Genomic DNA, 60948 nt, shown 5'->3' with positions numbered 1-60948 from the left:
CAAATATTGAAGTGTAAGGTCCATCCCAGATAGAATATTAGAGGGGGAAGTAATACTTGGACAATCAGAAGACCATTTAGACACTGTTGCTCTCCAAATTTTTTCCAAATCAGATGGGATCAAATCAAATCCAAATATAATATTCGAGTTTTATAGGGAAGGGGGGACACAAATTGCAGCAGAGACAGTAAAGACCCCAAATCATTATCCGGTACATAACCTTGTGGTAATGTTTGTACATAATGTCGAAGTTGTAAATACATGTAAAACTGTTTGTTATCTACACCATATTTATTAACCAAATCCTGAAAGGAGAGCAGACCACCCCCCGGATCAAAGACATCCTTAATTCTCATAATACCCTTAGTCTCCCAGGCCAGGAAATTCAAGTTTTCCAGTGCTGGTTGAAAGCCAGGCTTTCCACAAAACGTAATGTAAGGAGACGACAATGGATTTCTGCGTAATGATTTATTAATGGCCCATCACGACAGATATGTGTCTCTGAATAAAATATTTTGCATAACCAGTGGGGGAAGAGAACTTCTGGGAGCATGCAGTAATGCTCATGGGGCATATGGGGAAAACAGTGACAATTCAACAGTCAGATTGACAATTTATAATGAAGCCAGTCTGATATATACCGGAAATGTATCGCTCGGGTAAAAGCAAGCACATCCGGAACAGCCAATCCTCCATCCTTTCTTTGTAATTAAATTTTTGCCGCAGATAAACAAGGCTTTTTGCCAAGCCATAAAAAGAGAGAGATCATTTTATTCCATGATGCAATATCTGACTGCGACATTTTTGAAAACTTTTCTCCAAAAATAGTTATACTGCTTTTATACCTAAATTCCGGGTCTGACCCGGAGGTTGGAACAGGGGCCCCGATTCAGAGCTGGACGCTCTGACAGATCGCTCGCTCTGAATCAGGGCCGTCCTTCTTGTTTTTCAGAGCGGCCTCCCGGCCGCTCGCATAGCTGTGGGTGACCTCCCATAGCTATAGCATGCGGCCAGGAAGATGGTCGCGATGGTCAAGACCATCGCGCTTGCGACGAGACCCTTGTGGTAGGGTCTCGTTGCCGCAAGCCCCAGAGTGCTTTCGGCTCTAACAGAGCCGAAAGCACTCCTACTAACATCACTTGTGATGTCAGTGGGGCCGGCCCCAGACGGTAGGCGTTCCCATGGGAACGCCTCCGTCTGGACAGCCACGCCCCCGCCCACCAAAGGGGGCGTGCTGTCACTCAACATCGACAGCACGCCCCCTTTGGTACGAGACCCGGAGCAACGGTTTGCCCGTCGCTATCCGGGTCTCGCACATGCGCACGACAGAGCCGGATGTCATGCGCATGCGCACTGGGCCACCATCGACCAGCTTGCGAGCGCATAGCGCTCACGAGCGGGTCTGAATCAGGCCCAGAGTTTGGGAACCTCTGACTTCTGTGTTTGTTTCAGTCTGTATTTCAATTAGCACCAGATACAGGGCATTCTTTTGTTTTCTCTCACCGATTGTGCAGCTGTGTTAGCGCAATGCTGTGCGACAGATCCAAAAGTCCTTAAGTTAGGAAGGTGGGAAGTGAAGAATTTGGAACAGGGTATGAAGTATGGATGAAGTGTTGTGCAGGAAATGTCAGAGGCAGGTGTAAGCTGGAATATCAATAATTGCCATATGTGTTGCAGTGCTACCCTTAACTTCATCATAGGCATGGGACTTGACCTCAGCGCTTTTGATATACAGTATACACTGTGAACTACTCATCCTTATCACTGATGGGGTTAAAGGGAAATGCAAGGATTCACCTATTGCAGTTGCATTCTGTTTTAGACCATATTTTTCTTTTCATACTAATACCAAGAGAAGTTTGTTTTGTACGTCTACATACATCAATGGGTTAGATGCCAAACACACTTATTTCTGGTTAGTTTGTATATTCTCCCTATATTTACATTGGTTTCCTCTGGGTGATCTGGTTTCTTCTTTCCACAGTGCAAAACATAATGGTAGGTTATTTGGCTGCTAACAAAAACTGACACTTGTGTGCATGTTTAATAAATGTAAAGAATAATGGCCCTCATTCAGAGGCGCTCGCAAGAAGCGAGCACTCGTTCTAAATGAGGGCGGCCGCTTGTGTGTTTTTTAGTGCGGCCTCCTGGTCGCTAGCTAAGCTGTGGGTTACCACCTACAGCTTTAGCGACCAACCATGGTGATGGTCGCGATGGTCACGACTATCGCAACCATCGGGGCTTGCGACGAGACCCTAAGGTTGGGTCTCGGCAACCGCAAGCCCCAGGGAGCTTCCTGCTCTGATCGAGCAGGAAGCTCCCCACTGGCATCACTGCTGATGTCAGTGCGGCCGCCCACAAAACGGCAGGCGTTCAGTCAGGAACGTCTCCGTTTGTGTAGCCACCCCCCCCGCCCCGCCTACAAAACGGGACGAGCTGTCGATCAACATCAACAGCCGCCCCTTTTGTAGTGAGCTCCGGAGCAAGAGAAATTCTCTCTCGCTCCGGGGCTTGCGCACGCGCAGTGCGGCCGCTGCGTGTGCGCAGGGCCTAAACATCGACCCAGTTGCGAGCGCTCAGCTTTTTTAAAAAAAAGTGTGATGTAGCCCCAGAAACTCGATATTAATCGATTTTCATCAACTTTAAATCTATTAAAAAATTGACCTTTAGTAAATATAACCCTTAGGGATATACTTTTTATAGGTCGATTTTGATCGATTTAAAATTGATGAAAATCGATAAACGTCGTTTTTGTGTTTCTTTTGCTAAATCACACAACAGACAATTTTTGATTTGTTTCTTTAGGTATTAGTAAATGCCCCAGAAATACAAAATCAATGTTGCACTTATGACATTCATAGAGGAATAATTACAGTAAAACTCTATACGAATCAGGGCGACCAATCCCGGGCTTGAGTTAATCAATGCCGGCCGCCAACAGCACACAGACTCCAGTGCGGGTGGGCGCAGCTGTACAAGGGTGTGCGGCTTCGGAGCATGACCTCTATGTCGTCAAATGCAGCCGCACAGCCATAGGAGGCCTGGGGGCAGCATCTGAGCCGTCAGAACTAGTGCTCAGTCCTGCCCCCGAGGTGAAAAATAGCTACGCCAAGATGCACACTATAATCCCGGGGCAGAAATCCGCCGTTTTTTTGCCCTAAATCCCGGGATCCCGATTCTGGGATTGGCTTCCTTAATACAAACACAAAAGCTGATCGGTATCATAAGATTACAGAACAAAACAATATGCATACAATTATCAGTACAAACTGATCAAAACTACCCTTAGTCCCAATTAGTAGGGATAAATGGTCATGCTACTGTACTCCGGCTTAGGATGCAGCAGTCAGCCCCCAAATTGGCTTCCAGTGGTTCCAAGGATATCAGTTACACTCGATAAACTTTTGAGTCCAAAGTTAATGTAAATGCTTTATTATAATACAAAAACACTTGTATAATATTATAACAGTGTTGTCAAATTGGTAGCTCAATGTTAGAAGTCACTAAAGAATCATGTGTAATCGGTTATTCTTCCAGGAAAAACCATAAAGCTAGATATTAAAAGAAGTAGGTTCTCCACAAACTTTGAGCAGCATCTGAGATAAATCTAACACTGATCCTTATTGAAGGCAGGTATTAGTAACAGTGACATCAAACAGAAAAAAAGAATAGTGAACTTCGCAAAACCAACTAAAATAATTTGATTACTGCTACAAGATTCAAATTCTTATCTTAGATTTAAAATAAATAAAATAAACAATCTACTTTTAATAATGGTTGAAAATGTGAGCAGGAACCAGTGGAGGCTCCAGAGTTGGGGTTGCAGCACAAAATTCATATTGGTGAGTCACACAAACTGCCAGTGAGTCCCGTCGGCGATGTTGGCAGCGTTTAGAAGGGCAGTTGATGTGGTTCCCTCATTTGAGTTTTGGATTGCGCTGCAGCCCCACTTCTGGAGCCCCCACTGGCAGTAACTGAGAGACTTGCACTGATGCATTGTTATGTATCAAACTCTCCTCATCTTCCATGGATTGGAACAGGCTTCACTTCATCCACCCTGTTCTTATGAACCTGGAATGCTGGCGTGATCCAGCGACCACATGAACATTGTTCTCCATACCAGTTGAATGAACCCAGTTTGGAGTTGCACTTGGGGCACAGAAGCTGTAAACATTAAACATATGTAATATATTAATTAATCACTGTTAAATGACTTTCCAGTACTGTTAAAAAACATGTAACTAATATTACTTGCAAAAATATTAATCACCAAAGTACAGCTTTCATAGCTGTTGGTCACTAGGGGCCTGATTCAAAGATGTACGCTATTCTGATGTTTGTGCAGATGAGTGATAATTGGCAATCTGCGCATGCATCTCAGTCGCACAGCGCATGTGTCAAAGTACATTAGCGTAGTCGCTCACAGCAACTACTTACTCCTAGTGTGATTGACAGTCAGGAATCGTTTGTGGGAGGTAACGAGGAGAGGAAGCAAAGACCGCAGGCTTATCGTGACCATTTCTGGGGCGTGTCACAGACTGTCTGCGATCCCGTAAGCAGCAGAAGTGGTCAGGCGTATCTGTACATGCGGCTATTCTGCACGATCATAGATCCTCAGAACTGTGATAATTGAACGATCTTCGACCGATGCTTGGATTTGCAAAGCCGCAGGTTGGCGTCTCAATAGAAATCCCAGCGGCTGCGACATTTGCATATTTTTACAGAGCAGCTTCATACACAGGCGCAGTAGCGGCAGCATTAGTGTACAACTTGGAATCAGGCCCCAGAAGTAACACCGAAAATGTGTCCTCACAGTTTATATACATTTTCAGTGCATGTCTTGTATGTGTTTTCCACAACCATTTTTAGTGTTAGACAGTTTTCATTACAAGATGATCAGTGAACAGCAATGCAGGTACTGAATGTGGATATTATATAATCTTACAAACACACATTACACATGTAAAGATAAATGAAAATGCAGATAAATAAAATAAGCTACACCTACGTATTTCATACACTAATATTTAAAAAGCAATATCTACTCACCAATAAATAATTTTCTCCACATGATGAACACACTGTATACTAACTAAAATGATTGTGTTCCAACCACAAAAAAACAGGAAATGTCCTAAGTATGCTTTTTTCACTGAACATTCAGCAGGGAATAGATATTTTACTCATATTAACCAGATAACAAATAGAAGGAAAACGGCAAACAGTAAGACTAAAGTACCCAAGGACCTCAGGATATATGAGCTGTAAGACAAATATTTGTGATGGAAAACAATGTGCCAAGCATAATACACACCAGACCTGGCAGCATGATAAAAGGCATCCCATTTCCCAGTGGATTGAAGCAACTGTACGTATCACTCTAATGAATTCAAAGTTATACATTTACTATTATTGATTGAAGTTTATATAATGATTTCCATCGTTCTAATCTGGCCATAATCTCGTTCCTCCAAGACCATGTGTGGGACTGATCAACAATTTCTGTAATTATTTGACTGAAGTAATTGCTGCTCAAACAAAACCGATTCTAGACTAGTTTTGCTCAGCGCAAATTACCTTTGGCGCCATCCCCCCTACACTCAGGTATAAAAGGATACTGGCCCTCATTCAGAGGTGCTCGCAAGAAGCGGGCGCTTGCTCTGAATGAGGGCGGACGCTTGACTTTTCAGGTGCGGCCTCCTGGTCGCTAGCTAAGCTGTGGGTTACCACCCATAGCTTTAGCAACCAACCAGGTTGATGGTTGCGATGGTCAAGACCATCGCGACCATCGGGGCTTGTGATGAGACCCTAAGGTTGGGTCTTGGCAACCGTAAGCCCCAGGGAGCTTCCTGCTCTGATCGAGCAGGAAGCTCCCCACTGACATCACTGCTGATGTCAGTGCGGCCGCTCACAAAACGGCAGGCGTTTCTTAAAGAACGCCTCAGTTTGTGAAACCACCCCCCCGCCACGCCTACAAAACGGGGCGAGCTGTCGATCAACATCGACAGCCGTCCCTTTTGTAGTGAGCTCCGAAGCGAGAGAATTTCTCTCTCGCTCCAGGGCTTGCGCGTGCGCAGGGCCTAAACATCGACACGGTTGCGAGCGCTCGGCGCTTGCGACCGGGTCTGAATGAGTTCCACTGTCTTAACACACATATAACATTTTACAGTATGGGAATGTTCCCAAAACAGCACAAGAGATAGCTAGATATGCTGCTATTGTATTTCAAGTATAGGTTAATAGTCAGACAGCAAAGCTTTTAAATAGAATCTCCACAGAAATATCAGATAGGCACTTTACCTGGCAGTCTGGATACCACTAGTCTCCCTTTCTAGCTCTTATTTGAGCAGGAATGAGAGGAGGAGCTGCATACACGCAAAGAAGGGATCTGAGAACATCCCTCTCCCCCATGTAGCCTGGAGATGAAGTCAGATATTGACGTCACGCTCCAAAAAAAAAAAAACCCCAAAAAAACCCACCTTTTCACAGTTTGATAAATAAAACAACATATCTGTTCCCTTCAAGGTACGCAATGATATATGGTATGGTATATATGGTATTATGCAGATACTGAACCCAAGAGATATTTGCGACATCTACTGCACCAAACCATTTGATAAATGGGCCCATACTAAAACATCTGTAAAACATGCAGAAAAAAAAAAACAGCCTGATAAGTGATGATAATATAAATTGGAAGTCATGGTTGTTATTTTTCTGCTGTCTTAAGTTGCCAATAAAGCACATAATGAAGCAGTTTTAACACAGGTACAGTATTTATTTGCATGAGAATCCGGCTAACCTCTATTCTGAACTAGTCAAGTACCTCCTCCTGCAGCTGCTCCGGCATCACTATGCCCTCCTTGCGGTGTTCTCCCTCCCGCAGCCCACAATGCAGGGATTGAGGAGCTGTGCCGCTGGGCTGCCCGGGAGCGGCAAAGAGGGCGGCTCAGGCCATAGGTATTGGAGGACACTAGGGTGGTAGGTGGCAACAGTGTGCAAATGGAGGCTAGTCCACACAACAGATTGGATTAACCCAAGGGTGGTTTATTACCCAGGTAGAAAATAGGAATAGGTAACACAGTGTTAACAGCAGATACAGGTTGTAAAGATTCCCAGTTTCAGCATTGTGGTGCGCCAGGTAGTGCACACACTGTAAGGCCTCTTATGCACAGTGATTGCAGTGGATTATTTATAATTTGTAAAAGTGGTGGCACAGTGTAATTAGGGTCTCCGAGGGGTCTCCCGTTATACGGGATACTCAGGGCACGTCCAATAGCTTCCATGGACAAAGGAAAAACGTGTCAAGGAGTTGGCATGCGCAGAAGGCGCATGTCGTAGGTTGTGCTTCTGTGAGGAGTCGCTCTGGGTCCTAGTGCCCGGCGGCTACTCTAGCAGTAAACAGAGGCAGATCAGAGTGTGCCTCTAACAAGGTTCAGCTGGTGCCTGGACCAGAGCGCAGGGCTACGACCTTCAGGCAATGACGCTCCGGGCAACACCCTGTCAGCCCTTGCCTTGAGCTGCCCCTGGGAGGTTAACATTTACTGTAACACATAGCACATGTAGAGAAAAAAAAAAAAAAAGTTGAGAAGCACTGCTCCAGGGATTGGCTTTTCAGCACCTCTTGGACAACAGAAACAGCGACACAGCCTAGGTCCAGCAACAGAAATCATAGGGCCCGGTACACAACAATCTTTAGGGCCCCCCACCATCCCTAGCAGCAGGGCCACAACTAGGGGGGGGGGGGTTGGAGGTGCACCCGCCACCAGTGTTCTCCAGCCCGGCGCCACAGGGAGGCTCCAAGCCGGACGCTCGCTGAGATTTTATTACCAGCGAGCGCCCGGCTCCTTCCCTGCAGTGCTGCGGTAGCCGGAGGCTGGAGTTCTCTCCTGAACTCCAGCTTTCAGCTCTCCCCACGGGCACTATGGGTGAGACGTCATGACGTCTCTCCCATAGTCCCGAGGAGCAGCCAGGCGGACGTTGGAGCAGGGTTTAAGGCAAGTAATGATTTATTTTATTTTTTTTTCTGTAAGGGGCTTTACTATATGGGCACTACAGGGGCATTACCACATGGGCATATGGGTACTACTACAGGGGTATTACTATATGGGACACTACTACAGGGGAGAAAGAGAGGAGTGAGAGAGAAGGTGTGAGAGAGAAAAAATAAAAATAAAAAAAATAATGCAAAAACAGAGACATTAAGTCGGGAGGATACTGTACTGACTTTTCTGCAGCAAGAAACTTCCCGTGGCTAACACAGCAGGGCAAAGTAATGGAGGAGACCAGGACCGCATGCTTAACTGTAGCTGGTCTAGGAAGTAGGAACACAGGGGGTCATTCAGACCCGCTCGCGAGCGCAGGACGCTCGCAAGCAGGTCGATGTTGCCCCACTGCGCATGACGGAGGCAGCTCCATCGTGCGCATGCGCGAGACCCGGATAGCGACGTGCTCTCCGTCGCTACGGGTCTCGCACCAAAGGGGGCGTGCTGTCGATGTTGAGTCAGTCTGACTCATTACAGCAATGCTGTCAATGCCGCTGCGGGGACCCGTTCAGTCAGTGATGCATGGTGTCTGCAGTGCACCCTGCATCGCAGCAGAGCAGCCAGCAGTGCAACATATTTGTCTGTGGGTCCCTCCAGGGCCCCTAGAATCTCGGGGCCCGATGCGGCTGTGCCCCTAGTCCCCCCCATGTCGCCGGGCCTGAGGACAGCATACTGCAACTGACAGAGTACATTAGCTGCGAAGACTGAAGCAGTGGGTATGCACTGTCAGGTAAGTATTTCATTAACTAGATAGAAACACAGGGCTACTAACAGCCTAAGGCCAGGATTGTACAAGTCAGGGAAGAGAGAGTCTTTGCTCCCTGACAGCTTTATATCAGCAGCCCTCCGTCATTATTCCTCCACAGCTCCTTTCCAAACACACAGACAACTCAGATTAAAGCTCCCTTCTGACGTTGTATCTACAGATACTCGCATGAGGCCAGCCCTCCTCCCAGCGAGTCACCGCCTGTGCATCCACTTCCTCCCAGTCACAGTCACCTGCCTGTGCTGAGCACGGAGGACGGTGCTGGCGGGATTGCCGGCCTCCACGCTCACAAATCCTCGAATTCTGTTTATCTGATCATTCATCACGTATTAAACTCTCCACCAGCTAAAGCTCAATTAGAGGAGGAGACAAAGGGCATTATCATGTGCACCAAAGGCTGGAGAGCCATGCCGTGTCCTAGGGCCCGTGGCTAGGCTAGCAGTAAACAGGCAGCGGGACACAGGGACACACCCTCCAAGCCTTGAGCCACGCCTGTCCTCGAGTGGGTCACACCAGTTTCTGAATCCTAGATTTTCACATATCATTTCTGACAAAGAAAAGTATATAATTTTAAATTAGCATTTGATTGGGTCTCCTTCAATTTCTAGAATGACGATTTTAATATATTCATAGGTCACCTTTATGCAGAAAGTAAGAAAATGCATAAGGGTCCACAAATTTTCGAGAATCACTATTTAATAACCTCACTTAAAAGTCTCATAAAACTTTAGGGGTATGAGCAGTAGAATTAAACTTGGTCTCATATTAAACTATTTTAACAAAATTACCTAATATCGAGAGCCAAACCTTTTGAAAACTGTGGGTGATTTAGATACACCATCCCATATAAATGTCTTGCACCCATAGAGCTTCCACTTCAGCCATCAGTAAGCGCGTACAGACTTTGTGGGTAGCTACGTGCATGACAGTATATCGGGTAGTCTGGTTGCAATAGTAAACAGTTATACTCCCACGGTTGCCAACTGGAGTTCTATTATTTATTATGGGGAACTACAATAGGGTAATAAACCTGATATTAGACAGACTGAGAGCATCAAGTTTGGACAACTCTTGCAGTCTAGATATGCAATTTTGCGTTTCCTTATCTATGAAAGTGTTATTAGTTATTACCATTGTATTGTGCAATTCTCTGGTCTTTCTGCGTTACTACCACACTCTTAAGAAACTATTTTGAGTTATACAATAGAGGAGAGGGCTCATCCAATAGAAGAGGTACATTTTATTTTTCCTTAAGCTATGTCAGACCCTTACCCACTACTTGTCTTATATGCTTCAAATTCCCAGGATGCCATCCAGAAGGGTATTTTATAATCTACTGATTGGCTCTGTGTCTTTCCAACATCTTTTTGGGAACCTTTAAAGACCTACTTCACAGGAGTAATCAGACAACTGTAAATTCATTAGAGCTGGGTAACCATTAGACAATATATTGTCCGATATTATCATTCCAATATGCCTCAAAATGATATATCTCGCAATCATTTAATGTGTACCCGCGATTGCGCACTCTCGCAGGTCTTCATCGATGTCATGCTATTGGCCGTACTGCATGGTCTATTACACAATATCGTGTGTGCGGCAGTGTACTTTAACGATGGACGAAACGAGTGATCGTTCAGTAAATCTTTTAATTTGTATGGGCAAAACATGCATGGCCCAGGGCGAAGGTAATTCGCCCCAACCATCAGCAAGATTTTTGGGTCGTTTAATGTTTACCCGGCCTAAATTGCATTAATCTATGTTGCTTCTACAAAATACCCAGATGCCCGATTACTGTCTAGCTCGCAAGGCAAATTACAAATCGCGACTGTTATACTAATAGACGAAAAGGGAGTGGAGCCTCATGGCACCACTGTCCACGTCACTGAGGGAGTGTGCCCAGTGCTAGGCTGACCCCAGGCTCCCCCTACACTGAGAATAGATGCTGTACACATGCGCACGACATCTGTTTTCCTGCTGCACCCTCGTGCTCCCCCATCACAGCCAGAGACACTGATGGCACAACTAGGATTGTCTGATTGAATGAGAGATGGATGCATAACACGCCCCCATTTTGAGTGGCCACACCCCTAATGTCATGAAGCACGCTCCTAGTTATGTGTGGTAATTTTTTTTGTTTGCGCCTTCCGTGCGAGCACACAGTATGTCTCCATACCCCCACTTCGACCACTGCTTCTGGCAGCACGGATACATGGCTCGGGGAATGCTTGCACAAATGTAAGCAGGGCCGCATGGGCCTGGAGCTGAAAATGTTCAAGGGCCTATTATAAGAAGCAGAGAAGCTATGACCAGTGCCATGTGGGTGTGTACACCCCCTACTAGGTCAGCCCCAATGTCTCCCTAAATATGTAAAAGTATAAAAATTTGGTAATTTTGTGAGGAAAATAGAAATACAATTTTAATACTTGATTTATGGCTGACTGTGTGGCCAGCTCATATTGTGCTGTCATGATGGGCCTATTTTCATGTGGAAGCCTGGAGCTGTAGCTCCATCCGCCCCATTGTTAATCTATAGATTCAATGCTAATGCTGCAGAACAGCAGGCTGTTATATGAACACTGTTTTTACTTGATATTCATAAAATTGATAAACAGACCTGCAGTATGAATGGGAACAAAATCAGTGTATTATATTGTTACTATGAAAGAATATAAAAAAAAGTCACTCCTGCAGCAGGTTAAACAATTAAAATAAAAAATATATATAGTTATTAGGACTATTATTTTCCAGCTTTACCTGTCCATCTAAAACTCCCAGCAGAGATTTCTCCATCCACTGCACTGGCTCCACAAAGAAAGAGGTGCACTTTGTATAGTCTGAATCTTGAACCAGCGTCAATCTTTTATTAACAAAAGCTGCAGGTCCAGTGCCTAAAGCGTGATTTAAGATACTTCCTTCCCTGAACAGTGAACGCCTCAAAAAAAAAATGACATTGTAAATAGCTAACAATACATAGATTATAAATGTTTATTCATATTAAAAGAGAAACGCATTATTAATACAGCACAATTTCAACTACATTCCGTTTTGTCTTAATAGTTTAATTAGTTTTTCTTTGTTGTGTTTTAATACTTGATTTGTGCACTTTTGTTTTACCAATGTGTAGATAGATACTGTGTATAAATTAGATAGATACTGTAGACAGATAGAAAGACAAACAGATGAGTGCAAGCTCTTTGAGATATCGCAAGTTGTTACATTTCTAAATTTCAGCCAGAACACTTGCTTTCCCCCTGCTGATCCCAGAATGGCCCTTCTCATTAAGATATTAATGGCCTTCTATGTACTGTATATGTGTATATCAATATTATGTCATGTCATTTTGTAATGATATATCATGATAAATAAAGAGGTGAGTGGAAGAACACATTATAGAACGATTTTTTGGAAAATTAAGTTTGTTTAATGAATGAAGGTGTTATGACCTAGGAATCATAGTAACAATGTAATTTTAAATGTTGGTAGTTTATTTACTGATATATGTTGTGGATAAAAGTGCTATGTATAATTCATCTTTATCTTTATCTGTAAATATCTCCGTTTCCACTAAACATAACCCCTTCATCCACTCACCTCTTCAAATGATAGTATTAGTTTTCATTGTTATTGTATATAAAATGTAGGTTATTTCTACTAGTTATATTTATAACTTTTAAAATATGTTGCTGCATAATGTTTCCTAATTACAGGATTACATGATATTTTCCCCACTAACATGAGAACTCATCTACAAAGTCTGAGCAGTTCATGTGGATCCCTGCCGTCTAAAATGTATACATAATACAAAAGAAGAAGGCAGTTCCAACCTGCATTTTCTGCATCGGAAAATAACTTCTTTAGTTTGACCTAAGGAGCCAGGGTCCGAAGCAAAGACTTCGCGTGGCAAATTCCGCAATTCTGAAAGAGAGAATCATTGTTCTTATTTAACCACCTAATATAAAATTAAATTTCATGTTTCAGTTACTCAGCTATAACCTCAACATCGGGTTCTAGATACATTTGATCTAATGCTGGGTATAAATTATACAATTAACTGGCATTCCAGCAGTTAATTGTACAGTGTATTTGCGCGACAGACTACAAATTATCGACATGCCAAATCGTCCTGCATGTACTAAAAATATACAATAATTTGTGAGCTGCTATTCAGCCGCATTGGGTAGTGTATGAGTTGCCCTGGGCCAAGCAACCACAATTGTCCCTGTTCCTAAGCAGAGGAAAAAAAATGGAGTAATATTGTGTGGCCAGGCACTGACATAACTCACAGTGCCTAGCTACTATATCTGATGGGTTTCAGGCTGTCAGATAAAATGTCTGTCGGTTAGGTGCCTTTAGTACATGTTTTATCAACGCTCCCACGGCAACGCTCCCACGGCAACGCTCATCCCTATGCAGCCCGGCCATTACCACGTGGCGGTTACTCCACGCCCACACTCACCCCCCGCTCACAGCTGAGTCACACAAACACACTGGTTGGCCGATACACATGTCAATCACTTACACTGCCCCCTCCTACCCACCTGCATCCTAATCGGACCAGCACCTCCGGCCCCAATAGGCTATGCAATTAATTGAGAACGCCCACACATCCACCCTCCTCCTATATAACACTCTTCAGTCCATTAATTCAGTAACTCCTTGATGAAGGTTGAAACGCGTTGGAGAATACACCCCCCGCACACCACTGTTGCATCACCACAGCATTGGTGATCATCACCAATCCCACGGACACGTGGGACAGGACTATAACGCGGACCGCCGCATCATCCCAACCCTCAGAGCAGTGATGGGCGCCCGTCCGGAGTACACCCTGTGGGCTCGCAGGGTGCCATCAACCACCGGGCCAACACCGGAGAACATACCAACTGTGCACCAACCAGGGACAGCACACCTATCGGTAGGTACCATCACCACCAGTGCGGGACGCCGCCATTTGCCACTGCACAGGACTTCCTTGACAACACATACATCCTAGTCCGCCTAGACTGAGACCATAGGTCCAGCAAAGGGGACGTGCAGAAGAAAGGGCCGCACGGCAAGGAGCCCCCTAAAAGGGTCCACCAATTCCCTGACCAGGATCAAACGGAACCACCCCATCCATCCCTAACCCCACTCATGGAACCACCTGGGGAGCATTGTGCCTCACCAATAAACAGGTTGGATTCAATTTACAGTGTCTGGTTCATCATTTGTACACCTCACACCAACCCACACTGCAGCTATACACTGATACACGTCACCCCCCATACACACACCCCCCTCCCCAGTCGCTCCCCCCCCCCCCCCCACATTTCCCCTCCACACACAAACACACCCAGGAGCGCAAGTGTACATCCTTCCTTGTCTAATCAAGCTATACATGCTCTTTAACATAAGGAATTGATCCTAGCAAAACTAAATATGAGAGGCAACGTAATTGAAAAGATTAAGCAACGTACAAATTCTCCAAATGTCCCAAATGTGGGCCATGGTGTCAATGCCAACTCCACGAGGCTTGAAGGTGTACAGGCACCAGGTATTACCTACAGAATTTTAAAGTATTTTCACAAATTGTTCCCACTCCTTCGGCTAAGGTCTCCCCTGTCCCACTCTGGAGCCACCTCGTGCAACCCTTTCAAGTGTTGGTTCTGAGCAATCAGAAGACCATATAACAGATGGGATAAACCCATAAGAAGTAAATCTTAAACAAAACGATTTCTAACATGGTGTAGTGTGTTGTATTCTGTGCCAGGCACCCTCAAGGGAAGAGTGCAGGTGCTGTAACTGGTGATATTGATAAAAACCAGGGCTGTAGAGTCAGTATGCCAAGCTTCTGACTTAGATTCCTCTATTTGACCACTGTGTCTCAGACTTCAACTTCATAAAAGGCGAATGTATATTTTATTGCATTCTATATAGGCTACAATTTGAACCTGAGGATAATTAAATCTATGCAATACATGATTTCATTATGGTTCAAATAGTAGTTTAGGTCATGAAATAGTAGAAGAATCCATGTAAACTAGGACAGCAGATATGTTAATTATATCGCAGTGTAATGTCTGACATGTAGTAACTGGTATCGAAGTGTAGAGGGGATGGCAGTACGGGGTAAATCTTGTAGTCTTTAATTTTAATGGCATAATAATTTATTTTGCCACACTATTTTTTGGACGTTTAATTCTGCCAACAAGTAAATGATTATGTACTTGTTAGTTACAGTAGAGTATATGACAGTAGAGTAATTAAATAGATGCAATACGTGATTTTACTGAGAAGCAGAACAACAAAGAAGTCTTTCTGGCGCACTCTTAAAGACATGTATGTGTATGCAAAATTATGAAATCATAAAACCTTAACTTTTAATAGAACAACCCTTATATAAAACAAGATTGTAGTAGGGATACACTCTTAATAAGACAAAATTAAGACAAATATACCATCACGGAATAAATATGTATAAAGATTTAGTTACGGTGAAAATTTGAATAATAGTATTCCCTAATTAATCAATTAAATTTATATTAATGAAAGGGAATAATTTACACCCACCTCAATTCAATTTATAGTGCATATATTATCAGATATACATCTGTTGAGGATGTACTTCTGTATCTCACTTGCATTCAAATCATGAAGCAACTTTTTATCATGTTTAGTGCTTCATATATAAATAAGTTTCAGAGGTAAAGTCAGACTAAATAAAGTAGAAGAGTAGTATCCAGAACACAGAATATCAACAGAAACGTTAAGTTTAGGCTTCTGTTAATCCAGTCTAATCATATATCTGTGACTAAATCATATATCTGTGCAAACTGATACAAAATGATTATGCAAGTTAAAAATCAACAATAATCTAGGTAGTTATTAACTGATAATTATATAATCAGAGAGAGTAGCAGTCTGCAATATAGATCAAAGCATAATCAGTGTATTGGTTCTCTGTTTATAACACAGGCAGGGTCTATCACAATTCAATTAGTATGTATTCAACATTTAATCTAATCTATTGCTTGTATTAATCAAAAAAACAGATCATGGAAATGTAACAAGCAATAAGGTAGAGAACCCCTTGTGTGCATATGAGAATACCGCAGACGTCTGTGTGTAAAGGAATGTAGAAAAGCCCAGGGAGGGAGCTGCGTCTCACCACTCCTGCTCTCCCTGGTCTGGAAACACTGAACCAGGGATAAGAGAGTGGTCCCCACTATACCCCAGTGAAACAACAGATCGATTGCTCTGCTGTCAGTGCTCAAGACTTCTTCTCTCCCTTATTACCTGCTGGCATTGTCGATGATCAAGGTGACCAAGCCACTGAGGCGAAACGTGCCTGATCTCTACTGACCGGAGGTATCTTATCTTTACTTTCCCTAGTGCTCTCTCATCCCAGCGTGACCAACGCTCTCCCACTGCAATGATTATGATTAGACTGGTTTAACAGAAGCCTAAAACTTAACGTTCTTGTTGATATTCTGTGTGCTGGATACTACTCTTCTACTTATTTAGTCTGACTTTACCTCTGAAAATTAATTATATATGAAGCACTCAACATGATAAAAAGTTGCTTCATGATTTGAATGCAAGAGAGATATAGAAGTACATCCACATCCTCAACAGATGTATATCGGATATTATAAGCACTGTAAATTGAATTGAGCTGGGTGTCAATTTTTCCCTTTTTTTCATTAATATAAATAGAATTGATTAATTAGGGAATACTATTATTAAAATTTTTGCTGTAACTATATCATTATACGAATTTATTCTGTGATGGTATATTTGTCTTATCAAGAGTGTGTCCCTACTACACTCTTGTTCTATTAAAAGTTAAGGTTTTCATAATTTTGCATACACATACAGTGCATCCGGAAAGTATTCACAGTGCTTCTCTTTTTCCACATTTTGTTATGTTACAGCCTTATTCCAAAATGGAATAAATTCATTTTTGTCCTCAAAATTCTACACACAGTACCCCATAATGACAACGTGTAAAAAGTTATTTGAGATTTTTGCAAATTTAAAAAAACCCAAAAAAAACTAAGAAATCACATGTACATAAGTATTCACAGCCTTTGCTCAATACTTTGTTGATGCACCTTTGGCAGCAATTACAGCGTCAACTCTTTTTGAATATGATGCCACAAGCTTGGCACACCTATCTTTGGCCATTTTCACCCATTCCTCTTTGCAGCACCTCTCAAGCTCCATCAGGTTGGATGGGAAGCGTCGGCGCACAGCCATTTTCAGATCTCTCCAGAGATGTTCAATCGGATTCAAGTCTGGGCTCTGGCTGGGCCACTCAAGGACATTCACAGAGTTCTCCTGAAGCCACTCCTTTGATATCTTGGCTGTGTGCTTAGGGTCAATGTCCTGCTGAAAGATGAACCCTTACCCCAGTCTGAGGTCAAGAGCGCTGTGGAGCAGGTTTTCATCCAGGATGTCTGTACATTGCAGCATTCATCTTTCCCTCTATCCTTACTAGTCTCCCAGTTCCTGCCGCTGAAAAACATCCCCACATCATGATGCTGCCACCACCATGCTTCACTGCAGGAATGGTATTGGCCTGGTGATGAGCGGTGTCTGGTTTCCTCCAAACATAACCCCTGGCATTCACGCCAACGAGTTCAATCTTTGTCTCATCAGACCAGAGAATTTTGTTTCTCATGGTACGACAGTCCTTCAGGTGCATTTTGGCAAACTTTAGGCGGGCTGCCATGTGCTTTTTACTAAGTAGTGGCTTCCGTCTGGCCACTCTACCATACAGGCCTGATTGGTGTATTGCTGCAGAGATGGTTGTCCTTCTGGAAGCTTCTCCTCTCTCCACAGAGGAATGCTGTAGCGCTGACAGAGTGACCATCAGGTTCTTGGTCACCTCCCTGACTAGGGTCTTTCTCCCCCGATCGCTCAGTTTAGACGGCCGGCCAACTCTAGGAAGAGTCCTGGTGGTTCCGAACTTCTTCCATTTACGGATGATGGAGGCCACTGTGCTCATTGGGACCTTCAAAGCAACAGATATTTTTCTGTACCCTTCCCCAGATGTGTGTCTCGAGACAATCCTATCTAGGAGGTCTACAGACAATTCCCTGGACTTCATGCTTGGTTTGTGCTCCGACATGCACTGTCAAATGTGGGACCTTATATAGACAGGTGTATGCCTTTCAAAATCATGTCCAATCAACTGAATTTACCACAGGTGGACTATAATTAAGTCGTAGAAACATCTCAAGGAGGATCAGTGGAAACAGGATGCACCTCAGCTCAATTTTGACCTTCATGGCAAAGGCTGTGAATACTTATGTACATGTCATTTCTTATTTTTTTTTTTTCTATTAAATTAGCAAAAATCTCAAAAAAAAAACCTTTTACACGTCATTATGGAGTATTGTGTGTAGAATTTTGAGGACAAAAATTAATTTATTCCATTTTGGAATAAGGCTGTAACATAACAAAATGTGGAAAAAGTGAAGCACTATGAATAGTTTTCGGATGCACTGTATACCTTGGAGGTCCATTTAAGTTAAAGGGAGGAGTAGGGCTTCGTGGGATAGGGTGTACAGGCGGAACACCTTTACAGTCTGTGACATACAGATGCCATGGATACCATGTCACTGGAGGAGGGGGCCATAGAGTAGGGAGCTTCTCTGGTCTGAATTTCAAAATGAAATTGTGTTTTGGCTACAACCTATTTCCAATGTTGAGCAATAGTAGCCCTAGCAGAAATTAAGATGTACCGCGGCGGCCATTTTCCCTGTACTGCACATGCGCAAATGACGGGAAAATGGCCGCGGCTGCCATTTTCCAGTAATTTTACAGTTCCGGTCCCCCGCACCGGCGTGGGACTTCGGAGAGGTAAGTAATATTATGGGTGCAGGGTGTGCGATGCAGGGCCCCCCTGGACCCAGGGGCCCGTGTTCCCTGCACCCATTATATATACGCCCCTGGGCAGATTTAGGGACAGTAGTGGGGTACCAATGTAGGAGGGCTAAAGAGGGGTCCGGAGTTAAGGTGAGACATAGGACATCTTGTATAAGAGCAAACACCTCCAACCAAAAATGGCGCAAGACGGGGCAATTCCAAAAAATATGAAAAATTGTGCCAGAGTGTTAAAGATGCCAGCAAAGTTTGGAAATAGTGGGCCATATATTATGTAGCCTAGAAGGAGTCAATGTCAATATTTCATATGTACAATATGAACCTTAATAGTCCAGACTGTTTTGTACAACATCTCTGGGTAACTTTTTTAAACTGAAGAGATATAATTGCCCCTATTGGATCCTGAAACAAGACCCTTGCACCGGATACACCCAACAAAACACTCATGTACTTCTCCATAAAGATTATTCCAATAGTTTCTATTGTATAAACTGTATGCTTAATACAATCTTCTTTGACATACAGTTCATGCAGTTTTAGGCCCCAACGATAAATTACCCCCAATTTTTTTTCATAAGTTGTGTACATAATCTGGGTGAATAAAAAAAAAAAAGTTGAAAATGATAGAAAGCTATTTTTTTGTCCAGGAAATTACTGTTCCAAGTAAACTGGGGGTACGCTAAAATGGGTGCAAGTATATTTTCTTGTCGCAAAATCGCAATTTTAAAAACCGTTTGCTGCGACCGTGTGCAATGTTTAAGACACTTGAAGCATCCATATCACCCCCCCAAAAAAATCATACCCAATATGTTCAAATCATTTTCAAATTTTTATATTTTTTCACCCAAAATTTGCGCAGTCGTGTTTCGGCAAAGTACGCAACTTACGAAAAAATGTTGGGGTAATTTATCATTAGGGGGTGTCCAAAGGGTTCTGAAAGATATCCCCACATTTTGCATTTTTTGTTTTTCCTGGTCTGAGATGGAGAATACGTTGCCTGTTTTGTATGTCGAAAAGCAGCAAATTTAGCTGTTTTCTTGGCGAAAACCAGCCGTTTTCGCTGCTGTTTGAATACAGCACCAAGGGTGTGAGCTCCTGACAGCAGTAACTCCCAATCGCAGTCCGTCCTGCATATACACCCAAAATGTTTAGTCTAGAATGATTTCCCCTTTGTGTGTGTTTTGTTTCTCAATGATAATCCATGCATGTTCTCTAGCTTCCTCAGAATTTCTTTGGAATAAATAATGATGGTATAGATGCGCTCAAAAACCCCTTTTGTTCTGGTGTGCAAATGGAAATGATAAAAGAAACAAGGTATCTAAAGGTTTCAACTAATCTTTACTATTCGAAACTGAAAGTAAACATGCAAAGAAAATGGTATACAATAACAAAACGTACTGATCAAGGTCAATGATGCACATAAAAAATGTCCATACTAAGTAACAAAGTCAGCTAAAACAGTGACAATGGGGCAAACACCAGAATCAGGTGTGGGGGGAGGGGAATTCAATCCTCCACAATGAGAAGACCTAATTTCTGCACAAGTTATTTTAGTTTCCCTATATATTTTTTTTTTATCTTCTCATTGTGGAGGATTGAATTCCCCTCCCCCCACACCTGATTCAGGTGTTCGCCACCCTTTAATGGGGGATAAATGCATATTATTCATGATTTTGTTATGCATCAATAAATCCCATGAACTACAAAATAAATAATTACTTTTAGAAAGTAGGATAATGCAAAATAGTTCCAGATGTTTCCTCAACACAAGAGACCATTCTTCTATTGATGGAAGGATCAGTTCACAATTTCATTGTTAAACATAGATGTCACAAACACAGAACAATAATGCTCTATTGCTACATTAGAATGTTCATAGCTACTTATTCAAAAATGTCAGACATGTAAAAAAAACTAAGGGTTAATTAGACGTGATTCAGACACAATTATACAACTCTTATTTGGCTCTTAAATAACTGGCTATGGCATTACACAGTACTCTATAGAGTAACCTTTTAAAAAAGAAAAAAAACAAACACAGAACAACATCATGATTCTATAATGCTTACCAGGGTATTTTTCTGTCACTTTCTGAAGGCGATATTGTTTGTAGCTCGCACTGCTCATATCCACGTCACAACCCATTGCTTCAAACAGTGCTAGCTGATGTACAAACTCTTCACTGATTCTGAAAGAAGCACAATCTTTGGAGGCAAAGAAGCTGCAGTGCAGGTGCTATACATTTTTTCAACTCATGCAAATCTAGAAAGTTTCTGAAAACTTATTTCTCATCTTATTTTTAAAAAAGGTTTTCATCTATGGAAACAAGTTCAGCTAGAAGATAAATAGGTATCATATGAGTGTTATATGTCACTAGTGTTTATTAGAATTAATGATTACAGGTTTTCAGTTTTAACGAAAACATAGAGGAAAAAAAAAATCAGAGGGCTTAACTGGTGCTTACAGTTAACAACTTGCCTAGTGTGGTCTCATCTCATGTGATTACACCAGCCCACCTCTGCCAACTAAGCCAGCCCCTCGGCTGCTGTGGCAACCTCATCGCTGCATCTGCCTGCGGGCCGGTAAACAGAAGGGGGGGGCGATCGTGAACCGTGTTCCTGCAGCCCTTTCTCAGGGAAGCTGTGGCTTCCCTTCTCTCTCCAGGCCACAGGCACTGGCAGGGGGCGGCTGCAATAGGCGATCCTGAAAAGATTGTCTACCAGCCTAGCCTGACTGCACGGTAGCAGCCGCACCTTTTCTTACTCTCTTACCCTCCTAGCCAGCAGTGAGCCATGAGAAATCTTTAGGCTATATACACAGACAGATGTGTCTTCATACACATAGCTTCATTACGACATATGGGGCGAGATGCCTGGTGCATGTAAGCTCCGAGCATGTTTTTCACCCGAAAATGCATCAGTCGCAATCAGATGCGACAAACTGCTGCATGAGACTGCACAGATTAATTTGATATGCAACACTTTTATATCTGTGTGCATCTGAGTCTGTTTACTAAGCACAACGGAACCTGGCGTGAAAAAAGCTATAGCCATTGCATCGTAGCACTTCATATTCAGATTCAGACTCAGTCGCACACACATGTACAAGTGTAGCATATCAAATTAATCACTGCAATCTCGTGAAGCACATGATTGAGACAGACACATTGTCAGATGAAAAAATACACAAAAAAAGATGCTCGGCCAAGCAGAGTTGCACAAGACTTGGAGTGGCAAAAAGGTTTGCTTGGAGAGACTGCAGCACGCGTGTGTATATATATATATATATATATATATATATATATACATATACATACATACACACACAGTGCATCCGGAAAGTATTCACAGCGCGTCACTTTTTCCACATTTTGTTATGTTACAGCCTTATTTCAAAATGGAATAAATTAATTTTTGTCCTCAAAATTCTGCACACAATACCCCGTAATGACAACGTGTAAAAAGTTTTTTTGAGATTTTTGCAAATTTCATTAAAAAAAAAAACTAAGAAATCACATGTACATAAGTATTCACGGCCTTTGCCATGAAGCTCAAAATTGAGCTCAGGGTCATCCTCTTTCCACTGATCATCCTTGAGATGTTCCTACAGCTTTTTTGGAGTCCACCTGTGGTAAATTCAGTTGATTGGACATGATTTTGAAAGGCATACACCTGTCTATATAAGGTCCCACACTTGACAGTGCATGTCAGAGCTCAAAATAAGCATGAAGTCCAAGGAATTGTCTGTAGACCTCCGAGACAGGATTGTCTCGAGGCACAAATCTGCGGCAGGGTACAGAAAAATATCTGCTGCTTTCAAGGTCCCAATGAGCACAGTGGCCTCCATCATCCATAAATGGAAGAAGTTCGGAACCACCAGGACTCTTCCTAGAGTTGGCCGGCCGTCTAAAGCATTCCTCTGTGGAGAGACGAGAACCTTCCAGAAGGACAACCATCTCTGCAGCAATACACCAATCAGGCCTGTATGGTAGAGTGGCCACTACTTAGTAAAAAGCACATGGTAGCCCGCCTGGAGTTTGCCAAAGTGCACCTGAAGGACTCTCAGACCATGAGAGACAAAGATTGAACTCTTTGGCGTGAATGCCAGGCGTTCTATTTGGAGGAAACCAGGCACCGCTCATCACTAGGCCAATACCATCCCTACAGTGAAGCATGGTGGTGGCAGCCTCATGCTGTGGGGATGTTTTTCAGCGGCAGGAACTGGGAGACTAGTCAGGATTGAGGCAAAGATGAATGCAGCAATGTACAGAGACATCCTGGATGAAAACCTGCTAAGCACACAGCCAAGATATCAAAGGAGTGGCTTCAGGACAACTGTGAATGTCCTTGAGTGGCCCAGCCAGAGCCAAGACTTGAAAGTGAACATCTCTGGAGAGATCTGAAAATGGCTGTGCATCGACGCTTCCCATCCAACTTGATGGAGCTTGTGAGGTGCTGCAAAGAGGAATGGACGAAACTGCACAAATATAGGTGTGCCAAGCTTGTGGCATCATATTCAAAAATACTTTAGGCTGTAATTGCTGCCAAAGATGCATCAATAAAGTATTGAGCAAAGGCTGTGAGTACTCATGTACATGTGATTTCTTAGTTTGTTTTAAAATTTAATTAGCAAAAATCTAAAGAAAAACTTTTTACACTGTCATTATGAGGGTATTGTGTGTAGAATTTTGAGTACAAATATGAATTTATTCCATTTTGGAATAAGGCTGTAACATAACAAGAAAAGTGAAGTGCTGTGAATACTTTCCAGATGCACTGTATGAAATATTAGGGGTAAGCTACGTGTTTGTTAGAGATTGCAATCACAGGTGTGTTTGGCCATTTTTTAAAATTCAAATTTACTAAAGGCAAACTCGGGAGAAAAATTATGAAAATCTCTAAAAACACAAATAAAAATATAGAGTTTAGCAGGAAACTCTCAAGCAGTTTTTAAACTCGGCCAATGTAATAGAGTCCGAGAACATGCAAACTCGCATGTGGTTAGACTCAAAACTCTCACCATTTAAACGCTCATCCGGATGGTTTCCCATTTTGAAGATAAAAAACTTGATTAATGTGAGAGTTTACTGCTAAACTGTCACATTTGTAAAACACTCACATTATTACATTTGGCCCATAGTGTTCATTCTAGAACCCTGCACCTGTCACAACCCATGCAGTTCCTCTATCCTGCCTGGGGTGTGGCTCTCTGCTCTGGTACTTCTAGCACACTCAGCTGATGCAACACACTTCTGATATAAAAACCAGTGTGCGCTAGAAGCAACAGAGCAGAGAGTGACACCCCAAAGCTGGAAAAAGAAACTGCATGGGTTGTGAAAGGTGCTAGAATGAACATTAGAAATAAATACACCATCAGCCAAACACACAGGTACTTTCCATAGACAGGAATAAAACACTGGAATTTACCAAGAATCGTGACTATAATCACGGGTGCAATTTAAGTAAAAACTTAGTCCAAAATAGAAGTTTAAATAGACTACCTCCTGAACAGCGTGTCAAGCCCCTTACACACTAGACAATTTTTTGTGAACGATAACGATGTGGTTGAACGATATATTGTTCAAATCCTCCAGTGTGTATGAACTGAACGACGAACGATGCAAACTCCTGCGGGTCGTTAACGATATTCCCAGTCGTCTGTACATGCAGCTAAATCTGGGGATATAGTTAATGATGCCATGTTGCCAAATGCAGTATGGCCCCATAACCCAGCCCGTCGTTCGCCGCTGCCGGCACCCCTGCCGGGTCAGTAGCTGAAAAGGTCGCTCCGTACACACAATGTCCAGTGTGTATGGGGCTTCAGTGTAATCTGTGCATGTTTCTGCCTGTAAATAACCCAAAAAAGTGTTAATTTAAAAAAAACAAACAAAAAAAAAAAAACACATGGGGTCCACCCTCAACCCTTTGGCACTTGTGGAACTACCGATACCCCCACTGTAAAAAAAAAAAAATATAATCAAAATATCCACAATACACACACACCGTAGATAGTGAACGTTTATTACATACAATCTCAAACTATATTCACCTTATAAAAAGAAATAATATTTACCTAACCCTTGGCATAGGTCTGCCTTCTTGTCCAGTAGCATCCCGGCCATTAAAACAAAACAAAAAAACGACATGCCCCAGTCCATTTCGGACTGAAGCGCTGTATGTGCTACCACATACAGCTCTTCCCTGGCAAGTGACTAGAGTAAGCGGCCGCTGGTTGTGGAAAAAAAAAATGGCGTGGGGTTTCCCGCATTTTTAAAACTGAGCACTAGGCTCAACTAGCCGGAGTGTAATGCCACAGATAGCGGCCCCTTTCACCGGGTCTGCTGGCCAAAGCAATAACACCCCCAAAACTATTCAGCCCAGGCCAGGGATCACATGAGAGGTAAGCATCCCCCGATTGATATCCAGGCCACTCAAAGCCAATCAACAGCCAGGCCGCTGATTGGCTAACAGAGAGGCCAATCAGCGGACTGGCTGTTGAGGGGTTTTTTTTTGTCTCACTGATACATGCAGGCTGTGTTTCAGCGATGCAGTGAGTATTTAAACTCGGGCAATCTCGGACCACATACGATTCTTAGTAAATTTACCCCTTAATATCTAAACTAAATACAACTTAAAAAAAATGCACTTACACCGCTCTTTGGGCCTGATTCAGAGCCGCTCGTAAGCGGCCGCTCATTCGTTCCGAGCGATGTTAGCCCAACTGCGCATGCGTACGGATTGTTATACGCATGCGCTAACCAGTCAGTGCGGCCGAAATTCATGTGCTCGCAAAATAGCGAATGCCTGCTATTTTGAGTGACAGAAAGAGGCGTATGTGGGTGGTAACAGGGGAAGGTGCTTGAAAATGGGGAGTGGAAATCAGAACGCAGGCGTGCTTAAAGGTCAAAACGGGCGTTTTATGGGTGTGCATATTTAAAACAGCAGCGTCATTGACCACGTCACTGGGTTATTTTATAGTCAGAACTGCTCGCAAAATTGTGGTAGCAAACACCAACCCCAAGTTTTGTTCGCTCGTTCAGACAGAGGCGTGAACAGACCGCAAACAGCGAACGGTTCATTTGAATAGCCACCCCTTGTTTTAGAACGAACGACCGCAAATAGCGAGTGGCTCTGAATGAGGGCCTTTGTCCAGTTAACTCCATTATTCTAAAATGAGAAGGGCAAACCTTCTGGAGTACAAGCGTACCTGTTTAAATCTAAAAGCCTTGAAGTCTCAAGCATATTCCAAAATATAACCCCATTGTCTATTTTAGCAAATACCCAAATCAGCTTCTTTTTTAAAACAAATCATCAACAAATTATCTATATTTATTTTGCATATCAAATATGTATTAATGACTGCAATTAATTTACCTAAACTGCCAAAGTCATAAGAGTACTTTACATAGGTATTTTGTACACGTATTAGTAGTATCACTTAACAGACATTCCTACAATCCATAAAACATTTTATTTAATGTATCAGATATGGTTATAATAATATGATACTTTATTTTTGCTTTAGGTTGTTTTATGGTGTCTTATTTTCCCTATATGTCATCATTATGGGCAAAAACAGACCTATACAGAGCTCAGGAATTATGTCACAACAACTACCCAGAAGTGCACGTGAAGTTGACCGTAAGCAGAGGTTACACACACACACAATCCAACCATCAGGAAGAGGTAGTGACAATAGCAGGAAGTGGAAATGAGACATGTTCCCCTGCCAATGACAGAATAAAAGGAGAAACAGTAGTACACACTTCACTATTCCCTGACAGAGCCCACCGGGGGGGTGAAACGCGTTAAAAAGGTCTATAGCTTAAATAAATGTAAAAAAAATGTTGAGGGCCATTTTGTAAAAACTGAAACGCGTTAAAAAGGTCTATAGCTTAAATAAATGTAAAAAAAATGTTGAGGGCCATTTTGTAAAAACAAGTGGTTAATTGTCAGCTGGGGACGAATTTTAAAAAATTGTACAGCCTTACTGTGAATTACCTGCACAAATAACATAATTTCTTTACTCCAGCCGAATAGTAGCTGTAACGCGGCTAGTATTACCCAGATTTCGGCAGCTTCAGACTTCGAAAAATACAAAATAGGTGGAGGAAGGCACCCAAGAGACTCTAAAAAAAAAAAAAAAACAATGCAGACAGTGCATTCGCTGGCAAAAAATGTTCTGTGTAAAAGAACAAAGAACTGCACAGAATAGCACCACCTTCATCTCTTACATCGGGTCTAACCTGGAGTAGTCTAGGTGCCCATTATGACACATCTTTCATTCTCTTGCACACTGTACTTCCCTTTCATTAATATTACCCTGCAGATCTGACTGATAAGCTCCATCCTTTTATCATAAGCACGCCCCTTCAAACAGAGCCACAAGTGTGTAGGAAGTTTCATTGATAGTCTGCTTTTGAAGATTGGAGCTGCACCAAGTATTGATATTATAAACAATTTCAATTGCATTTCACTAATTCTGTCCTCATATGTAATCATTCATTAAACATAAGAACATTCACTAAATGCTACATACATCTTGTCTATGCTTTTGATAATTCATTCCTGCAGACTTTGTCAAAAGTAAATAACCTACTTAATATCTGGTTTGATGTTTTGCAGTCTCGTATAAACTTCTTCAAAGGTACATCTTATGGTGTTCATCATGTAAGCTGCAATTACTGCTGCACTCCGGCTAACTCCAGCTTGGCTATAAAAAAATATATATATATATATTAATTTACCTTAATTTGTTCCTCCCCAGGGCACTTACCATTCCACCTGTCTTTTGTCTCCAAATCCATTCATGACTGTGATATTTACTGTATGCTTGCCTTCACCTCGATTATAGGCTTAAGAGCCCAACTGTCACTGCGACTTATCGCCACTTGCCCTATAAAGTATTGAGGCCCCTCACCCTCACCACATGTTCTCTGCCACCTAGTTTGTTACTTTTTTGCAGTGTATTGTTCCTAGATATGTCAATTTACACTATTGCTGCTATACAGTAAGTTACACATTCACTATGCATATTTCTTATGTGGTACTGTAGAAACTTTGTAGCACCTTTAAAAATAAAAGAGGACAATAATATTAATAAAAAAGCAGGAGATGCTGCAAGTTTTTAAAAGAAACTTAAAATTGAAACTTATTATGGGTTGTAAAAAATATTTGGCCTTGCAGAAAAAATATATAATTATGCCCTCATTGGTAACCCTGCAAGGAATTTGTTAACATTGGTCTTAAACTGCTTATGTTGTTTAACATATGTGTTACAGGACTTACCAATGAACAAGTACAGATGATCCTGGCTTTCCCAAAGCTTCTTTCAAAAAATGTAAGCATTCAGGCAAACAGCTGAGAAGGTCTGCACTGGAATCGTCCAATATATTAACAAACTTTGTTTGAAATGAGTGTTGTAGAAGATTTTGCTCTATGTTATCAACGGTCAGAATGTGAGTAACACCAGCTTGCTGCAATTGCTGTGAATCAGCAACATCACTGACACTGCCCAGATAAAGCCCCGGCAGTACAACAATCATCTTCCAAAAAGTCACAGTGTACCTGTGACAAAATAAAATGTAAGCTTACTGCAGAGAATACAAGCAGTGTCTGGTTACTTCAGTACACTTTACAGGAAACAAAACAGATATCCACTAGAATATGATATGACACATTTATAAAGCCATAAATACATTTATATCGGCTTTACAAAAGGCACATTCATGTGATAAAGATCATGTTTGCCCTGTCAGTGGAGGAGCAGCAGCAGAGTGAGTAATAAGTATTCTGTATAACTCACCCTGTACTGCTGTTCTCACATGGGCTGGAAGAAAGTCATAGAGCTGGCAAGTAACAGGAAGGCACATGGGCCGGGTTGTCGAAGTGCTGGCAAGTGACAGGAAGACATCATTTTGTCACGTGACACATCAGGTGCTTCTCGGGATTGGATAAGCCATCATTAACTATATATTTTTTTTGTGGGATAAAAAACTTTATTAGCAACGTACAAATAGCCACTCACTACTAGGGATGGGAATCATTTGATGTTTCATCGGAACCATCGGTCAGATTATTCCGATGTTCGATATTTAAGCCTGCAATGGGGAGAATGCAATGTTTTCTCACCATCACTACTTTCCAATTATTTTTTTACAGTGACACTGTGAGGTGTGATGCTTTGGGCTGCTGGCTAGCTCTGTCTTGTATTTACAAGAATTAAATTTTATACACTGCAGTTGCTGCTGAGGGCTGTGGCTGACAGAGAGAAAGACTCTCTGGACAGCAGCAACCGGGTCGATGGTGGCCCAGAGCGCATGCGAACGACGGAGCCGGCTCCGTCGTGCGCATGCGCGAGACCAGGATAGCGACGGGCAAGCCGTCGCTCCGGGTCTCGTTCCAAAGGGGGCGTGCTGTCGATGTTGAGTGACAGCACGCCCCCTTTAGTGGGCGGGCCGGGGGAGTGGCTGCCCAAACGGAGGCGTTCCCATGTGAACGCCTCCGTTTGGGGGCGGCCCCACTGACATCACGAGTGATGTCAGTGTGAGAGATTTCGGCTCTGTTAGAGCCGAAATCTTTCTGGGGCTTGCGGCAACGAGACCCTACCACAAGGGTCTCGTCGCAAGCCCGATGGTCACGATGGTCTTGACCATCGCGACCATCTTCCTGCACGCTCGCTATAGCTGTGGGTAGTCACCCACAGCTATGCGAGCGGCCAGGAGGCCGTTCTAAAAAAAAAAAAAGTCCGGCCCTGATTCAGAGCGAGCGCTCTGTCAGAGCGTCCGGCTCTGAATCAGGGCCATAGAACAGCCCTGTACCCGGCTCACTGCCACTGGTCCTGCTCACAATGGGGGCAATTCAATTAAATGTTTTTTAAGGCGTGAATATTAATGAGCTGCCAGTGTTGCAATTCAAATGTTCTGGGCACTCATTAATTATCACCATCTTCGCCCCCGTTGTAAAACAGCTAAACCCGTCTAAAGTTCTGGTTAGGGCGCACTAACTAACCCCTCCTGATGGTGCAAGCAGGAATGCCGATGCCGGCGGCTATCGCGTCCCTGACGGAGCAACAATTGAATTACTCTGTCGGGCGTTTAAAAAAAAGAAAACACAGGCAAAACATTTGAATCGCCCCCAGTGAGTTGCTGGTGGGCTGGGCTGCCTGCATGTGTTTAGGACTCGGTGGGCAACAAGCAACCCTCCATCTATAGTTAAACTACAAATCCCAGCATGCCTTGTGTTAGCATGGCTAAATAGCAAAACTGTTGCAAGGCATGCTGGGATGTGTAGTTGTGTAGCTGGAGGGCTCCTAATTGGGGGTGGTGGCTGACAGTGAAAGCTCTGGTCAGCCGCTCAGCAATAGCACATAGGACAGGGGAGCAGACTGGCCAGCAGCTATTGTTAATGAAGCAGTGAGCAGGGCCGGATTATAGGCAGGGCGACAGGGGCGGTTGTCCCGAGGCCCCCAAACATAGGGGGCCCCCCACACTGCCCAGGCCACATCCCCCTAATGAACCATTTTTAAAAATCTTTTAACGGTGCCGTGCCACCTGCCGCGACCCGCTATTAAGCCACACCCCTCCCACCATTTGTCTCCGCCCCTTTTCAAACCGGTCGCGCAGGCTGCAGGGACAGATGAGGCTGCCGGCATGCTGAGCTGAAGTGCATGTCCCTACCTGCTTTATCGGCTCCTCTTCCACCCACACACAAGGCGGCTGGGACCTGCTTCCCCTGCTCTGGTCGGTGGGTGCACTGGGCACCATGGAGGGATCAGCACTCTGCAGCAGGAAGATCAGATACCTGACAGCAACAGACAGTGAGTGAGGGTGAAGGGGACAGGATGTCTTTTTGTTGGTAGTGTAGTAGGGGGTGTCTGTATGCTGGTAGTGTACGGCGGGTGTGGTGCCTGGGTGCTAAATGTTTAGGAGGGGGTGTTGGTAGTGTAGGAGGGGGTGTCTGAGTGCTGGTAGTGTAGTAGGGTTGAATCTGGGTGCTGGTAGTGTAGGAGAGGGTGTTTAGGTGCAGGTAGAGTAGGAGGGGGGTGTCTGGGTGCTGGTAGTGTAGAACGGGGTGGCACCTGGGTGCTGGTAGTGTAGGAGGGAGTGCCTGGATGTTGGTAGTGTAGGAGGGGGTGTGTGGGTACTGGTAGTGTAGGAGAGGGTGTCTGGGTGTTGGTAGTGTAGGAGGGAGTACATGGATGATGGTAGTGTAGAAGGGGGGTGCCTGGGTGATGGTAGTGTATAAGAAGAGTGTCTGGGTGTTGGTAGTGTAGGAAGGGGGTGTCTGGGTGCTGGTAGTGTAGGAGGGAGTACCTGGGTGCTGGTAGTGTAGGAGGGAGTGCCTGGGTGCTGGTAGAGTAGGAGGGGGGTGTCTGGGTGCTGGTAGTGTAGGGCGGGGGTAGCACCTGGGTGCTGGTAGTGTAGCAGGGAGTGCCTGGGTGTTGGTAGTGTAGGAGGGGGTGTCTGGGTACTGGTAGTGTAGGAGAGGGTGTCTGGGTGTTGGTAGTGTAGAAGGGGGGTGCCTGGGTGATGGTAGTGTATAAGAAGAGTGTCTGGGTGTTGGCAGTGTATGGGGGGATATCTGAGTGCGTTTGGGGTGATGATAGTAAATAAAGGGATATGTCTGGGTGCTGCTATGGTGTTGGTAGTGAATAATGGGTTGTCTGGGTGCAGCAGATGTATTAGTAGTATATGACGGTGGGTGCTGCAGGGGTGTTGATAGTGAATGATGAGGGTTGTGTCTGGACTGTGTGTTGGTGATGAATGTAAGAGGGTGATTTGGTGTTGCTGGGGTGTAGTTGGTAAATGACAGAGGAGGTAAGTATTTGGTGAATGAGGGGAGTGTCTGGGTATATAGGGTCTCATTCAGACCCGGTCGCAAGCGCCGATGCGCTCGCAACCGGGTCGATGGCTAGCCCTGCGCACGCGCAGCGGCCGCACTGCGCGTGCGCAAGCCCCGGAGCGAGAAAGAAACTCTCTCACTCCAGAGCTCTCTACAAAAGGGGTGGCTGTCGATGTTGATCGACAGCTTGCCCCGTTTTATAGGCGGGCGAGGGGGGTGGTTTCCAAAACGGAGGCGTTCCTTAAGGAACGCCTACCGTTTTGCGGGCGGCCGCACTGACATCATCAGTGATGTCAGTGGGAAGTTTCCTGCTCGATCAGAGCAGGAAGCTCCTTGGGGCTTGCGGTTGCCGAGACCCAACCTTAGGGTCTCGTCGGAAGCCTCGATGGTGTGCACTATCGCAACCATCAACCCGGTCAGTCGCTAAGCTGTGGGTGGTAACCCACAGCTTAGCTAGCGACCAGGAGGCCGCACTAAAAAAAAGGAAGCAGCCGCCCTCATTTAGAGAGAGCAATCACTTCTTTCGACCGCCTCTGAATGAGGGCCATAGTGTGAATTAATATATATATAGAGAGAGAGAGAGAATTGTTAGTATCCGCACTCAATGCAAATGTTAATCAGCAGTGTGGTGCTCCTCAAGGATACTTATCTTGATTAAAACATTATGGTCGATGTTTCAATCCACTTAGGGACTGTCATCAGGACATAAACACACAGGTCTCTCCACAGCCACTGATCAATGCTGTGTGGGAGCCACCTTAAATAGCAAACAGAATACAATTATACCCTCCTCCTATGCTGACTCACTCAGATAAACCCAGAAATAGGAAATCAATCAAAAACAATTAAATAATGTAGCTGTGAGGCAACTCTTAAAACCGGTACATGTACCTACCAACGATGTGAAACATCCTTGAAATATAGCGCCGTGGCATGCGTGCTCAAAGAGTAAATATACAAAACAAATGGGATCATGCCACATCAAAGATGGCGCCCGCTAATCTGCACTTAAGCAACACAGTGTAATTATATGCCACCTCCAAGATGGCGTCCGGCAGTAAATGAATCATAGACAGCCTCATGTATGTCAAATAGCGCCGTGGCCTGCGTAATCAAGGAGTGTGCACACACCATAAAAACGAGATCGTGCCACATCAAAAATGGCGCTCGTAAGTCTAAATTAAGCACCAAAGAAGTCACATGCTACCTCCAAGTGTATATACATAATAAAAACGGGATCGTGCCACCTCCAAGATGGCGCCGGCAACAAATGTTCCATAAACAGCCTCATGCATGTCAGATAATGCCGTGGCATGCGTACTCAAGGAGTGTATATGTCTGCTAAAAATGGAATCGCGCCACATCAAAGATGGCGCCCGTTAATCTACATTAAGCAACATATTGAAATCACATGCCACCTCCAAGATGGCGCCCGGCATCATGCGTTCCATAGACAGCCTCATGCGTGTCAAGTGAAAGACACGCCCCTACCTTCACACACATGGCAATATCAATATATATGGTTATACATTGAGACACTGAACTGTCAGTGTATCTGAGGGGAGACATTGCAAACATTATAAGAAATTATCAAAAAAGCCTACAATTGTGAGTCTATGCCCAATGTAATCATCCCATTAATAATAATACACGAATAAGTGACACAATAATTAAAGACTGTTAGTCCTATAGTTGTCACATATTAGGAACCCAAAAAAAGGATACAATAAATATCGCATTGCTGAAGAAAGAACTTAATTATCTCAAAGGTATATCTCATTTAGGACAAACCATCGGTCAGTCATAGTAACCAGGGTGTCTACAGGAGCCAAATAGACTGTATCAGTCTAACAGGGGAGGGTTTCAATACAATTAAGTATCTTAGTAATGCACTAACAATAGCACAAATCTGCTAATCACATAACTCATATTCATAATTATAAAAAGTATACTGTAGCCAATGAAGATGGAATATAAACATACATGGAAAAAATAAAAATATAAAATAAAAATCGACAAAAAAAAATATTGTATATATAAAAATATGCAGTCAATAAAGAAAAACAAAACAATACAGACAAAAAAATTCTAAAAAAAGAAAATCCGACAAAAAATAGAAAATCCAACAAAAAATAGATCTTTGTAGGTGTGTCCATAACATCAAGTCCAAAACTAATTAGCGCAAAAATATGTTATATGGATTAGATTCATTTAAATCCCGTGGGGCTACTGTATCCAATTCGAATATCCATCTAGCTTCACGCTAACGTAGTAACTTAGCTCGATCGCCACCACGAGGGAGGCTAGGTACGTGGTCAATTAGCATACACTTGAGACTTGACACAGGATGTCTCTCTTTAGCGAAATGCCGAGCCACTGGTTTGTCTGAATCATTATTGGACAAAGCAGCCCGAATAGAAGAGCGATGGTTGGCCATTTGTTCTCTAAAGTTACGTGTGGTCATCCCCACATAGTAATGGCAGCAAGGGCAAATAATCAAATAAATCACGAAATCTGAAGTACAATGCAACTTATGTCGGATTTTTATTTTTTTGCCACTATGTGGATGTGAAAAATAGGAGCCAACCAACATAGACCGACATGTTGTACAGTCTGCGCATCTAAACTTTGGGCAGTTGGATTGCTTCTAAAAGATGTTTTATGTGTCGGGAATGTGCAACTGGTGTGCCTGCTGCTGTCATAAAATTTCTCAGACGCCATAGAGCCCCAAAATCGTGCACCACCCCGAACACGTACCTCGAGTCAGTGTAAATGTTAGCAGATTTGCCTGCTGCCAGTTCACATGCTCTAGTCAGTGCTACTAACTCTGCCACCTGAGCTGAGTGAGGAGGACCGAGAGGTTTAGCTTCTATGATGTCTGTGTCATTTACAACAGCATAACCTGTACATAATTCACCTGTGTCTGTTTGTCTATGACAGCTCTCATCCGTATAAAAAGTTACATCCACATTCTCTAAAGGTGTGTCATGTATGTCAGGTCTAGCAGTAAAGGTCTGATTCAGATATGTCATACAATCGTGCGTATCATTATGTCTGCCGAACTCACCAACCGCCAGCAACTCCTCTCCTTCCACCCTTTGTACATCATGTTGTACATATGGTAGGTATGTTGCTGGATTCAGCGTACTGCAACGTTTAACAGTAATATTTGCAGGAGCGATTAGAGCTAGTCCCCATTTGGTGAACCTAGCCGAGGAGACGTGTCTGGTTTGAGCTGAGTTCAACAGAGCAGATACAGCATGGGGAGTGTAGACAATCATATCATGGCCCAATTCTACGTCCTCACTTTTACTCAACAATAGAGCGGTAGCTGCTACACTTCTCAAACAGGTAGGGAGTGATCTTGCCACAGTGTCCAATTGGGCACTGTAGTATGCTACGGCCTACTGGCATCATCATGTTTTTGAGTAAGGACACCAGCAGCACAACCATCAGATTCCGTACAATGCAAATCAAAAGGTTTTTCATAATCGGGTATTCCCAATGCAGGAGCTTTCGTCAGACTATCCTTAAGATTAAGGAAAGCCTGCTCTGATTCCTCTGTGTGTATGACACGATCGGGCTTTGAGGAAGAGACTAATTCCTGTAACTGTAAGGCCAAAATAGAAAAACCTGGGATCCACATTCTACAGTATCCACACATTCCCAAGAAGGTACGAATTTGCTGTGGCAGTCTGCGGCAGTGTCATGTTTTGTATGGCCTGGATTCTATCTGTTGTAAGATGTCGTAACCCCTGGGTTAGGCAGTATCCCAAATATTTTACTCTGGATTGGCACGGCTATAGTTTGTCCTTAGCCACCTTGTGTCCTGTTTGTGAGAGATGAAGTAACAAAAGTTTAGTATCATTCAAACATGACATAAACGAGTCAGAACATAGCAATAAATTGTCCACATATTGAATTAGAACAGATCCATTGGCAGGTTCAAAAGATTGTAAACAGTCGTGCAATGCCTGAGAGAAGAAACTGGGGCTGTCTATGAAACCTTGGGGTAACCGTGTCCATGTGTATTGTAAACCTCTGTATGTAAATGCGAATAGATACTGACAGTCAGATTGGAGAGGCACAGAGAAGAAAGCAGAACAGAGGTCAATGACAGTGAAATGGGTTGCGTTTGGTGGGATCTGCATCAAAATGACAGCTGGATTTGGCACTACAGGGAATTGGCTCTCTACTATTTTATTAACACCTCTAAGATCTTGTACCAGCCTGTAACCCCTCCCTCACTCTTCTTCACTGGGAAGACGGGACTGTTGGCTAAACTAGCTGTACGAACTAAAATTCCCTGTTGCAATAATCGCTCAATTATTGGTAAAACCCCTAATTCTACCTCCTGTTTTAGTGGGTACTGGGGAATTTTTGGAGCTTTCCTACTGCTTTTTAAATTTACCATTACGGGGCTTTCGTTTGCCATTAATCTAGTGTCCTGTCCATCTTTCGTCCAAAGGGAATCTGGAATTAGGGACAACATTTCATCTACCTGTGATGGAGTTTCATTTAAAACTGTAGAGTGATACATTATCTTTTGAGGAGTGTCTAACATATCTCGCACCTCGTATACCATTCTCTCTGGGATATCTAGAAATACACCATCAGGGGTGCAATATATAACACATCCCATCTTACACAACAAGTCTCTGCCCAGTAGGTTAGTAGGAGCCGCAGCAGCCAGGAGAAAAGAATGCCTGGTATGCAACGGCCCAATAGTAACCTCTGTGGACTTTGTTAAAGGATTATGTTCCACTTTACCTGTTACACCCATTGTTGGTACTGTCTCGTTGGTCACCTGCAAATTAACGGGAGATTTTATCACTAACCTGGTCGCCCCTGTGTCTACAAGAAAAGGATATTCAGTACCAGCTACATCAACCATCATGACCGGTTCTTCCCTAGTACTTCCCGTTAACCTGACTATCTGTAGACTACAGGTATGACCTGACCCCTAGCGTTGGCTATCATTCTCCAATAAAGCATTTACGGCTACAATTGGAGCTGGTACCTGCTGAACATTTGCTGGCCTTTGTACATATCCCTTATGAGGATATCCAGGTCTTCCCTGATGTGGGGTCCCTACTCTTTTTACTGTACAGTTTCTACTTAAGTGTCCTGTTTGTTTACAGTTAAAACATGTTCGTGTATTGGGTGAAGACATGTGGTGTTGTGAGGTTTGCGCAGAGGGTAAAGGTGGTGGATATGGGTAAGGTTAGGGAGGGTAAGGGTATTGTGGGGGATAACAAGTTGGTGGGTAGCCTCGAACCTGTGGTTGCATCGGGTTAGTGGGATAGAGTTGTGTTTGTTGTTGCGTGGGGTTAGTGAGAGCACATACTTGTTCAGAAGTGAGTGTGTGTGCAAGTGCGAGTGTGTCTGTTGGCTGTGATGTTACCGTCATTCCCTCCAGAGCTTGTATACTGACAGCCATTAGTTTTTCACTCTGGGCTTCTCTCTTCTTGGAGATGTTTTTATCATGTTCAATGGCGGTTTCTATTAGGGTATCTATAGTGAGGTCTGAACCCGAGTTTTTAAACTCTCTTTCAGACCGTCCACAAGTACCGTGACTATCTATAATGCCCCGGTGGTGAGTGCTATCTTTAATATCCTCTATCCCAGTGTACTGGGTGATAGCCTGCAGAGCCCAATCGCAATAATCTTCTGCAGTTTCACTCTCCTTCTGCTTAATGGTGAAAATTTTGTTCCAGTTAACTACTACTGGAAAATATATACCCAATTGAGTTACAATGCGGGAAATGTTACCTTGGTTTACTTGGTCTGTTAAGGGAACGTCACCATCCAATACACATTCCGTGATAAATTTTGTCACATCGGTATTGCGTGGTAGACAGGCCCTTAACACCACACACCAATCTTTATTAGTGGGTTCATGTGAACTACCCAAATTTCTCAAAAATCTTTGACATTTGGCTAATTCCTTTTTGGGATCGGGGAAATCATTTATGATGGAATTTAGTTCTGCTCTTGTCCAAGGACAATGCATTACCACTTCCCTCGTGGGCACTATACCGTTTGCATCTGCATTTCCATTTGGAACAGTTATTGTCCGAATGGGATGCAGACCGGTAGCGCTGCTACCTTTGATCTGATTACCTGGCTGGGGGTTTAGTCTGCTGCTGCTATGTATGGTATGAACAACTTCCTCTACAGGTGCAGAGGGCATTAACACTTCCCTTGCTGTTACCGATGGAGATGGAGGCACCACTCGTGATTGTGGTGATGCCGCATCTATCATTTGTACAGCATGGGAAATGGCAGACATTACAATAGGCTCATCATCCACATCATGAACATGTTCTTTATAGTTTCTTAAGAGAGGGTACAAGTTACTTGTTACATTTTTATGGGTATTTTTGGTAACTGTACTTAAACCTCCATCCACATAAGGTGGGGGAGGTGAGCGTGAACTGCTGGAAATACTCTCCACGATGCTACCTTGCCGCACTGGTGCACCATTTTGTGGCTCACCCGTATTGCAATTCATCGCCACGGTTGTATTTTCTGGCAATGTGCTCACGATGCTAGTTTGCGTCGCTTGCACATTTTTATGCCACGCATCCCCTTCATGCTGCCACAGTTTTAAACATTCAAAATATTAAACCTTTTTCTCTCGGGAGCGCATCAAACTGATGTGATCCCAGTCATTGTCTAACACATTTTTATCAAAACTACCAATTCCTTGGAAACGGTCTAACACTCTTCCTCGTCATATTAAACCATAAATCACAATACCTTATTGCATAAGTACCATACTTAGTATGCATAATACGACGGGCAGATCCGATCGGGGCCTCCATTAGCAGCACATCATTGTCTAACATCTCTACTGTTTGCATGGCTCCCATTCTGAGACAACTCCTACGCTTTTCAATAAAGATTTAAACTGGTGAAAGACAATCAAGATACTTTCACTTACCTGTGGATGATTTAAGTTGGCGGCATCCACACACCTGGATAAGATTTGAAAAAGGCAACTTCCACACCCAGATAAGATTTAGTAAGGCAACTTCCACACCTATGAGAGTTTATATGTCGGCTACTCTCACGCACCTCTCTACAACAAAGACAACATGTACACCTGCTACTGTGTATAGAACGGTAAAGCTACTTACCGAGCGGCTAGACTAACCCTTGCACCTAGCCCTTAAGGATCATACGATACCCTTAACTTTGTTCAACAAATATTCACTGTTACACACTTTTTTCCTGCGCAGAAAAATAAACGTTAACCCAGATATTGGTAACAATTGAAAAAGGTAAACCTCAACGGCTTTGTTAAAACACGTGGCAGCAGAACCGGAAGTGCGTATACGCTATTGTGCGACCAGCCGCATGCACAATAATGCGACTACCACACAAACGTATAATGACTTTTTAGCTGCGTACACAAAAGTGCGTCTTTGCTATGCGCAAACCTGCGACTTAGCCACGTACTCAGTACTGCGGCACCCCTTTAAACGTAAGGTTCTATCAATAGAGGAAAACAAACTTTTTTCTCTCTTGTCCCTGGATTCTAGGCAGCTTCCTTGATTCACACGGAGATGGATAGCAATGTTTCAGCACAAAGCGGTTGCAGGCAAACCCTGCATGTGGCCACCCCACGCTTTGCTGAAATATCGATAGACGTATGTACCGTGTGAGCAGGTAAGTGACTTCACTACGAGCCCTCAACTAACGATATTAAAAAGAACGTCTATATACCCCTGCCTGTATCTTCTAAAATCCTTCCTATAAACCTCTAAGGATGACGCTAATTTGCGTACGCAGTCATACAGTAAATAAAGACTTAGACCTGGAATCTGTGGTTCCAAAGCACAAGTGTTATTTAAGTAGAAGTTCAGACAGTTACACGCAATTGATCCAGACACAATTTAGACGTAAAAGGAATTATACAGACCCAAGTACAGTATACATACGCAGCGCTTCCGGACCCAAAGATAGGCATCAGCAAGAGACCCCTCGTCATTCAGCATTCAGCACAAAGACTAAGAACCCAGCATTGAGCACACATATTTATACCCCCCAGAATAGACAGGACAATAGAGAAGTTTGCTGCCGATGTCATTGGTTCCCGGGGGAGAAGCATCTGTTACAAAGCATTTAACAGGCTGGTTCAAATAGACTCTCCCTGCCTCTAACAGCTGGGTGTCTTTCCCTTCCCGCCCCCTGTAACATCCTAACAGTTGTTCATGAAATATACATTTTGTTGCTTGTAGCCTCTGCGATCCATAACTCGAGAATGCATGATGCGACCTCCCCACCGATAACACCGGAATACTGTAAAAAGAGTACGCATCAGTACGAAACCAAACATGACTTGTTTAGCATGTATAAAACCTTAGTTATCAAATATCTTTATATCTCAGCATTTAAACTAACTGAACCAACTTAAGTCATATACTTTAAAGCTTATTAAACCTTATGTGTGAATATGTAATGTGTGAGTATTCGGGGTTTGATATGAAGACGCTAGTTAACTGGGGACAGATGCGTGCGCATTTAGCTACTAAACAGTATTTTCATTCGGGGTCTTAAACATAATGTATGTATGTGAAATAGGGAAAGATGCAATCGCATGATGCTACTGGGCGTCATGTTAGCAGCTCAATTGTGCATAATGTGCAGTGTTTATGCATGAGATTCCATCTATGATGGACTTAACATATTTATATATATATGTATATATATATATATATATATACATACATACATACACACACATATCATTCCTCACTCACAGTTTCAGACTGCAATGCAAATGTGATCTCCAGCTGTGAAACTAAACCATCCTGTCTGGGTATGAAACTAAAACCTGTTTGGATTCAGACAAATCAAATTGTGTAGATCAATGCCTGGATTATATTACAATTGCCAACAGGGATTCCCAATTTGTACGTAAAACACTTACAGTTTCTGGTACATTGTCTATTCTATTTAGATTATGAAAAACATTGCCATCTGTTCTTAGCTCGTGAGTTGTAACTTAAAGTGACAGTGGTCGTAAAAAAATGGCATCTTGCAGATTCTTGTTTCTAAAATGGAGTCTAGCTGCCATTCGCAAGATGGCGTCGCACACGCTTCAATTTTAAACTGATCAGCCAATTATCCAGCTTTGACATAAGTAATAAAGATGTGATTTTATTTTACTACCTTACCTGGTGAGTGCCCTCTTTCTCTGTTAACCATATATATATATATATATATATATATATATATAAACTTTTATCGATAGGGGCCTCCACAGACCTTTAGTCCAGCCATGGCAGTGAGTGACAGTGTAATACATACACAGTGTAAAGGGGCCCATATACTACTGACGGAACGCAGCGATCCTGCAACCCGGCATCTCTAGATTGTTGAAATCATTGTTTAGTTCTAGAACAAATGTTAAGCAATGTTAACTGATGTATAGTACACTAATATAATTGTAACCCTGGTTAAGGGTTAAAGACCATACTATGTTAATAAGTACATATATGAGGTAAATATATATGTACTATAGTCACAATTCATGAGGTAAAATCATACTTGCCTTGTAATTTCCTGGTTTTCTAGTAAGAAAATGCATGGGTGCTTGCTGTTTATGTTGAGACACATCATTATGGACCACCCAGTCTTTGATGTTACGACCCCTTTTATATGCCGGTGTAACATTAGTGTCCTTAAGAATTGTCAATGCAGGGTCCGATGAAACAATAGGCCAAAGCTGTCTCGCCGTTTTGATGATGTTACTAGAATTGTCCGTATACTCCTGTATCCATAGCATCCTGTTGGAATTTGACAATTTTTTAGCTGGATTGAGAGCTGTCAATCTGGAAACTTTCAATGCTTTATCCTTCGCTGATTTCAGAAGATTTGGGCTATATCCTCTACTGAGGAATTTCAACATCATGTTATCAATCTGAAAAAGAACTAGACTGCATTCTAACATTCGGCGTTGTCTAATAATGTGATTACAAAAAAACACCATGACAGTTTGGTGCAGGAGTGGCCAAAAGTACCGGTACTGTACACCATTCCCAAACTACATAAGAATGCCACCAAACCTCCCGGTAGACCAATAATTGCTGCCCGGGATTCCCTGTTTTACACTGTTTCACAATATTTAGATTTTCTGTTGCAACCGGTAGTACAGTCTCAACCATCCATCTTGAAAGATACCACATCCTTTATTTTAAAATGACTAAATTTATCTCCTTTGGCCTCTAAACAGTCTGTTTAATAGTGTCACTGGGATCACTGCATATCCGTACTGTTCTCATAAACTGTGAGTACGGAAGTCCCTTTTTGAGCGCTGGTGCATGGAAGCTGTTAGCCTGTAAAAAAGTATTTCTGTCAGTGGCTTTAAAATAAATATAAGTATTAATCACTTTTGCTTCATTGATGTTAATGGCCACATCCAAATAATGTATGGAATCATAATCACACTGATATGTGAATTTGACAGCTGGGTCAAGGGAATTGATCTCACTCATGGCGTTCTCAAAGGCTTCCTTGGAGCCAGACCATAGAATGAATATATCATCTATGTACCGTAAGTATGTCGTGATGTTACAGTGGATATTAGGTACCGTAAAAAATAAATCTTTCTCCACTTCACACATGAGTAAGTTCGCCAGACTAGGGGCCACACAAGAACCCATTGCACAGCCGGACCTCTGTATAAAGAATTTACCATCGAAAAGAAAATAATTTCTAGTCAATGTGAGTTCTAATAATGTCAAAACAAAATTGATATCAGGACCAACATAAACAGGACTGGTGGTTAACATGCGTCGGACAGCTTCTATACCTCTATGATGGGGTATGCAGGTGTACAGGCTGACGACATCAATGTGCACATCAGCTGTTTAGAGGCCAAAGGAGATAAATTTTGTCATTTTAAAATAAAGGATGTGGTATCTTTCAAGATGGATGGTTGAGACTGTACTACCGGTTGCAACAGAAAATCTAAATATTGTGAAACAGTGTAAAACAGGGAATCCCGGGCAGCAATTATTGGTCTACCGGGAGGTTTGGTGGCATTCTTATGTAGTTTGGGAATGGTGTACAGTACCGGTACTTTTGGCCACTCCTGCACCAAACTGTCATGGTGTTTTTTTGTAATCACATTATTAGACAACGCCGAATGTTAGAATGCAGTCTAGTTCTTTTTCAGATTGATAACATGATGTTGAAATTCCTCAGTAGAGGATATAGCCCAAAGCTTCTGAAATCAGCGAAGGATAAAGCATTGAAAGTTTCCAGATTGACAGCTCTCAATCCAGCTAAAAAATTGTCAAATTCCAACAGGATGCTATGGATACAGGAGTATACGGACAATTCTAGTAACATCATCAAAACGGCGAGACAGCTTTGGCTTATTGTTTCATCGGACCCTGCATTGACAATTCTTAAGGACACTAATGTTACACCGGCATATAAAAGGGGTCGTAACATCAAAGACTGGGTGGTCCATAATGATGTGTCTCAACATAAACAGCAAGCACCCATGCATTTTCTTACTAGAAAACCAGGGAATTACAAGTGCACTGGCTGCATTACATGCAGCCATCTGGAAACGGGTAATTCCTTTTCTCACCCTCGGTCTGGTAAAAAATATTCCATCAGGCATCCCGTAACATGCACAAGCCGTTATGTTATTTATTACATCAAATGTCCCTGCGGATTACTATACATTGGAAAGACCTCCCGTCAGTTTAAAGAGTGCATGGCGCTTCATCGATCCAGCATCCGAGCTGCCCTTGACGGTAAACCTATTGATCAACCGGTCGCCAAGCACTTTCGTGATCACAAGCACAGCTTAGCCACGATGAGATATAAAATGATCAAGTGGATCTCTCCTAACATTAGGGGGGGCAACAGGGACCGCACACTCCTACAACATGAATCGAGATGGATTTACGACCTACAGACCTTACAACCTGGTGGTCTTAATGAGATTAATCCCTTATCTTGCTTTATCTAATTCTTTATTATTTTTATTATGGTTTTTCCCTTAGGTGTTTTTGATTTCCACTCGAGAGTAGATTGTCCTATGGTTTGCCTTTATCTATTTATCTGTCTTAACAATTGTTAGCTTATTTATCAAGCGCTCTGCTTCCAGATCAGGCATATTTGATTATGTCCTACACTGTCCAGTTGTTTATGGTTATGTTCGTTGTTTGGTTACCTAGGTGACGGTTAACACTGAGGTGTAGACGCCCCTAGGGATGATGATGACGCCGGCGTCACGGCGCTACTGGTGACGTCATCTGAACCCCAGCTTGGACGAGAGTACGCGGTGAAGGGACACGAGGTGTTAGTCTATTTAAGGTATGTAATTGTTTGTTTTACCTTATGTCTTGATAAAAGTGGTTCACACTGAAACGTTGACCAAAGGACGCACAGTATTGCCGTGATTCATTTCATTTGCAAGTCTCGCTGAGTGCCCCCCAACTTTGATATATATATATATATATATATATATACATCTCCAAAGGCCGGCACTCACTTGTATAACACATATAATGTGTACTTGCCTTGGTGCCCTCCCCGGGTGCTGGCAGCTCCCCCATAGTATAGACCAATGGTAGAACAGACGGCACTCACAGGACTCCAAAACGACGTTTAAAGACTGTTTTTAAAAACAGTCTTTAAACGTCTTTTTGGAGTCCTGTGAGTGCCGCCTGTTCTACCATTGGTCTATATATATATATATATATATATATATATATATATATATATATATATACACAGTCAAGGGCATAAATATTGGGACATTGACAGAATTCTCATATTTTTGCCTCTATTCACCACCACAATGGCTTTGAAATGAAACAAACAAGATGTGCTTTAACTGCAGACTTTCAGATTTAATTTGAGGGTAATTACATCCAAATCAGGTGAAATAAAAACATTCAGCTCAAGCAGGATGCCGCATTTAATGGTTTATTGTGATCGCTGGTCCTGTATATCCTGGAATTTTGACACACAATACACTTTGGGGCACATTTACTAACGAGTTTTATCACCAAAACGAGTGATAAATTTCACTGTGTATGATAAATGGTGCTCCAGCCAATCAGCTTCCAACTGTCATTTTTCTAACAGTTGACAGTTGGGAGCTGATTGGCTGGAGCACCATTTATCATACACAGTGAAATTTATCACTCATTTTGGTGATAAAGCTCGTTAGTAAATGAGGGCCTTTGTATGATGCATATTAAAGCTGGTAAAGTAATAATTCTGCCCTCTTCATAGACTGGTCACACTCAGGGCCGGCCTTCTGTCTTTTTTAGAGCGGCCTCCTGGCCGCTCGCATAGCTATAACGAGCGGCCAGGAAGATGGTCGCGATGGTCAAGACCATCGCGACCATCGGGCTTGTGACGAGACCCTTGTGGTAGGATCTCGTTGCCTCAAGCCCCAGAGAGCTTTCGGCTCTAACAGAGCCGAAAGCTCTCCCACTGACATCACTTGTGATGTCAGTGGGGCCGACCCCAGACGGTAGGCGTTCCCATGGGAACGCCTCCGTCTGGGCAGCCACGCCCCCGGCCCACCCACCAAAGGGGGCGTGCTGTTACTCAACATCAACAGCACGCCCCCTTTGGTACGAGACCCGAAGCGACGGTTTGCCCGTCACTATCCGGGTCTCACGCATGCCGGCTCCGTCGTGCGCATGCGCACTGGGCCACCATCAACCCACTTGCGAGCGCATATCGCTCGCGAGTGGGTCTGAATCAGGCCCAGAGGCAGCAACTCATAGAGCGACAGGCATCAGCATCAGGAAGCCGCTGATCGGTGTACAGAGGGAGGAGGAGCAGCAATGGATGCTGACAGGTCTCCTGGGTAATGCAAGTGACAGCAGGTCCTCAGGGAGTGGAGCAGAGGCAGTGGTGGGATGCCAAGCAGCTGCTAGCTAGACAGCTTACTGGCTGTCACAGAGACGTATGCAGCATAAGGCAGATAAAGGGGACCAGACTCTGGGAACTCATGTAATTTTACAACACTCCTCTTACATTCAGCTACAGGAGAGATTTGGGGGAGTTCATGTAGTGAAGGAGAGACAGAATCGGATGACTCCCAGTACTTAAACCATACGCCCCGGTCTAAGGTATTATAGTGACAGGAAGTCATAGTTACCTGTAATTGGAGAAATCATTATTTGGTGCAGGGGCATAAAGGTATTTAACCATTTCAAAGCTATAAATAGACTGCCATATGATTTATTCAGCTGCACCGCGCTACAGCTTTTTGCTTCAGTTCTAGATTGAAACTTTAGTATCATACTTCTCTTCAAGAAACTAATAAGAGTTGTCCGCACAGACACTTTAAATATCTTTAAGTCCTTCCCCAATTTGTTATTGATTTTAGTATAATATCACTACTAAAGGCAGGTGCACCCAGGAACAAGTCAATATGTACAAGCAAAAGGAAGAAAAAATAAGGGGCACTCATGGACTAGCAAGAAAAGGGGAGGTAGCAGACCTGCGCTAAGTATATGGGCAGTGGTATATGGTCAATGCTTGCTGCGGACATCTATGGGATTACCCAACCCATACAATAGTGGAATATATATCTGGTCTAGGAGGTTGGCGCTACATTTAATATTATGCAAAACACGATGTTGTATGAAAAATGACTTGGTTATTTATTCTCTTTGTTTATAAAACTTTGGGGTCACATTGCCCCTATGATTCAATTGGTGGTGTGGGATAGATGGGTAGGGATTATGGACCTCATTCAGAGTCGGTCGAAGTGGCCGCACAGTCGTTTGCCACCGATGTTCGCTATACTGCGCATGCGTAAAGTTTGCAATGCGCGTGCGAAAACTAGCTGCTACGATCAGAAATTTCTTTCTCCTTGAACACAGCCAGGTCGGTAGTTTGAGTGACAGATTGAGGCGTTTGTCGGTGGTAACAGGGGAAGGTGCTTGAAAACGGGGGAGTGGAGATCCGAACGCAGGCGTGCCTAATTATGCGAACGGCATTTTATGGGAGTGCATACGGTTTATGGGAGTGCATAATTAACAAAGCAGCGTCATGGCACATGTGACATGGGAGGTTTTTACACTGACATGATCGTAGAGCTTAAGAGAGGGTATGGTCAACCTTAAGCTCTACGACCAGTTCCGATGGTTCCCGATGGTCTCAATTAATCCTTATATGCCCGGAGATGACGTGCAATGCATACGAGAAGGGGGCGTATTTTTTTTAATTCCGGCCGCTTCCTCCCCTTGGTCGGCCAGCTACCGATCCGAACTTAGGGACGCAACTTGCGAGGGAATCATTTGCATATCCGACCCCTTTTCCCGTACGACCGTGTGGCTGCTTCAACCGACTCTGAATGAGGTCCTAAGTGTGATACCTATTTATCAATACCAAATGGTGAGTGCATGTATTGATTCTGGCAGAGTCAGTCGAATCAACCAATGTTAGTAGCACAAAAGTTAATATAAATCTTCTGGTGTGAACCACCAACACTCCACCATGGTGTATTGCTGGTGATTGTATAGTCCTGTACGCAGTGTGTCAAAGTATGTGTCTGGCGAGGCGGCGTCCCGTACCCCAGGTGCAAAAACTAACCCTCGGCGTCCTTTCTGGGTCGCCTCAAGGTGAACGATGTCCTCTTCTCTGTCCTCATCATGGTCTCCGAACTTCTGGTCTTCTGCTCCACTATGGTGACAGCGTGTGTTGCTTGTATCGCGCTGACTGGGATGCAAAGTCCTCACTGGTGCCCTGCGAGAATTCCGGGTAGCTGCATTCTCGCGGGATGGTGCAGTTCTCCGGGCTCAGCAGGTGTGATGCGGTGGCTCGACTCAGCCCTGCGAGGAGGCTAGAGGAGTGGGACCCGGCAGTGTGTGGGTATGGGGATGACGGTATGTGGTAATCTCCAACGCATATTGGCTATACAACCTTCCTCAGGGATTAGTGTGCGCCATCTTCTGTGTGGCTATTTATTGGGTTCTGTTGCAGCCGCCATCTTGGTTGAGGTCTCATGAGGTCATTCTAGTGTGGCGGCCATCTTTGTAAGGGGCATAGGAAATCATCTGTATGATGATATCCAGTACATATGGTGCGTTAGAAAACACACATTGTATGGGAAACAGGTCCTATATACTTGTTCATGTTTTTCCATGTATTCACAAGTTGGTAACCGTTAAGTTTTTATTCAGATCTTAATAGTTTATAATGTGCATATGCTCATAGGGGGTGGGTAGGGGCACATAGGATGGAGTGAATTATTCCATTGGGGTTGTTTATAGTGTTATAACTGATTTGACCTCGTTGTCTACATTGAGGCACTGCGGTTTGAATGTTTTTAGAGTATATATCCATTTCAGTTCCTCCCTATTCAATGTACCCTCTAAGTCTCCTCCTCTCCAATTTTTCTCAATGCAGACAATGCATATATATCTCATCCATTTAGGGTCCTGATTATGTATTTCTTTGAAGTGTAGGGATAGGTTATGTGTTTCTAATCCTTTCTTAATGTTGCAATGATGTTCTGGTGTTGTTAAACTGCGCTTTGTGCTTCCAACATATTGTAGACCGCAGGTTCATTTAATTAAGTATATTACCCCTATATTGTTGCAACTGATGTGTTGTTGTATTTTATATAGTATATGCTTAAGGAAAAAGGGAAAAGGGAAAGATCGTCGCACTGACCATAAAAAAATTAAGAGACAAATATATGAATTATTATAACAAACCGCTATTCCTGTTATATATTCTACTAATAGTAAATATTTTACTTGGTAGCGGTGGTGCTCACTAGAGTTATGATATATAGGTATCACGAGGGAGAGGGATAGAGAAGAACTCGGTTTTGTGAGCACTCAATTTATGTAATAAATGGATTTTAAAAATTAACTTTTAATGTACAATATTAAAAACGAAAATGACAAGAAAAATTTTACAAGAAAAATCTAGGTTGGAGACCGTAATGATTATAATACACTATTCCTTATCAATGTACACGGTAAAATATATCACTATTATAGTATCTGAATGGTATGCTCAAATGCTACCCCAAAATGATTTTTTATACATATTCATAGACAAACAATAGAGACTCGTACAAAGAAAATTCCCCTTGCCTTGTGGTAATGGCGAAGTATTACACAGTAAGTATTATAAATTCCAAAATCCTAAATAAAGATCATTAGACTTCAATAAATTTTCTAAATTATTCTGTATATAAAGAAAATAGAGTGCAAGGACGGTCAGGGTATAGAAGCCGTTAATTCCTGATTCTGCTACTCGTCACCTGAAACTAAATCCATCTATGAGGAGTCAGTGACCATAAATAACAGCATTACAGTGATTTTTCTCAGGTGTTCGTTTCTGCTTTTGTGGGTCTTACTGATTAAGCATTGTACCCACAATGAGAGAATTACTAATCCTGAGGTAGTCAGCAGTTAATAGAGGGACAGAAAGCAGGGTTCAGCATACATTTGAGCACAGATTTTTTATATCGCACAATACCATCCATCTATGCTTTTAGAAAAACATACTAGCATGAACCATACTCTAATATAAATATCCCTACAACCTGATGCAGAATGATAAAGTATTATTGTTTCCAAGTATAAATCTAAATTGTTACATATAGCAGAAAACAAACTGATACATAACAGGTCTTAGAAAAAAAGTAGCAAAACATATATCTGAGTAAATTCAGAAAAGAAAGATAAATAAAACCCTGTAACTGTTTTATAAATAATCTGCCTCATTCTTATGTATCACACATAATATTGTGTATATAACAACAAGACACAATTACATCAGATGCCCGCTATTATATTACAGTTGGTATATTCAGCATTCAAAATAGCTTTGTTAGTAAAAACGAACCAGTCGGGGTCTCCCGTGCTGCGTAGTCATAATAACGGGGAGGAGACCTATCACCTTCTCCCAGGCTCTGAGTGGCAGCTCATTCTACCAGTAAAAAACTCAAGGACTCAGCTGTCTGATAGCGATCTATCAGGTGTGTGAAGTATGCCTAGATCTAATTTAGTTTGAAACAACCTCATCCATGTGGATGTGACAGATTCAGTTAGCTTATGCCTATAAATAGGTATATTAATCCTAAGCATGGAAAAACAAATATATCTAATTAAATATCATAGGAATTATCCCGATATATAGAGTGCTGTTAATAGCCCCATGATAACCAGAATTTGTTGAATAATAAACATATTGAATTTTAATATAATTTCAACTAAAGTAGATAAAAATAATAATGAATAACAAAATTATATTATCAAAACTAATTGGAGATTCAAAAAAAGAAAGAGAAAGAAGGAGGAAAGGGGGGAAGGAGTTATAATTATTATTAACCCCCTAAGAATTTAATACTGTTAGATGAATCAGTACATAAATTTAAAATAAATAACTAGATTGTACCCAAAATGTCCCCTATTCAGACTACTGTCATAATTAAATAACAAATATATACAGTATCATTAACACCAATATCTGTGATTAATTAATTGAGAGAATTTGTCTTAATCATAAATTACTTGTTTGAAATATACCAATGTTAAGGTGTACTTACACATAAGCATAACCATGGCATACTAATCTAAGATGTAAAAATGTATGTATGTTAAATAACAAAAAATGAGAACACAGGAACTCTGGTTAATCTTCTAACTTACATAGCATCTTTATTGCTCAAATGTAATAAACAATATTACTAATGCCATACTACTAGTATCTCATGAGTATTATAATACACCAATGAATTCAATATATGATTAAAATTAATAGTGACACCTAAATATTGTGAAGTGCTCAGGGTGGTAAAAATATCAATTGTAAAAAATATAAAAATATAAAAATATAGAAAGTGACAAATATATCTATTGTGTTTGTACATAAGTGTTGCTATGTGAGTCTATACAGGAAATGTGTAAAAATTTATGTGAATGTATTGAATCTGTTATATACAAGTGTCTGGTGTCTGGTGTATAATTATAGGTCTAATGGTGTAATATAAATAGTGGATAAATATAATAGTGAGTGGAGAATAAATGTGATATATATAATATCTATATAATAAATAACCTAAAACCTATTTAATAAAATGGTATATAATTAGTGTGAATAGATAAACAATAACTAACAGGGGCAATTATATGGTGTAAACAATATATCAATGATCTAAATGATCATATAGATATAACTTCAAAGAACCATAACATTTTATACATCTAATTAAAACCTGAGGTTAATAATTAATATACATAAACAACATAATAAATTAATATTAATAAATATAGAGGTTCATATAGATACTTATAACAAGGAAATAAAACACAATTATTCAAACAGTAGTATACAATAATAACAAAAATAACAATAATGTTGGCTTAGTTCAAAGTGTATATGCATATATAAGTATATATATATATATATATATATATATATATATATATATACACATATCCATATATACAGTCAGGTCCATAAATATTGGGACATTTACAGAATTTTCAGATTTTGGCCTCTATTCACCACCACAATGGTTTTGAAATGAAACAAACAAGATGTGCTTTAACTGCAGACTTTCAGATTTAATTTGAGGGTAATTACATCCAAATCGGGTGAATGGTGTAGGAATTGCAATGGTTTCTATATGTGCCTCCCACTTTTTAAGGGGCCAAAAGTAATGGGACAAACTAAACAATCCTAAATCTAACTTTCACTTTTTAATACTTTGTTGCAAATCCTTTGCAGGCAATTACAGCCTGAAGTCTGGAACACATAGACATCACCAGACGCTGGGTTTCATCCCTGGTGATGCTCTGCCAGGCCTCTACTGCAAATGTCTTCAGTTCCTGCTTGTTCTTGGGGCATTTTCCCTTCAGTTTTGTCTTCATCAAGTGAAATGCATGCTCAATCGGATTCAGGTCAGAGGATTGACTTGGCCATTGCATAACATTCCACTTTTTAGCCTTAAAAAACTCTTTGGTTGCTTTTGCAGTATGCTTCGGGTCATTGTCCATCTGCTCTGTGAAGCGCTGTCCAATGAGTTCTGAAGCATTTGACTGAATATGAGCATATAATATTGCCCGAAACACTTCAGAATTCATTCTGCTGCTTTTGCCAGCAGTCACATCATCAATAAATACAAGGGAACCAGTTCCATTGGCAGCCATACATGCCCACGCCATGACACTACCACCACCATGCTTCACTTATGAGGTGGTATGTTTTGGATCATGAGCAGTTCCTTTCCTTCTCTTCTCTTCCCATCACTCTGGTACAAGTTGATCTTTGTCTCATCTGTCCATAGGATGTTGTTCCAGAACTGTAATGGCTTTTTTAGATGTTGTTTGGCAAACTCTAATCTGGTCTTCCTGTTTTTGTGGCTCACCAATGGTTTGCATCTTGTGGTGAACCCTCTATATGCACTCTTGTGAAGTCTTCTCTTGATTGTTGACTTTGACACATATACATCTACCTCCTGGAGAGTGTTCTTGATTTGGCCAACTGTTGTGAAGGGGTTTTTCTTCACCAGGGAAATAATTCTTTTGTCATCCACCACAGTTGTTTTCCGTGGTCTTCTGGGTCTTTTGGTGTTGCTGAGCTCTCCGGTGCATTCTTTCTTTTTAAGAATGTTCCAAACAGTTGATTTGGCCACACCTAATGTTTTTGCAATCTCTCTGATGGGTTTGTTTTCATTTTTCAGCCTAATGATGGCTTGCTTCACTGATAGTGACAGCTCTTTGGATCTCATATTGAGAGTTGACAGAAACTGATTCCAAATGCAAATGTCACACCGAAAATCAACTCCAGACCTTTTACCTGCTTAATTGATAATGAAATAACGAGGGAATAGCCCACACCTGTCCATGAAATAGCTTTTTAGTTGAAAGTCCCATTACTTTTGGCCCCTTAAAAAGTGGGAGGCACATATTGAAACTGTTGTAATTCCTACACCGTTCACCCGATTTGGATGTAATTACCCATAAAAAGCGATCAAAACTAATTTATTGAAGTCTAATGATCTTTATTTATGATTTTGGAATTTATAATATTTACTGTGTAATACTTCGCCATTACCACAAGGCAAGGGGAATTTTCTTTGTACGCGTCTCTATTGTTTGTCTATGAATATGTATAAAAAAAATCTTTTGGGATAGCATTTGAGCATACCATTCAGATACTATAATAGCAATATATTTTACCGTGTACATTGATAAGGAATAGTGTATTATAATCATTACTGTCTCCAACCTAGATTTTTCTTGTTAAATTTTTCTTGTCATTTTCGTTTTTTGATATTGTACATTATAAGTTAATTTTTAAAATCCATTTATTACATAATTGAGTGCTCACAAAACAGAGTTCTTTTCTATCCCTCTCCCTCTTGATATCGTTGTATTTTATATGTCATCTTGGTGGTATTGGACATAAACAGTTTTTCTTGTGGTCATGCATCCCTCTTTGCAGTTCTTGCATACTCCGCAGAAATAAAATCCTTTCATAACTTGTGTATTCCCTAAAGTGGTTTGTCTTGAGGGGTTGGTTTTTATGTGATTTTTTACCAATTTCTGTTTTAGGTCAGGGGCTTTTTTTGTATATTATTTGTGGTCTGGCTGGTAAGAGATCTGACAGAATATCATCTTCTTTGAGAATATGCCAATGTCTGTTTAGGATTTTTCAGAGTTGTTTGGTGTCTTTGCTGAACCTAGTTTTGAAGGCAGTCTTAAGGGGGTTATTCTCACTGGTGTTCTTATTTTTGTATGAGAGTAATGTCTGTCTTTCCATGTTCTCTATTCTTTGGTATGCTTCCTCCACTGTCTGTACATCATACTGTTTGGCAAGAAATTGTTCCTTCAGGTTATGACCTTGTGTTCTGTAATCTTGTATTTGGATACAATTGCATCTTATTCTGGTGAATTGGCTGATCGGAATACTCTTAAGGCAATTGTGGTGGTGTCTGCTACTAGACAGAATATAGCTATTCACGTCTACTGGCTTATTGTATGTTTTTGTGTGGAGCTGGTGGTTCTCTATGTATCTTGTTATGTCCAGGAAATTGACACTATTGTGACTATAGTTAGTTGTGAATATCAGGTTGTAGTTGTTGTTATTGATATGTTTCAGGAACTCTGTAAGTGAATCTTCGTCACCCTCCCAGACGAAGAAAACATCGTCTATATAGCGCCGCCATAGGACCAGACCCACGCCAAAGTCATGCCCAGACCAGATGTAATTGTCTTCCCAAAAGCTCATAAAGAGGTTGGCATAACTCTGCATGAATCTAGTTCCCATTGTGGTCCCAGTTTTCTGGCAGCAGTACTTCCCCCCGAACCAAAAGTAGTTGTGGTGAAGTATGTAATCAGTTGAATCAGTGATGAATTTGGTTTGTTCTACTTGCAGGGTGCAGTCTTGTGTGAGGTAGTGTTTTGCAGCTTCTAGTCCTTGTGTGTGGTCTATGACTGTGTACAGCGATGTGACATCACTTGTACACAGCCATAGACCATCTTTCCACTCCACCTCTTGCAGGGTTTTTAGTATGTCTGTAGTGTCTCTTATGAATGATCTTTGTTTCTTTACATAGGGTTGTAAGTAGGTATCAATATATCTGGACAAATTTGCAGAAATTGAATCAATCCCAGATATAATGGGGTGTCCTGGTGGGTTATCCATATTTTTGTGCACTTTTCGCAGGAAATAAAAAAACAGTGTTACTGGGTGTGCTATATCGAGGTATTCGTGTTCTCTTTGTTTACCAATTTCTCTAGTCTCAGGAAGTTATTGCAAAATGCCTGGCCATTTTGTTGTAGTGTGGATGATGCTTCTAGGTCTGTAAAGAATGACTCAGCCATACCTGTTCTATGTTTTCTTATTGTGTCTACAAGCCCCATATGTACAGAGCTGCTGGTCTCCTGGGTATTTGATGTAATAAAAAATGTGTCTTCCTTTCAAAATATTATACTAGTACATGTAAACACAGTACCCCACCATTAGAGAATAATTCATCCCATCTCATTAAAAGTTGTGCGTGCATCTCATTAATGTACAGTATCGGTTATACTGTCATAAGAACATGGCAATTACACTAATGTACAGTTATGTATGTGTACTGATTTGCATCCCATTCTAAGAGCTTATGTGATATTAAAAAGATTGGTTGTGCGAAAAAGCAATATGCAAATACACTGTGTGAATGTGATATCCATCCAATTTAACAGTATGGTATTCAGTAGTATATATTACATCAGTGGAGCACTCGCCACCCAGTGGTTAAATGGTGTATTACATGCCGTAGCATATCTTTCGTTGTAGAATACCATGGTACGCCAAAGTCCAGCCATCACGTAATGTTCCATGGCGCAACACAGAGGCCTGAATAGCGCACTATGAGCAACAAACTAGCAGAGCACATCTGTATACTATCATGGTGTGTGTAAGGTGTTTATTTAAACATTTCTTTACAGGTGAACTACAGGTATTAGCAGGCCCTTAATGCCCCGCATGCTGGTACTTGTGGTTCATCAAGTACCAGCATGCGGGGAGGCTTGCTGGGAGCTGCAGTTCTACTGTAAAGACATTGTTTAAACTTATCTTTTTTTACACTACACTTACACTATCCACCCTCCACCCACTGCCCAGGGATGGCAGGGATAGCCCCGGGCTATTAGCCTAGGCCTGGGGTGCCTTGGAGAGGGATACCCCTTTATTGGGGGGGTCCCCAATCCCCAGGGATCCCTGACCTGGGCTGACTAGCAGTCATGGGTAATGTTTCAGCTGGGGAACCCGGTGATAGGGTTTCCCTGGCTGTGACATTACCTCCCGGCTAGAAAAGGTCCGGTGCTGATTGTGGAAGTTACAAGGGAACCCTACAAATTTTTTCACCTGTAATTCCAGAACCAGGACCGGATCAGAGCCTGGTGCTGGTTGTGCTAAGTATAGTGGAACCCTACGCAATATTTTTCCCTGTACTTATACAACCAAGACTGGCTATGCAAAGTCCGGGGCTGGTTGTGTATTTAGGGAGGGACCCCACGTCATTGAAAAAAAAATGAACACTTAAAAAGCATTTTACAGTAAGATACATGCATGCATCTCACTGATGTATGCATGCATCTGTGTGAAAACAAACAGCTCATACTGAAAATAAAAGCAATAAGCAGTTCTATTCAGTCAGGGCTTTGAAGTTCGTTCTGAAGTGGGATTTGCTGTTCAGTTTGTACGTGAACATGCAAAAATGAACAGCAAATCACTGTTCAAAAATGAACCAAATCAAATTTGATTTAGAAAAAGCTTCTAAAATCAAATTTAAGTAAATGTGGGATTTGAAGAGGGATTTGTACTTTCGACTTTATTTGATTTGAGGTGAGCTGAATCGAACACCAAAACAAAAGTAAAAATTAAGTTTGATAAATATACCCCTGAGTGTCACACTTAAATTAGGGTTTTCCCAATTAGGCCCATATCTACTATCAATACTTGGGTGGAGGCACTGACCCAATAGATGGATGTACACCGTGTAGCAAGTGGTTAAGGGTGGGTACATTCTACAAATTAAAGCGAACGGTAACCTTTATAGAGAGAAAAGGGGGGTTACATACAGTCACGTGCATAAATATTAGGACATTGACAGAATTTTCATATTTTGGCGTCTCTTCACCACCACAATGGCTATGAAATGAAACAAACAAGATGTGCTTTAACTGCAGACTGTAAGATTTAATTTGAGGATAATTACATCCAAATCAGATGAGCGGTGTAGGAATTACAACAGTTTCCCAAAAGTAATGGGACTATCAACTCAAAAGCTATTTCATGGACAGGTGTGTGCTATTCCCTCGTTATTTCATTATCAATTAAGCAGGTAAAAGGTCTGGAGTTGATTCTAGGTGTGACATTTGCATTTGGAATCAGTTGCTGTCGACTCTCAATATGAGATCCAAAGAGCTGTCACTATCAGTGAAGCAAGCCATCATTAGGCTTAAAAATCAAAACCAACCCATCAGAGAGATAGCAAAAACATTAGGTGTGGCCAAATCAACTGTTTGGAACATTCATAAAAAGAAAGAACGCACCGGAGAGCTCAGCAACACCAAAAGACCCAGAAGACCACGGAAAACAAGTGTGGTGGATGACAGAAGAATTATTTCTCTGGTGAAGAAAAACCCCTTCACAACAGTTGGCCAAATCAAGAACACTCTCCAGGAGGTAGATGTATATGTGTCAAAGTCAACAATCAAGAGAAGACTTCACAAGAGTGAATATAGAGGGTTCACCACAAGATGTAAACGATTGGTGAGCCTCAAAAACGGTAAGACCAGATTAGAGTTTGCCAAACAACATCTAAAAAAGCCATTACAGTTCTGGAACAACATCCTATGGACAGATGAGACAAAGATCAACTTGTACCAGAGTGATGGGAAGAGAAGAGTATGGAGAAGGAAAGGAACTGCTCATGATCCAAAACATACCACCTCATCAGTGAAGCATGGTGGTGGTAGTGTCATGGCGTGAGCATGTATGGCTGCCAATGGAACTGGTTCCCTTGTATTTATTGATGATGTGACTGCTGACAAAAGCAGCAGAATTAATTCTGAAGTGTTTCAGGCAATATTATATGCTCATATTCAGTCAAATGCTTCAGAACTCATTGGACAGTGCTTCACAGTGCAGATGGACAATGACCCGAAGCATACTGCAAAAGCAACCAAAGAGTTTTTTAAGGCTAAAAAGTGGAATGTTATGCAATGGCCAAGTCAATCCCCTGACCTGAATCCGATTGAGCATGCATTTCACTTGATGAAGACAAAACTGAAGGGAAAATGCCCCAAGAACAAGCAGGAACTGAAGACATTTGCAGTAGAGGCCTGGCAGAGCATCACCAGGGATGAAACCCAGCATCTAGTGATGTCTATGCGTTCCAGACTTCAGGCTGTAATTGCCTGCAAGAGATTTGCAACAAAGTATTAAAAAGTGAAAGTTAGATTTAGGATTGTTTAGTTTGTGTCACAGATGTGATTTTTTTAACACAAAGTTATTACATTTGGCAAGTCTCTGAGTGCCGCCGTTTGTGTGTGCTGGTTATTTATATATATATATATATATATATTCTGTACATGCATGAACGCAGCATTGTGTGGAAACTGTGCATCAAATTATCAGCATCACACACACAAGCCACACAGTGTTAAAAAAAAAAACCCTTTGGGAAACATCAGGGAAACATTGGAGGAGAAGTCTAGCGATAGATCCTCACCATTGCAGGGTTAAACATCGAACATCAGAATTATCTGACCAATGCATACCTCCCATTCAGTGTAATAGTCCAGTTTTTCTGGGACTGTCCCACCTGCAGGTCGCAGTATCCCGCGGTGGGGTTTAGCTGGGGGGAGCACACACCGATGCTCTGTATATCATGCAAGTGGATAAGCAGAGAGAGAATAGTTGCTGTGCATGTGCACTGCATATATGCACTGTGGTAGGGGAGCCAGGGGGCTGCCCAGCACCCTCATTCGACCCCACAGTGATGAGAATGCTGTGCGTTTCAGAGAGACCCCACCCCCATTTATTCAAGGTCATGCCCCCTTTTGGAAAAAAACTCCACCCCCTTTTTAGCCGCAGCGAGATGTCCCGGATCCTACAATGGAAAAGTTGGTAGGTATGCCAATGGTTACGATAAAGCTTAAAATACTTCCCATCCCTACTACTCACTACTACTAAGGAAGACACTGCTATTGAAGCACAATGCCTTGTAACTTTACAGCGAAGTGGAAACCATTACAGATTGGTTCCATTTTAGGCAGAAGTGCATGCAACATGCAAAGATACATTACTCATAGGCTCGGGAGTAAGATTAGAAACACACCCGAACAGGAATAGTTGGCTGTCATGGAGTGCTGGAAATGTAATCTGTTATATCATATACTGAAACATGGGTCATTAAACAATATTACATGGCCGTATGTATTAAAGTATCTATAAAATATAAACGTATGTATATATATCAGAGTTGATAATCATGCAAACAATGAGCACTATTCAATTCATTGCAATGTTAAATAGCCCTTGGAGGGAGCTTTCGGATCTATTCAATTTAGCAAGTTAAGTCGGAGAATGCCAGTTCTCGCGACCTAACTGGGTGTTTAGTTGCGAGATCCTGCATTCTCCGACTAAAGTGCTGGAAAACAGCCGCGCAGCCAGCACTTTTGTCAGATTTCTCTTCAAATCCCAGGAGGGTACGAGAATAAATCCTTTAACCCACCCAAACATTGCGTTGTATTGAATAGCTTCGGGAGCTCACTCCTGGGGCTATTCAACATCGCATTGAATTGAATCTCCCCTAATGACTCCTTACCAGGGATGGATCTAGACATTTCTTTTGGGGTGTAAGGTGGTTTAAGAATTAATCCTGACTCCTTCCCTCCCCCTCATTTCTCCTCCCACTTCCAGTCCTGCTCCTCCCACTTTTCTTGAACTTTTATTCAAGTCTCCTCTCTATTAGCAGGATATTCACAAGGACTAGCAATATTTCTGTTATCAAGTATAACCAATTCCCATTCCACATAAGTAATTAGTTATTTTCCATCAGTTGTACATGAGTTGGTTCCTTATGGGACATTTTCCCCTGTCTTACATGACCACATCTACCTACCTACCATGAACATTACTGAGGAAAGAACAAGCTTTTCATAAAAAAATACACACTATGTTGACCCGCATACAACGTGCACACAAAAATGTACATCATACTTGCCTACTTTTGAAAAAGTATTTCAGGGAGATTGTGACAGCAACACCTATGAACGAAGCGATAAAGTGGACATGTGCTGCTATAGCTGAGAGGAGTGTCATAAACTTTATTTACATCCACATGTAAATGAGCCCCAAAGCAGTTAGTACAATTTTCTTGTTGAAGAAAACACACTGATACGTTTCAGAAAATGCATGTAGCAATAGGGATCATTGGCCCCCATTTACTAATGAGTTTTATCACCAAAACAAGTGATACATTTCACTGTGTATGATAAATGGTCCAATCAGCTCCCAACTGTCAACTGTTAGAAAAATGACAGTTGGGAGCTGATTGGCTGGCGCACCATTTATCATACACAGTGAAATTTATCACTCGTTTTGGTGATAAAACTCGTTAGTAAATGAGGCCCATTGTGTCTTATAACTAGGGGTGTGCACCGGCCACTTTTCGTGTTTTGTGTTTTGGTTTTGGATCTGGATCTTTCTTCGTGTTTTGGATCTGGATTGGTTTTGCCAAAACCACCCTTCCGTGTTTTGGGTTCTGGGTTTTGTGTTTTGGATCAGTATTTTTTTTAAAAAAAGAATAAAAACAGCTAAAATCACAGAATGTGTTGGTTTTTCTGCTCCTATGCTATTATTAACCTCAATAACCTTAATTTCCACTCATTTCCAGTCTATTCTGAACACCTCATACCTCACAATAGTGTTTTTATGTCCAAAAGGCTATGCTAAGCGACACGAGTGGGCGGCACAAACACGTGGCCCATCTAGGAGTGGCACTGCAGTGGCAGACAGGGATGGCAGTTTGAAAAACTAGGCCCCAAACAGTACATAATGCAAAGAAAAAAAAGAGGTGCAAGATGGAATTGTCCTTGGGCCCTCCCACCCACCCTTATGTTGTATAAACAGGACATGCACACATTAACAAAGCAATCATTTCAGCGCCAGGGTCTGCCACACGACTGTGGCTGAAATGATTGGTTCGTTTGGGCCCCCACAAAACAAGCTGACAATTAATCTGTCCCTGCACAAACTGGCTCTATGAAGGCAAGATGTCGTCCTCATCCTCCTCATCCACCGATTCCTCACCCTCTTCAGTGTTGTCTACATCCTCATCCTCACAGACTATTAACTCATCCCCACTGGAATCCACCACCACAGGTCCCTCTGTACATTCTGGAGGCTGGTCTCCCTGGAAGAGTTGGTAATTCAGTTTTATTAACATCATCTTCTCCACATTTTGTGGAAGCAGCCTCCTACGCCTTTCGCTGACAAGGTTCCCGGCTGCACTAAACACTCTTTCGGAGTACACACTGGAGGGGGGGCAACTCAGGTAAAATAGAGCCAGTTTGTAAAGGGGCCTCCAAATTGCCTCTTTTTCCTGCCAGTACAGGTATGGACTGTCTGACATGCCTACTTGGATGCTGTCACCGATGTAATCCTCCACCATTCTGTCAATGGTGACAGTATCATATGCAGTGACAGTAGACATGTCAGAAATTGTTGCCAGGTCCTTCAGTCCGGACCAGATGTCCAAACTTGGTCCTGCCTGCCCTGCATCACCACCAGCGGGTTGCTTAGGATACCTAAGTTTTTTCCTGGCAGCCCTAGTTGCAGGAGAAAATGAAGAAGTAGCTGTTGACGTGTCACGTTCCGCTTCAGCTGACAGTGT

The 60948-nt window shown here is 42.2% G+C and overlaps 1 protein-coding gene across 2 annotated transcripts; it reads right to left on the bottom strand.

Annotated features, from left to right (window-relative positions):
• Window positions 1-3416: 3416 nt before the first annotated feature.
• On the bottom strand, window positions 3417-28614 carry DUSP12 (dual specificity phosphatase 12). Of its 2 annotated transcripts, XM_088460543.1 has the most exons (7): window positions 28489-28614; window positions 27972-28250; window positions 27283-27396; window positions 20754-20872; window positions 12639-12729; window positions 11569-11746; window positions 3417-4164 (listed from the first exon to the last, which is right to left on the bottom strand). In XM_088460543.1, the coding sequence occupies exons 2-7, from the start codon at window positions 28226-28228 to the stop codon at window positions 4018-4020; spliced, it is 906 nt and encodes a 301-aa protein (XP_088316669.1). In that variant the 5' UTR covers window positions 28229-28250; window positions 28489-28614; the 3' UTR covers window positions 3417-4017. The 2 variants fall into 2 exon arrangements, with proteins under 2 accessions (XP_088316669.1, XP_088316670.1); XM_088460544.1 differs by having other exon boundaries at window positions 27972-28614.
• Window positions 28615-60948: the final 32334 nt, after the last annotated feature.

This window comes from Taudactylus pleione, unplaced genomic scaffold (genome assembly GCF_031769625.1).
Source record: "Taudactylus pleione unplaced genomic scaffold, aTauple2 ptg000048l, whole genome shotgun sequence".
Classification (NCBI taxonomy): Eukaryota; Metazoa; Chordata; class Amphibia; order Anura; family Myobatrachidae; genus Taudactylus; species Taudactylus pleione.
Note: the sequence above shows the minus strand (reverse complement) of the source record. Positions and strands in the feature narration are given on the sequence as shown.

Excerpts from the sequence above, each read along its gene's own strand:
- DUSP12 (XM_088460544.1), bottom strand. The coding sequence starts at position 28,228 with ATGATTGTTGTACTGCCGGGGCTTTATCTGGGCAGTGTCAGTGATGTT. Across the intron at positions 20,873-27,282 it reads AACATCAAACCAGATATTAA|AATCAGTGAAGAGTTTGTAC; the intron begins GTAGGTTATTTA and ends TGCTTCTTTCAG. Across the intron at positions 12,730-20,753 it reads AGTGACAGAAAAATACCCTG|AATTGCGGAATTTGCCACGC; the intron begins GTAAGCATTATA and ends TCTCTCTTTCAG.